Source organism: Crinia signifera, chromosome 8 (assembly GCF_055691185.1).
Source record: "Crinia signifera chromosome 8, ASM5569118v1, whole genome shotgun sequence".
NCBI classification, from domain to species: Eukaryota; Metazoa; Chordata; class Amphibia; order Anura; family Myobatrachidae; genus Crinia; species Crinia signifera.
Window position 1 is genome coordinate 155,656,289 of NC_139224.1, and position 72,089 is coordinate 155,728,377.

Consider the following 72,089-nt stretch of genomic DNA (forward strand, 5'->3'; position numbering starts at 1 on the left):
ATATTGACACATTTTGCACTTAGTGCATGGAAAAAAACCTTTGGTGGTCTGTAACCAATTTACATCATCTTTTTTCTTTAGATGACTCGGTGCTAAGCAAGTTTTTAGTGTGGCAGCACGTTTAAAAACTACCTGGGGCCTCTTGGGTATTACCATTCTTAGAATCGGGTCCAACAGAAGGACACCCCAATGTCTGTCCAGAATTTGTTTTATTTTCTGGCTGTCTTTATTATATTTGGTCACAAACGGAATAAAATCACCTTTAATTGCATTCTCTTTAGGCCTATATGATAATAGAGTACTTCTGTCCTTTTCGATTGCTCTATTTTTACACTTTTGTACAAGGTTCGGAGGATAATTCTTTTCTGCAAATCGAGTACAGTATATATCAGCCTGCTCATTGAATTTATCTATTGTGGCACAATTACGCCTCAACCTCACAAACTGGGAGTATGGTATATTAGAAACCCATTTGTTGAGGTGGCAACTCATATAATTAACATAACTATTACTATCCACACTTTTAATGTGTGTGTAAGTATTAATTTTTTGCTTAATCGGCCACTCTGCAGTATCGAGTACTAGATCCAAAAATTCAATCCGTGTGTGATTGAATTTGGATGTAAATCTCAAATTACAGTCATTAACATTAATTTTTGACATGAACCCATCAAACATATTTTCATCACCCTGCCACACTATAACAATGTCATCGATAAAGCGTTTATAGCATTTTATACATTGTTTATATTCAACATTGATTTCGAGATTATTTTCTTCCCATCTCCCTAGATACATATTTGCTAAGCTTGGAGCATATGGCGTTCCCATTGCAACTCCACAGAGCTGCATAAAGAATTGCTCTTGAAAAAGGAAGTAATTATTTTCCAATACCAGCTTGATGCTATCCAGAATAAACTCACGCAAAGCCACACTCACATTAATATCTTTTTCCAGATAGTAATTGACCGCGTCCAATCCTCCCATATGAGGGATGGAGGTATATAATGCCTCAACGTCGATCGTGCACCAATTAAAATCTGACTGCCACTCAAATTTATCAAACAATTGCAAAACCTGAGTGGAGTCCTTAATGTGTGATTGTAAGGCAACAACATATTTCTGTAAATATATGTCTACGAATTCAGACAGGTGTGAGGTAGCCGAACCGATCCCCGATATAATCGGGCGACCGGGCGGCTTCTCAAGCCGCTTATGTATTTTTGGTAGGTAGTAAAACGTTGCTACCGTTGGATTATCATTTACAATATACCGGGCCTCATTTTTATTGATACATTGCCTCTCCAATCCAGTTTTTACAAGATCTTTGATTCTTTTGGTCACGATTTCAGTTGGGTTAGCATCTAATTTTAGGTACGTTTTTGCATCATTTAGAAGCCTATACGCTTCATTTACATAATCAGCGGTATCTAATACAACAAGGCCACCCCCTTTGTCCGCACATTTGAACATGATATCATTATTTTTTTCCAATTTTTTTAGAGCTGATCGCTCGCTTGGTGACAAATTATCATGTGTCATTTTAGAATCGGCACATAGTTTATCAAAGTCCTTTTGTATCAGACCTTGAAAGGTTTCTATATTACTACCGCGCGACTCAATGGGGTAAAATGTTGATGGGGGTTTTAAAGGTGTACCATCCCTTTTATCTGCTGGATCTGAATCAGATGTTCCAGATTTGTTTTTAGTAAAGTGGCGTTTTAATGTTAAGTTGCGAATGAATTTATTAGAGTCTATAAAAAGGTTGAAACCATCAGGCTTAGCATTTGGGGCATATGACATTCCTTTTGATAACAATTTTATCTCATTAGATTTTAACTCATATTTTGATAGGTTGAAGATGCCATATTCCCTTAAGGATTTTGTCTCCTCATTTTGTTTCCTCTTTCCTCCTCGGGTGCCTCTCCTAGTAGGTTTTGTTTTCTTTTTGTACCCGGGCTCTCTACAGCTGCTCGATTCTGAGTCAGTCTTTCCCTCCATTGGGGCCTGTCTAAAAAAACTTTTTTCTGTCTGGGGGAGGAAGGGTTAAAGACCTCGAACCTGTTCTTTAAAGGTATATCCTCTCTACTCGAGTAATTATTCCTATTTGAATATCTACGTATCTAAGTCGTTGGTGCACCGTGTTGGATATCACTGTGGCAAGCTGTTTGCTGTTATCTATGATGTATGTGAGCCTGCACTTTTAGTAAAATTTGTTTTACACTTTGCTCATATCTGCGCTTTTTCTCCAATTTCTTTCTACATGTGATTGGGACAATTAAAGCTAAGGTCTGGCTTTATTTGGAGAGAGCTGCACTACATCCTGACCCAAGGACGCACTCCTATATTCTGAAGCTTGTGGCTGTGCGCAGTCTGGATCTACATTTTGTCTGTGTCTCTGACCATTTCTCCAGCTGCTGCAGGTCGTAATTACTTAATTGCTTGATAACCTGTATTCATTTGTGTATATTTGTTGTGGTTTTGGCACCATCTAAAAGTATACCTGGTGTAATATGGAAAGGAGGATCAGAAGGTATGAGGAATGCCATAAGAAATTTAATGACCTCTTTGATACGGGCATTGTGCATGAAAATGTGCCCAAACAGACTAATGATTTAGATGCCATTAATATACAACATGAAAAACTCCTGACTAAGGAGATGAAATTAAGCTGGGAAATTACAACCCTAGAAAATTATGTACAATCAAAAAGGATCCCTCGTGGATTGAGGATTGTTAAAAATCCAACTTTTGGTAACGAAAGAAAAGATTTTCTAGATGCCTGGTACAAAATTGTTGATGAATGTTCTTTACAACTTATGCAATTGATTATAAATGAGAGAAAGCATGAAATTAACAACTTAGATAAAGAAATTACAGCACTTGAAATTAAAATAGAACCCATTAAGGAATTGCAGGAATTTAAAGATTTAAAGAAACAGAGCGAGATTAAAATAAAAAAAATGGAGGATAATGTCATAGAGACTAAAGTAAAAAAATTTAAAAGGGATTTAATGGACTACAAAAATGGAAATGTGAGATCATGGCCCCATGCTGAGAAACCCAAAAAAACATTTGCCCCCAGACGCTACAATGAGGACTGGCAGACAGTACCATATAAACGTAGATATTCAAATAGGAATAATTACTCGAGTAGAGAGGATATACCTTTAAAGAACAGGTTCGAGGTCTTTAACCCTTCCTCCCCCAGACAGAAAAAAGTTTTTTTAGACAGGCCCCAATGGAGGGAAAGACTGACTCAGAATCGAGCAGCTGTAGAGAGCCCGGGTACAAAAAGAAAACAAAACCTACTAGGAGAGGCACCCGAGGAGGAAAGAGGAAACAAAATGAGGAGACAAAATCCTTAAGGGAATATGGCATCTTCAACCTATCAAAATATGAGTTAAAATCTAATGAGATAAAATTGTTATCAAAAGGAATGTCATATGCCCCAAATGCTAAGCCTGATGGTTTCAACCTTTTTATAGACTCTAATAAATTCATTCGCAACTTAACATTAAAACGCCACTTTACTAAAAACAAATCTGGAACATCTGATTCAGATCCAGCAGATAAAAGGGATGGTACACCTTTAAAACCCCCATCAACATTTTACCCCATTGAGTCGCGCGGTAGTAATATAGAAACCTTTCAAGGTCTGATACAAAAGGACTTTGATAAACTATGTGCCGATTCTAAAATGACACATGATAATTTGTCACCAAGCGAGCGATCAGCTCTAAAAAAATTGGAAAAAAATAATGATATCATGTTCAAATGTGCGGACAAAGGGGGTGGCCTTGTTGTATTAGATACCGCTGATTATGTAAATGAAGCGTATAGGCTTCTAAATGATGCAAAAACGTACCTAAAATTAGATGCTAACCCAACTGAAATCGTGACCAAAAGAATCAAAGATCTTGTAAAAACTGGATTGGAGAGGCAATGTATCAATAAAAATGAGGCCCGGTATATTGTAAATGATAATCCAACGGTAGCAACGTTTTACTACCTACCAAAAATACATAAGCGGCTTGAGAAGCCGCCCGGTCGCCCGATTATATCGGGGATCGGTTCGGCTACCTCACACCTGTCTGAATTCGTAGACATATATTTACAGAAATATGTTGTTGCCTTACAATCACACATTAAGGACTCCACTCAGGTTTTGCAATTGTTTGATAAATTTGAGTGGCAGTCAGATTTTAATTGGTGCACGATCGACGTTGAGGCATTATATACCTCCATCCCTCATATGGGAGGATTGGACGCGGTCAATTACTATCTGGAAAAAGATATTAATGTGAGTGTGGCTTTGCGTGAGTTTATTCTGGATAGCATCAAGCTGGTATTGGAAAATAATTACTTCCTTTTTCAAGAGCAATTCTTTATGCAGCTCTGTGGAGTTGCAATGGGAACGCCATATGCTCCAAGCTTAGCAAATATGTATCTAGGGAGATGGGAAGAAAATAATCTCGAAATCAATGTTGAATATAAACAATGTATAAAATGCTATAAACGCTTTATCGATGACATTGTTATAGTGTGGCAGGGTGATGAAAATATGTTTGATGGGTTCATGTCAAAAATTAATGTTAATGACTGTAATTTGAGATTTACATCCAAATTCAATCACACACGGATTGAATTTTTGGATCTAGTACTCGATACTGCAGAGTGGCCGATTAAGCAAAAAATTAATACTTACACACACATTAAAAGTGTGGATAGTAATAGTTATGTTAATTATATGAGTTGCCACCTCAACAAATGGGTTTCTAATATACCATACTCCCAGTTTGTGAGGTTGAGGCGTAATTGTGCCACAATAGATAAATTCAATGAGCAGGCTGATATATACTGTACTCGATTTGCAGAAAAGAATTATCCTCCGAACCTTGTACAAAAGTGTAAAAATAGAGCAATCGAAAAGGACAGAAGTACTCTATTATCATATAGGCCTAAAGAGAATGCAATTAAAGGTGATTTTATTCCGTTTGTGACCAAATATAATAAAGACAGCCAGAAAATAAAACAAATTCTGGACAGACATTGGGGTGTCCTTCTGTTGGACCCGATTCTAAGAATGGTAATACCCAAGAGGCCCCAGGTAGTTTTTAAACGTGCTGCCACACTAAAAACTTGCTTAGCACCGAGTCATCTAAAGAAAAAAGATGATGTAAATTGGTTACAGACCACCAAAGGTTTTTTTCCATGCACTAAGTGCAAAATGTGTCAATATGTCGATAAAGATAAATTTAAATACTGGGACACTGACCTTCAAAAATCCTGGAATATCCGTAGTAAAATGACCTGTTTGAGCACTCACGTTATTTATATGCTATCCTGCAGTTGCGGGAAGAAATATATAGGAAAAACTAAGCGGCAGCTTAAAATCAGAATGCTCGAACACACACGGAATATTCGGAATAAATTAAACACTCATAGTGTCTCGAGGCATTTTCTTGCATGTAATAATGGTGATTTGAAGCAGTTTTCCTTTAAAGCCCTAGAACAAATTTCATTGGACGAACGCGGGGGTGATATTTTAAAGAAGTTAAGTAGGCGTGAAACCTACTGGATATATAATATTGGCACATTAGCACCCAGTGGTATGAATGAAGGCTGTGACGTCAATTCTTTCCTATACTGAGTGAGCGCTCTTATATCTATGTTGCTGGCATAGCACTGTGTTGGGTCTGCGGACCCCAGAGCTATCGCATACAGTGCATTGGATAGAGTGATCCTGGTATGGGCTGACTGCACAGCCTGATTTCCATCTTGTATTGAAAGATATGTATATTACTTTGACATATGTAAGGTTGAGAATATTGCTGTCCGTAATCAAAGCTATAGACGGACTTTCTGTTTATATAATGTGACTAATAGTTATCTCTTTTCTCCTTTTCTTCTCTTTTTTTATACATGATTACATGTTAGTATATCAAATCCTGTTTATATATAAAAGTATTTTTCTCTTTTTTGCATGAATAATGATGGTATGTTTCTTATAATGCAGAGTTGCTACAATGAGCATATGTATCTCTTTATGCTTTGCTACATAATTTTTTTTTAAAAAGTAATCATTAAACATTTTATGATATTTTTACATACCTGCATATTGTGCAGATTTATATTTTCTATGTATATGCATTTTTTGTATTTTTGAATTGTTGTATATTAATTGTATTGTATTATAGTTGTATTTTTATGTATTGATTGTATTTTACTTATGTGTGTGAGAGGCACATATATTTTTTCTTTCTTTGTGTTTTTATAAATGGTTTATTACTGCTGCTAGGCAATTAGCTTTAACGATGTTGATAGGTATCAGTGAGAGCTTGGAGCATGATTAAAGCAGCTCGTCAGCACATCAATATCAGCTGTGCGACCTACTATAAGTATAACACCAGTACTTTGGATGGCTACACCCCCTGACGAAGTCCCCAGATGACGAAACCGGTTGGGCGTGGCCTAAACTGACAACATTGTGCTTTTGGAGTTCCTGACCACGGAGGCCCTGACGGCGGCGAAAAGGCTGGTCCCGGCTATTCAAGTCGTTGGTGCACCGTGTTGGATATCACTGTGGCAAGCTGTTTGCTGTTATCTATGATGTATGTGAGCCTGCACTTTTAGTAAAATTTGTTTTACACTTTGCTCATATCTGCGCTTTTTCTCCAATTTCTTTCTACATGTGATTGGGACAATTAAAGCTAAGGTCTGGCTTTATTTGGAGAGAGCTGCACTACATCCTGACCCAAGGACGCACTCCTATATTCTGAAGCTTGTGGCTGTGCGCAGTCTGGATCTACATTTTGTCTGTGTCTCTGACCATTTCTCCAGCTGCTGCAGGTCGTAATTACTTAATTGCTTGATAACCTGTATTCATTTGTGTATATTTGTTGTGGTTTTGGCACCATCTAAAAGTATACCTGGTGTAATATGGAAAGGAGGATCAGAAGGTATGAGGAATGCCATAAGAAATTTAATGACCTCTTTGATACGGGCATTGTGCATGAAAATGTGCCCAAACAGACTAATGATTTAGATGCCATTAATATACAACATGAAAAACTCCTGACTAAGGAGATGAAATTAAGCTGGGAAATTACAACCCTAGAAAATTATGTACAATCAAAAAGGATCCCTCGTGGATTGAGGATTGTTAAAAATCCAACTTTTGGTAACGAAAGAAAAGATTTTCTAGATGCCTGGTACAAAATTGTTGATGAATGTTCTTTACAACTTATGCAATTGATTATAAATGAGAGAAAGCATGAAATTAACAACTTAGATAAAGAAATTACAGCACTTGAAATTAAAATAGAACCCATTAAGGAATTGCAGGAATTTAAAGATTTAAAGAAACAGAGCGAGATTAAAATAAAAAAAATGGAGGATAATGTCATAGAGACTAAAGTAAAAAAATTTAAAAGGGATTTAATGGACTACAAAAATGGAAATGTGAGATCATGGCCCCATGCTGAGAAACCCAAAAAAACATTTGCCCCCAGACGCTACAATGAGGACTGGCAGACAGTACCATATAAACGTAGATATTCAAATAGGAATAATTACTCGAGTAGAGAGGATATACCTTTAAAGAACAGGTTCGAGGTCTTTAACCCTTCCTCCCCCAGACAGAAAAAAGTTTTTTTAGACAGGCCCCAATGGAGGGAAAGACTGACTCAGAATCGAGCAGCTGTAGAGAGCCCGGGTACAAAAAGAAAACAAAACCTACTAGGAGAGGCACCCGAGGAGGAAAGAGGAAACAAAATGAGGAGACAAAATCCTTAAGGGAATATGGCATCTTCAACCTATCAAAATATGAGTTAAAATCTAATGAGATAAAATTGTTATCAAAAGGAATGTCATATGCCCCAAATGCTAAGCCTGATGGTTTCAACCTTTTTATAGACTCTAATAAATTCATTCGCAACTTAACATTAAAACGCCACTTTACTAAAAACAAATCTGGAACATCTGATTCAGATCCAGCAGATAAAAGGGATGGTACACCTTTAAAACCCCCATCAACATTTTACCCCATTGAGTCGCGCGGTAGTAATATAGAAACCTTTCAAGGTCTGATACAAAAGGACTTTGATAAACTATGTGCCGATTCTAAAATGACACATGATAATTTGTCACCAAGCGAGCGATCAGCTCTAAAAAAATTGGAAAAAAATAATGATATCATGTTCAAATGTGCGGACAAAGGGGGTGGCCTTGTTGTATTAGATACCGCTGATTATGTAAATGAAGCGTATAGGCTTCTAAATGATGCAAAAACGTACCTAAAATTAGATGCTAACCCAACTGAAATCGTGACCAAAAGAATCAAAGATCTTGTAAAAACTGGATTGGAGAGGCAATGTATCAATAAAAATGAGGCCCGGTATATTGTAAATGATAATCCAACGGTAGCAACGTTTTACTACCTACCAAAAATACATAAGCGGCTTGAGAAGCCGCCCGGTCGCCCGATTATATCGGGGATCGGTTCGGCTACCTCACACCTGTCTGAATTCGTAGACATATATTTACAGAAATATGTTGTTGCCTTACAATCACACATTAAGGACTCCACTCAGGTTTTGCAATTGTTTGATAAATTTGAGTGGCAGTCAGATTTTAATTGGTGCACGATCGACGTTGAGGCATTATATACCTCCATCCCTCATATGGGAGGATTGGACGCGGTCAATTACTATCTGGAAAAAGATATTAATGTGAGTGTGGCTTTGCGTGAGTTTATTCTGGATAGCATCAAGCTGGTATTGGAAAATAATTACTTCCTTTTTCAAGAGCAATTCTTTATGCAGCTCTGTGGAGTTGCAATGGGAACGCCATATGCTCCAAGCTTAGCAAATATGTATCTAGGGAGATGGGAAGAAAATAATCTCGAAATCAATGTTGAATATAAACAATGTATAAAATGCTATAAACGCTTTATCGATGACATTGTTATAGTGTGGCAGGGTGATGAAAATATGTTTGATGGGTTCATGTCAAAAATTAATGTTAATGACTGTAATTTGAGATTTACATCCAAATTCAATCACACACGGATTGAATTTTTGGATCTAGTACTCGATACTGCAGAGTGGCCGATTAAGCAAAAAATTAATACTTACACACACATTAAAAGTGTGGATAGTAATAGTTATGTTAATTATATGAGTTGCCACCTCAACAAATGGGTTTCTAATATACCATACTCCCAGTTTGTGAGGTTGAGGCGTAATTGTGCCACAATAGATAAATTCAATGAGCAGGCTGATATATACTGTACTCGATTTGCAGAAAAGAATTATCCTCCGAACCTTGTACAAAAGTGTAAAAATAGAGCAATCGAAAAGGACAGAAGTACTCTATTATCATATAGGCCTAAAGAGAATGCAATTAAAGGTGATTTTATTCCGTTTGTGACCAAATATAATAAAGACAGCCAGAAAATAAAACAAATTCTGGACAGACATTGGGGTGTCCTTCTGTTGGACCCGATTCTAAGAATGGTAATACCCAAGAGGCCCCAGGTAATTTTTAAACGTGCTGCCACACTAAAAACTTGCTTAGCACCGAGTCATCTAAAGAAAAAAGATGATGTAAATTGGTTACAGACCACCAAAGGTTTTTTTCCATGCACTAAGTGCAAAATGTGTCAATATGTCGATAAAGATAAATTTAAATACTGGGACACTGACCTTCAAAAATCCTGGAATATCCGTAGTAAAATGACCTGTTTGAGCACTCACGTTATTTATATGCTATCCTGCAGTTGCGGGAAGAAATATATAGGAAAAACTAAGCGGCAGCTTAAAATCAGAATGCTCGAACACACACGGAATATTCGGAATAAATTAAACACTCATAGTGTCTCGAGGCATTTTCTTGCATGTAATAATGGTGATTTGAAGCAGTTTTCCTTTAAAGCCCTAGAACAAATTTCATTGGACGAACGCGGGGGTGATATTTTAAAGAAGTTAAGTAGGCGTGAAACCTACTGGATATATAATATTGGCACATTAGCACCCAGTGGTATGAATGAAGGCTGTGACGTCAATTCTTTCCTATACTGAGTGAGCGCTCTTATATCTATGTTGCTGGCATAGCACTGTGTTGGGTCTGCGGACCCCAGAGCTATCGCATACAGTGCATTGGATAGAGTGATCCTGGTATGGGCTGACTGCACAGCCTGATTTCCATCTTGTATTGAAAGATATGTATATTACTTTGACATATGTAAGGTTGAGAATATTGCTGTCCGTAATCAAAGCTATAGACGGACTTTCTGTTTATATAATGTGACTAATAGTTATCTCTTTTCTCCTTTTCTTCTCTTTTTTTATACATGATTACATGTTAGTATATCAAATCCTGTTTATATATAAAAGTATTTTTCTCTTTTTTGCATGAATAATGATGGTATGTTTCTTATAATGCAGAGTTGCTACAATGAGCATATGTATCTCTTTATGCTTTGCTACATAATTTTTTTTTAAAAAGTAATCATTAAACATTTTATGATATTTTTACATACCTGCATATTGTGCAGATTTATATTTTCTATGTATATGCATTTTTTGTATTTTTGAATTGTTGTATATTAATTGTATTGTATTATAGTTGTATTTTTATGTATTGATTGTATTTTACTTATGTGTGTGAGAGGCACATATATTTTTTCTTTCTTTGTGTTTTTATAAATGGTTTATTACTGCTGCTAGGCAATTAGCTTTAACGATGTTGATAGGTATCAGTGAGAGCTTGGAGCATGATTAAAGCAGCTCGTCAGCACATCAATATCAGCTGTGCGACCTACTATAAGTATAACACCAGTACTTTGGATGGCTACACCCCCTGACGAAGTCCCCAGATGACGAAACCGGTTGGGCGTGGCCTAAACTGACAACATTGTGCTTTTGGAGTTCCTGACCACGGAGGCCCTGACGGCGGCGAAAAGGCTGGTCCCGGCTATTCAAGTCGTTGGTGCACCGTGTTGGATATCACTGTGGCAAGCTGTTTGCTGTTATCTATGATGTATGTGAGCCTGCACTTTTAGTAAAATTTGTTTTACACTTTGCTCATATCTGCGCTTTTTCTCCAATTTCTTTCTACATATATATATATATATATATATATATATATATATATATATACATACACAGGACTATTTTTCAGCAGGCTCCAGCAGGAACTGAGGCTTAGTTCACTCTTTCTGACAAAATATTTGTTAGATGGACAAAACCATGTGCACTGCAGGTGAGGCAGGTGTTACTTGTGCAGAGATAAATAGATTTGGCTGGGGTTATACACCTGCCTCACCTGAAGTGCACATGGTTTTGTCCATCTAACAAATATTTTGTCAGAGAGAGTGAACTAGAAAGAATAAGGGCCTCAGTTCCTGCTGGAGCCTGCTGAAAAATAGTCATATACAGGTCGGGTATCCCGTATCCGAATTATTCCAAAAACTGTGGTTTTTTGGAATAATTCAATTTTTTTTCTTGTCCCCCCCCCCCCCTGACCCTCTTTTAATACTTACCAAGTCCTCTGGCGTCCATAGCAGGCCTTCAGCATCCTCTCCGGCGTCTCCAGCGGTCCCAGGAGTGCTTTGCGCGAGTGCGCGCGCGTGCCGGTGACGTCACCGGCGCGTCTGGGAACTTGCGCAAAGCACTCCTGGGACCGCTGGAGACGCCGGAGGACTCCATGGACGCCGAGGGACCATCGGGGACCCACCAGGGGCAGGTAAGTATAGCTAAAAAAAAATTATTCCAAAAACCGGAATATTCCCTTATCCGGAATGCTCGTGGTCCCGAGCATTTCGGATAAGGGATACTCAACCTGTATGTATATATATATATATATATATATATATATATATATATATATATATATATATATATATATATATATACACAATGTATTTGCAGAGCGGCACTCCTAATTGCGTCCCTGGTAGGAGATAATGAGCTGGTGCCTGCCGGAAGGTAGCCCGTGGGAGACCGGCTGTATATGCATGTAGTGACGGCGGCACTCCGAGTAAATGAAGAGACAGGAGACATAGGGTGAGATTTAATAGGATGAGAGATTCAGAAAGTGAGAGATTTGGTGAGAAATCTCCAATTTTTTTAAAGCGGCAATCATTTACACTTCAAAATCACACTGACAATAATTCGGATTGCCGCTTTAAAAAAACTGGAGATTTCTCACCAAATCTCTCACTTTTTTTGAATCGGCTGTATATGCATGTAGTGACGGCGGCACTCCGAGTAAATGAAGAGACAGGAGACATAGGGTGAGATTTAATAGGATGAGAGATTCAGAAAGTGAGAGATTTGGTGAGAAATCTCCAATTTTTTTAAAGCGGCAATCATTTACACTTCAAAATCACACTGACAATAATTCGGATTGCCGCTTTAAAAAAACTGGAGATTTCTCACCAAATCTCTCACTTTTTTTGAATCTCTCATCCTATTAAATCTCACCCCTGATAACTTCCTACGTTTCGAAACCTTGCGGTCCCTTTATCAAGGTGCAGAGAACAACACATAATGGGTGATTAAATGTACCTTTAAGCTGATCCGAATCCTCTCACGCCCACCAGCCATCCCGCCCAGCTCCATCTGATGACGTCACCAAGGGGAGACGTCCGGCGCGGCTGCGAAGGGCATCCACGATCTGCCCATACATAAACATAATCACATTAAGATCATTATACCGGTAAAATACAGTGAAACCAAATCATTATCGCGTGTGGTAAAAATGCATTAAAAACAAACCATGTGGGCACAATAAGACGGGCTCCAAATGACCCCGATAAACTATGTGAAAAAACACTACAAATGTGTTAAAACACACGCGACATCTAATACAAGTGTATACAACAAAGATGCATAATAGTGCTAAGTGCATAATCTAAAAATTGTGAAAAGCGCATGTCCCTTCTTTACAGACAGATGTAAACAGTTGGTCCCTAGGCAACAGTGCGTCCAACCACAGCCTGTGGAGGATGCGCTAGATATCTGCTGCAACTAACAGGGAACTCACTGGGGGACTAATTACACTGATACCCCATGATGTGAATCTTAACGGCCCCGATGGGCATCTGCCGTGTCTCCCTAAAGAAAATAGGAAAACCCGGCATGCTCATTTAGGCCCCTGGGGGACAGTGTGTCGAGCCGATGTATCCATCTGCTCTCTGCTCTACACAAAATTAACCCTCTGTCTCCCCCTCTTTTCAATGGCGGTATCTGTTCTATTATCCTATATCTCAAGGAAGCAAGTGTATGGCGAGCTGTGGAAAAATGCCTGGCCACGGGCTGTTCGCTACCCCCTGCTATCAAGGCTTGTTTGATTGCAGATCTGTGGGCTGCAGCCCTCTCCTTAAACGTGCGAACTGTCTTGCCGACATAATGTCGGCCACATGGGCAGCTGACAAGATAGACCACATAACTGGAGGTACACGTTACCCTCTGTTTGATTTTATACGATTTGCCGGAGTACGGATGACAGAACGTGTCCCCAGCAATCCTGAAGCTGCAGGTTGTGCAGCTGCAGCACTTGTAACAACCGGGCTTGGGTGTCCCCAAGAAATTGGAGGATGTAGAGGTCTTCGCTTCCACCACATCATTTTTGATGAGATAATCCTTCAAATTCTTCCCTCTTGTATAGGCGCACATCAGATTGGAATTGTGCAGTGATCGCAACGCCGGATCAATGCGAATGATATGCCAATGTGATTTGGCCATTCTACTGATCGGTCTGCTCTGTGGGTGATACGCATTCACCCAGATGAATTTGTCTGCCTTATTACCTCTATTGGTGGGCCTCATGGCTTGTTCCCTGGTCAAAGCTAGGGCTTTGCGTTTAGATTTTAATAACTCATCCACCGGGTACCCCCGTTCTCTAAATTTCTCTACCATGTTGGAAAGAGCCCCTTCCACTTCTTCAGGGTCGCTGACAATTCTACGGACTCTGAGCATTTGGGAGAACGGCAATCCTGCCTTAAGCGGGGGAGGGTGGTGGCTAGAGGCAAGCAACAAATTGTTGCGGTCGGTTGGTTTGCAAAATAACGAGGTAGAAATCGTACCCCCATTATTTTTTATGTTAACATCCAAAAAGTGGATGTTATCCTTGCTTATGGTGTACGTAAATTTTGAAGGGGAAGGCGAAGCGTTGTGGCCATCAAATAATTCCTCCAGCTCCTTTCTAGGACCAGCCCACAGGATCAGCAGGTCATCTATGTACCGTGTGTACAGTACCAGATGCCTGCTGATCCTGGGGTCTTGGTAAAACAGCTCATGCTCCACAGCAAACATATAGCTGTTGGCTAGCGATGGGGCCACCGAGGACCCCATCGCACACCCACACTGTTGGAGGTAATAACGGCTGTTGGACATAAAAAAAATTCTGGTCAACGTGAGTTTCAACAACTTTATGAACAGGTCAATGTTGGGGTCTTTGTACAGTGGGTTGTCCATGATGAGCGACCGGACTGCTGCGAGCCCCCCCTCATGCGGAATGCATGTATAGAGGCTCGCGACATCCACGGTGCACAGCAGACATTCCCCTGGTAACTGGGCTAAACCCTGTAATTTCAATAGCAATGATTTTGTGTCCTTCAAGTACGTGGGTTGGCCTTGCACACAAGGCTGCAGGAAGCTGTCCAAGTAAATCGATATAGGTTTATATAGAGACCCCCGGGCAGAGATGATGGGTCTGCCCGGGGGGTCCACCACACTCTTGTGGACCTTGGGGATTGTATATAGTAAGGGCACAATCGGATATGCCGTTCCCAATGCTTGCCGTGTGGTTGTGTCGATCAGAGCCTCCTTCAGCGCAAGGTCCAATATATTGTCTAGTTCTTGCTTGAAACCCGTGGATGGATCCTTTGGAAGTGGTAAGTACACGTTTGTGTCTGCAAGTTGTCTGTGGATTTCTTTCAGATAATCCATAGAATTCTGAATGACGATGCTGCCCCCTTTGTCGGCCGTCTGGATAGTTATTGAGGAATCTGTACTCAACGTTTTTAGGGCTCTCCACTCAGCTGGCGAGAAATTCGATCTGCTGGAATCACTCTCAGCTAAGATTGTGCTGGTGTCGTGCTCAATCGGGTTGACAAAAAAAAAACCCATCACAACCAGCCAGCCCCTGGCTCACAGTGTTAGGAGAATCTCTATTGTGTGTGTGTATATATATATATATATATATATATATGGGGGGCCAATAGATCCAAGCTTCTCTTACAGCGTGAGGCGGAGTGGATCTTCAGACTGGGCACTCTTAGTCCCCAGGGTCTGAATGAATCACTCGGGTTACACTGTTTTTTATAGTGTGCTCATTACCTTGTGTTCCTTGTTGTGTTTTAAAGTGTTTATCTTCCATGTGCAATATTCATCGTAATTTTTATTAATAAGATCCACATTCTGGATATAGCAATATCATTGCTTACTATGCATGCTGTTTGTTTCATACAGTGACAGTTGCGTTATTATGGTATCTTTATATTAATGCCTGTTCATTTTTGTTACAGTTTTAATAAAGTTTGTTGTAATGGTGTGGGAGCACGGTGATGACGTCATGACGTGACGTGCGTGCAGACGGCGTGGTGCCTGCCGCGCGGCGCTGACAGACTCACTTGGTGATGGGTGAACACATAAATGGTGAGTAATTTTTGTATTCTGTATGCCCTGAGGAAAATTAGTAAATCTAATTGAAACGTTGGCAGTACATTGCCTGTGGCTGTTACTTTGTCATATTATTCCGAGTGCCGCCGGACATTGCATTATATATATATATCTGTGTTCCCCAGTCGGCAGAATGGGGATGTGGGGCACTCTCCACAACACAGCTCAATGGGAGGTGTGTCGTTTCCTCATAAAGTCAATGATTGTCCACAAGGTGATGTCAAGTTGTAAAAAAGTTAGAAAAACAATTTATTTGTACATCCATTCACATGCCCCGACGTTTCGGTCCAAGCTAAGGGACCTTTTTCAAGGACCTTAAATGTGAAGATAGAGCCAGCATCAGGCGAACAAACGGGAATAGGTACCTCTTCCTAGAGGGGACACAGGCTGAAATACACAAATGAAATAAATGGGCGTCACTCAGAGGCTTGGTAATCAGGAAAAAAGTGTATTCGGTACACAGTGGTGGATCTACGTTTCGGGGACGTGCTCCCCTTCGTCAGGATACAAATAGAGTGTACAATAAGCATTTAAATAGTGTCTTACCTGTCAGGGACGGATCACCTCCCCGCCCCACGGCAACGCCCCCTGCGGCTCCGTCTCGTCTCTCCGCTTCCGCTTCTGGTCCTGGGTGACGTCGGTGAACCCGGCGGCGCTGTCATGGCAACTAGGGACGAATCACAGACCCCGATTAGTTGTTGTGTAAACAAAACACGTGCATAACAATAAGGAACTCTAAACAATAGAGATCAAGTGCAAACAAATGAAAAAAATCAACAGAACAAATCAACTAATGCTGCGGGCATGAATACTGGTGAATAATGTTACGTGCAAACATGTAAAATAGCCAAAAACTGGCTGTACGTATAAAATGGTTTAAAAGCACCAGACGGCACTGTGCTAGCAGAGGGCCAAACGGCAGCATAATGTAAATGTGTGCACACCAACATTATATGTGCTAACATGGCTATTTAGCCTACATACCTAGATGCATCAAGAAATAGATTGGTAAATCAGGACATGAACGTGAACTGAATGGCAGGATTATAAAAAATGTATAAGACCTGATGAATCATTTAACCCTTTGGGGCGCAGGGTGTCCAGACGGAAAATCCATCTGGATTCAAGTTGCAATAATTTCTTAGAGCGGTCCCCGCCCCTGGGTGACAAGGGTACATGGTCTATTATTTTATGTTTAAGAGTAGCCATCCCATGCCTGGCCTCAGCAAAATGCCTGGCTACAGGTTGGTCTCCTGTGCCATTCTGTAAAGCCGTTCTGATGGCCAAACGATGTTGCGCCATGCGGGTCTTGAAAGCACAATCCGTTTTGCCTATGTAATATAGCCCTGGAGTCTTTAAGATGGGTGGTAGTTCTTCGAATACAGGGCTGCAAAAAAGAGTCCAGATAGACAGCGACTGGTTCACACAAAGACCCCCTGGCCGAGATGATAGGTGGACCAGGAGGCCTCTGTGTGTCTTTGTGTATCTTAGGGATACTGTAAAACACCGGTACAACCGGGTGTTCAACCAGTAGAGTTCCTGGCACTTCAATCACTTGCAAAAAGAGATGACATCACGATCCGAAGTGCGGACAAAGGTGGTGCCGTGGTGGTGCTAAATACCACAGATTATATCCGTGAGTGCGACCGTCTACTGAGTGACTCTGCTACATATCGCTGCTTGACACAGGATCCCACCGGGGAGTACCAGCGGACATTAAACCGTATACTTCAGCAAGCAGTAGATGATCAAATTATCTCAGCAGAAACCCATAAGGCTCTACTGGTTGAACACCCGGTTGTACCGCTGTTTTACAGTATCCCTAAGATACACAAAGACACACAGAGGCCTCCTGGTCGACCTATTATCTCGGCCAGGGGGTCTTTGTGTGAACCAGTCGCTGTCTATCTGGACTCTTTTTTTTGCAGCCCTGTATTCGAAGAACTACCACCCATCTTAAAGACTCCAGGGCGCTTCTGCAAAAGTTTGCAGTAAGCCCTCCTGTTGGGAATAATGCTGTGTTAGCCACTCTAGATGTATCTAATCTTTATACATGTATCCCCCATACAGCTGGACTAGAGGCGGTTAAACAATTGTTGGTAGGCAACACTGCATACGTGGGCCCAGATATTACATTTTTTCTTACTTTGCTTGAATTTACCCTCGAAAACAACTATTTTTTGTTTAACGGCCGGTTTTATCTACAGCTCATTGGCTGTGCCATGGGTTCCCCAGTGGCGCCGTCCCTGGCGAACTCATACATGTGGCAAGTTGAGAGGGAAATTTTCTTTCAGGATCCCACAGTTGCAGAAGGGATTACACAATATGTTCGCTATATAGATGACCTATTCCACATTTGGTCCAAGAGCAGTGAAAGTCTGATTGACATAGTCAATGCACAAAATTAGTCAGACCACCCTGTTAAATTAACACTCACTTACAGTGTTTCTGAAGTTTGTTTTCTGGATCTACGGATCATTTTGAAGGCAGGCAAAATTACAACATGCCTGTACTCCAAACCCACAGACCGAAACACTATGCTCAGGTATAATAGTTTCCACCCTGTCTCCACCACCAGAGGACTGCCTTATTTCCAGTACCTCAGAGTATGTAGGTCCAATAGCGAAATCCCAGAAAGAAACACACAGCTGGACTTAATGTCTCAAAAATTTGTAAACAGAGGGTACCCCATCCAGGCATTAGCATCAGCCAGAAAACGGGCAGAAGCTGTGCCCAGGGATGCCCTGTTACTAGACAGGCCCATTAAAGAACCGACGGAACAGATTTTCCCATGGGTCAATGCCCACAACCCCAATACCAACTTCACCACCAAAAAGGCCAAAGAGTTGTGGCCAATTATTACCAGTGACCCAGACCTTAAATCCCTAAAACATGCCCGCCTCATGCCCAGCTACACCAGGGGCAGAAGTATTCGGGATTACTTAGTAAAAACCACCATTAGTGAGCCTAAGCCTAATACTAGGAATTTTCTATCCAAGAAAAATGGTTGTTTTAAATGTCTGGGGTGCACTACGTGTAATTACATGGCCACAGGGGATTTTATCAGCCATCCAGCTTCTGGGAAAAAATTCCCCATCAAATGGCCCCTCACATGCAGCACTAAATACGTTGTCTATGCAATAATTTGCCCGTGTGGGCTATATTACATAGGCAAAACGGATTGTGCTTTCAAGACCCGCATGGCGCAACATTGTTTGGCCATCAGAACGGCTTTACAGAATGGCACAGGAGACCAACCTGTAGCCAGGCATTTTGCTGAGGCCAGGCATGGGATGGCTACTCTTAAACATAAAATAATAGACCATGTACCCTTGTCACCCAGGGGCGGGGACCGCTCTAAGAAATTATTGCAACTTGAATCCAGATGGATTTTCCGTCTGGACACCCTGCGCCCCAAAGGGTTAAATGATTCATCAGGTCTTATACATTTTTTATAATCCTGCCATTCAGTTCACGTTCATGTCCTGATTTACCAATCTATTTCTTGATGCATCTAGGTATGTAGGCTAAATAGCCATGTTAGCACATATAATGTTGGTGTGCACACATTTACATTATGCTGCCGTTTGGCCCTCTGCTAGCACAGTGCCGTCTGGTGCTTTTAAACCATTTTATACGTACAGCCAGTTTTTGGCTATTTTACATGTTTGCACGTAACATTATTCACCAGTATTCATGCCCGCAGCATTAGTTGATTTGTTCTGTTGATTTTTTTTCATTTGTTTGCACTTGATCTCTATTGTTTAGAGTTCCTTATTGTTATGCACGTGTTTTGTTTACACAACAACTAATCGGGGTCTGTGATTTGTCCCTAGTTGCCATGACAGCGCCGCCGGGTTCACCGACGTCACCCAGGACCGGAAGCGGAGAGACAAGACGTAGCCGCGGGCGGCAATGCCGTGGGGCGGGGAGGTGATCCGTCCCTGACAGGTAAGACACTATTTAAATGCTTATTGTACACTCTATTTGTATCCTGACGAAGGGGAGCACGTCCCCGAAACGTAGATCCACCACTGTGTACCGAATACACTTTTTTCCTGATTACCAAGCCTCTGAGTGACGCCCATTTATTTCATTTGTGTATATGGATCAGCTCCACGGGAAGGCACCAGAGCAGATTATCCCCATGGGGGCCCCAGTTGAGCCGGAGCAGTACCCGCTATATATATATGGTGGATGGTGGAGGGTGCACCTTACTGTAAGTCTTTTGTCTGCTATATATGTTCTGTATTCACTTGTGGTTTTTAGGTCTTGATAAAAGGACATTGGTCCTGAAACGTTGGCTATAAGACTATTGTCTGTCAATTCATTTGTAATTTCCGAGTGACATCCATCTCTGCACGTATTCTTTCACTACCAGGATGAGCACCGGAGCAGTTGTTCTTTAAAGCGGAGTGCCGGACATTTCTTGCTCTATACATCAGGATTGTGCTGTTGCACCTCCAGGTCAAGGCACCGCTACTTTTCTTCATTGCATACAAGACTTCCTCACTGTGCACTTAAGGGTTTTTTTATTTATATGTTGGTCTTTTGGTGTATGCAGCACCTCACGGAATATACATCCTCCTAACAGGGATGTCTGCCACGGAGGCAGTTACAGGCTTCACCAATGTTGTATTAACCTTGGGTGAAACCTTAACCCATACTGACTCAGAGGCTGAAAATATTCTATTCAGCGAACATTTAAAAACAACAGGAGGAGTTGAAACTGCACAGCAATTATCGGCCCAATTAATCAGATTGAAGAAAAAGGAGGTGGACTTTCATCTACACGGTGTGTCCTTATCTGATTATTTCAGAGAGAAAAAAATCCCTCGGGGTTTTAGGATAAGAAACACCCCCACAATCGGGCGCTACAACCCCGATTTTTGCCGCAAGTGGGCTGCAGTGCTTAACCGTTGCTCTTTTGACCTAATACTATTGGTTGTGGAAGAGTCACGAAGGGAATTAAACATCACGATTGACAAAATTAAGGATTTCGAAAAGGAGCATTTAAACACCTTTAAAGCGGACAGTACGCAAGATTGGCTTACTGAAATAAAGAAACAAATTGACAAATACAGGGCTGACCTCGTACAATTCAAAAAAGCCAAGGTCGACACTGTCAACAGAGACTACTCTGAGCAAAGAGTCTACAGTTGGGCCTATAACAGAGGACAACAACAAGACCGTCGCCCCAAATTCAGACGACAGCGCCAATATCCACTTGAGACCGATAACTCGAGCGGAGCCATCTCTTCAAGTGATACTGAATGTGCCACCAAAAAGAATACACAGCGCCCCCCTTTAGGGGTAGCCACCAGGACCACCCTCGACCTGCGAAACGAACCCGCACCAGGCGCGGAGGTCAGTGGGCAAGGCAGGCGAAGGTATCAAAAATCAGGGAAGAGGTAGTATTCAACCTGTCGTCGCGCACATTATCCCAAGAGGAGAATGAAGTCCTAAACTTAGGTCTATCATATGTGCCAACCCATCACACTAACGCCTTTCAATATAAAGTCGATCTTTTTAAGTTTGACAGACGTCTTAAACTCAGAGAACACTTTGGAGATAACCCCTTGGCTGTAAATACTCAAGCACAGGCTGTACGAAGGAAATCCACCTTCACACCCGTTTCGGGGAACAGAAACATCAAATGTTTTACAGACTATATGGATCGTGTCATTGACAGTAACCAGCAACATCGGCTGACTTCCAATAACAATCTTACTCCATCCCAACGCAAGGCATTAACAGATTTGGGACAATATACAGATATCATTATCCGTCCATCGGACAAAGGTGGTGGAGTGGTGGTCCAAAATCTACAAGATTACATCTCTGAAATTAACCGCCAGTTAGCGGATCAACAAGTGTACCTCAAACTTGATAATGACCCCACCACGACCTATAAAAAAGAATTGGATGATGTGTTGGAGGAAGCTGTGAGAGAGCAACTCATCACCACGACAGTGAGGGATGCATTGTGCAAGGAATACCCCAGAATACCTGCTTTATACACAATTCCTAAAATGCACAAGAATCCTCTTCATCCGCCGGGCAGGCCCATAATCGCCGCACGAGATTCCCTATACTACGATGTCTCCAAGTATCTGGATCACTTCTTGCAGCCTCTCATCCAATCACACCCAAGATTCTTAAAAGACACTACTACGTTCCTCAAAAAACTGGAGCTTTGGTCGGCTACAGACAAAAAATCTCTGATGTGCACCATCGATGTTGCCAGCCTGTACACCAGCATTCCGCAGGCAGCTGGTGTACAGGCCACTGCAAGATTTCTCTCCAATAACATCCAATACAATGGCCCTGATTTAACTTTGTTTATGCATCTACTTGAACTTACCCTAACCTGCAACTATTTCTTATTTAATGGCGAAATGTATGTGCAACGCTCAGGGTGCGCAATGGGGTCTTGCGTAGCCCCGAGCTTCGCAAATATATACATGTTTGAAATTGAGCAAGAATTTTTCTTCACCAATGAGACGATCGCATCACACATATCAGGATATACAAGGTATATCGATGATATTTTTCTATTGTGGACCGGGCCTCAACAAACCTTTGAAGATCTCATCCACACAATCAATTCTATGGCATGTCCCATCAAATTAACATTTGAATGCAGTTTTTCTACTGTGCATTATTTGGATGTCACCATTTGTCAAAATGAAACCGGCCAGCTATCGAGTACTATGTATTACAAACCTACCGACAGAAATACCTGCCTGCAGGGCCGAAGTCATCACCCTGAACCACTTAAAAAATCCCTTCCTTTCTCCCAATTCTTGCAGGTAAGGAGGATCTGCAGTGACCAATCTGATGCCATTAAACAAATGGACACTATGCTTTTGAAATTTCTACAAAGAGGATATCATCGCAAGCCATTACAAGCTGCCAAACAAAGAGCTCTACAAATGTCCAGAGAAGATGCTCTAACTATTAAAAAACCAAACTTGGAACAAAACAACATCGTTTGGACGCAAGAATATACGACGGCGAGTACTACACTGATGCGCAAAGCGAAAGCTATATGGCCGATCATCACAGAGGACCAATCCATTCCAGCTTTTAAAGGTACTAAAATACTGCCTTCCTTTCGTAGAAGTCGCAATATAAGAGACATAGTAGTCCACAATGATGTCACTGAGATGAGCCAAAAGAAACCCAGCCATTTCTTAACCCGCAAGCCAGGAAATTACAGATGTACGGGCTGCACAACCTGCAGCACAATGGAGATTGGTGACAGATTCAGTCACCCACGGACAGGTAAATCTTACCTCATTAAATTTCCTTTAACTTGCTCCAGCCGGTACGTTGTTTACCAAATTAAATGCCCGTGTGGCATGTTATACATCGGCAAGACTACGAGACAAATTAAAGAGAGACTAGCGCTACACAGATCACATATCAAAGCAGCTATTGAGGGCAAATCGGCCGATCAGCCTGTAGCACGTCATTGGAGGGATGCCCACCACAGTATCACTAATATTAAAATGAAGATGATTGATCACATTCCAGCAAGCAAAAGAGGTGGTGACAGAGGAAGAATACTTCTACAGAGAGAAGCCTATTGGATACATACGTTACAAACCATGCACCCTAAAGGCCTCAATGAAATACTCTCTTATTCAGCATTTCTATAAACCCCCAGTAACTGTATCTCCACAGTTCATCCCTCTGCTGCCCATTGATTGTTACTTTCAGGACATATACCAGCTATCTAGGTCGCACGCACAGGAGCGATCCCTACGGGTGTTTCCTTCAGCACATTACTGTCAGCATATACCCCTGAATTCATGGTGTGCAATTGTTCTCTTATTAATTGTTCTCGTTTACAGGTTAAATCAGCCGTCTCTTCAACTGGTCATCTATTGCATCGACCTGATAGCTGGCCCCCAATGTTATTATACTTGGCATTCCATTCCATCATATTTTGCTTGTCCCGTACCATTTCCGTGTGTTGCCTACACATTCATTTTCATGCTTATGTTTATTCACTTTATTATCTCATTCACAGAGGCTCTCCAACCTAGCTGTGCCACTCATCCGTCAGGAATACCGGCCGTCAGCGCTGCAGGTGACAGGTCACACAGCGCTCTCTATTTACAAGCCGGGCAGCACGGACTGTATCACAGGTATACAAATTACGGCGCTATGGTTACCAGAGGCCTCGTCACTAACCGCGCCCCCCGGGGTGGGACCTGATCGTCTCTGCAGTCGCACTCAGATGACGTCACCGGACTCCGAACGGGAGGCGAGGCTGGTGGAGGGTGCACCTTACTGTAAGTCTTTTGTCTGCTATATATGTTCTGTATTCACTTGTGGTTTTTAGGTCTTGATAAAAGGACATTGGTCCTGAAACGTTGGCTATAAGACTATTGTCTGTCAATTCATTTGTAATTTCCGAGTGACATCCATCTCTGCACGTATTCTTTCACTACCAGGATGAGCACCGGAGCAGTTGTTCTTTAAAGCGGAGTGCCGGACATTTCTTGCTCTATATATATATATATATATATATATATATACTAGGTGATTCATCGCGCCCTACGGGCGCTCTTCACACCGTCGTAAGGGGCTGCGCCCCCTTAATTTGTGAACGTTTGTATATGAGAAATATGGTTAGAATTGTATGAAAGATGCCCTGTATTGCAACTTAGGTGTCCGCGAATCGCGGGAGGGGGGGTCGCGGAGGGTGCCGCAAATTGCAGGAGGGGGGGTCGCGGGGGGTGCCGCGAATTGCAGGAGGGGGGGTTGTGGGGGGGTGGATGCTGCGAATCGCAGGAGGGGAGGGATTGCAGAGAATCGCGGGAGGGGGGTCGCGGGGTGGGTTGCCGCAAATCGCGGGAGGGGGGTTACGGGGGCGGGGGTTGCGGCGAATCATGGTAGGGGGGGTCGCGGGGGGTGTGCCGTGAATCACGGGAGGGGGGTCACGGGGTGGGGTGCCGAGAATCGCGGGGGTGTGTGTGTGTGCCGTGAATCGCGGGAGTGGGGGTTGCGGGGGGGGGGTGGGGTTGGGGGGGTGTGACGCGAATCGCCACAAGAAAAAATCAACACAGAAAGGTCAACACATGTAAATGTTGACATAAGTGTGGCACTTCATTGGTGTCCATGTCGACACATGAGAATGAATATGAAAACATTCAAAAAATGAAAAAAAAACTTCAAAAACTCATGTCAACCTTTTTCATTGTCGACCATAGCCATGTCAGTGTTTTCCATGTGCAATTTAATTCTGGAGCTGCCGCGAATCGCGGGGGGGTGCCGCGAATTGCGGGAGGGGGGGTCGCGGGGGTGGGTGCCGCGAATCGCGGGAGGGGGGGTTACGGGGCGGGGGTTGCGGCGAATCATGGGAGGGGGGGTCGTGGGGGTGTGCCGTGAATCACGGGAGGGGGGGTCACGGGGTGGGGTGCCGAGAATCGCGGGGGAGGTGTGTGTGTGCCGTGAATCGCGGGAGTGGGGGTTGTGGGGGGGGGGGGGTGGTGGGGGGGTGTGACGCAAATCGCCACAAGAAAAAATCAACACAGAAAGGTCAACACATGTAAATGTTGACATAAGTGTGGCACTTCATTGGTGTCCATGTCGACACATGAGAATGAATATGAAAATATTCAAAAAATGAAAATAAAAACTTCAAAAACTCATGTCAACCTTTTTCATTGTCGACCATAGCCATGTCAGTGTTTTCCATGTGCAATTTAATTCTGGAGCTGCCGCGAATCACGGGGGGTGCCGCGAATTGCGGGAGGGGGGGGGTCGCGGGGTTGGGTGCCGCGAATCGCGGGAGGGCGGGGTTCACAGGGGTTCCGGTGGGGGGTTGCCGCGAATTGCGGGAGGTCACGGGGGGTGCCGCGAATCGCGGGAGGGGGGGTTGCGGGGGGGTGTGACGCGAATCGCCACAATAAAAAATCAACACAGAAAGGTCAACACATGTAAATGTTGACATAAGTGTGCCACTTCATTGGTGTCAATGTCGACACATGAGAATGAATATGAAAAAATTAAAAAAATTAAAAATAAATCTTCAAAAACTCATGTCAACCTTTTTCATTGTCGACCATAGCCATGTCAGTGTTTTGCATGTGCCATTTAAGCCTGGGGCTGCTGCGAATTGCGGGGGGGGGGGGGTGCCGCGAATCGCGGGAGGGGGGTCGCAGGGGGGGTGCCGCCAATCGTGCAAGGGGGGGTCGCGGGGGGGTTCTTTTTGCCGCGAATCACGGGAGGGAGGTCGCGGGGGGGGTGTTTTTTCCGCGAATCGGGGGGGGGGGGGGTCACGGGGGAGGGTTTGCCGCGATTCGCGGGGGGGGGGGTCGCGGGGTGGTGGTTATGCCGCGAATTGCGGGAGGGGTCGTGGGGGGGTTCTTTTTGCAGCGAATCGCGGGAGGGGGGGTCGCGGGGGTGTTTTTGCTGCGAATCGCGGTAGGGGGGGTCGCGGGGGAGCGGGTGTTTTTGCCGCAAATCGCGGGAGGGGGGCGCTCACCTGGTGGCTGTGGAGTAGCAGTGCTGGGCAACATGGGAAGGCAGTGGGTGTCTGGCACTGTCTGTGGGCTCACTGGGCTGGTTCTCTGTCACATACCTCCCAACATGACCCTCTCCAGGAGGGACACAATGCTCTGTTTCTAGACTGCCCCTTAATGTATGATTGCCATCACCTGTTTTAAACAGGTTAATTTCTCAGAAAGGTGTTCAGCACAGATGAAGGCAATCACACATTAAGAGGAAAGTCCAGGAACAGAGCGTTATAGACACAGACACCCACTTTGAGTGACAGATGTAGCCAAATATATAGGAGATATATATATATATATATATATATATATATATATATTCATTCAGGGGCAGATGTATTAAACATTAAACTTGGTACAGTGGAAGGTGATAATGCACCAGCCAATCATCTGTGTTTGAAAAATTACAGTTAGAACTTAGGAGTTGATTGGCTGGTGTGTTATCACCTTCCACTTCATCACTTTACCAGGCTTATTAGTTATTAAAAATAATTATTAAAGAATCGTAACAAGTGATTTGACTGTAATTTAATATAGTAGCTTTTGCCTAATCCCAGTTACAAGTAAGTACATTTTGTGATATGATGGCCCTTTATGCATAAGCTATGTCTGTAGTTATTACCTGATATGCAAGTTTAGCCCCACCCAGGAGGAGATAGTGTATATTAAGCCTTGGAGAAAGTGAAAGTGGAAATGTTGCCCAAATCAACCAATCCGTTTCTGTCAATTATACCCCTTTTAGATCCCGGGATTTTTCACGTGTACGCGCATAATCCCAGGACTAGAGTATGTCTGAATGGCTCTACCCGGGATTTAAGTTGACTAAAATCCCGGGTTCTGCGCACCTGCAATGGAACCGGGATTTTTAAAAACCTGGGATTGTACTTGGTTTAATGTCTGAAAAGGGGAAATTCAATCTTGCACTTTATGACGGCAGGATCTCACTTAAGTGTTCACTACCCCATACGGTAGAGAGCACTTTTGGGGGTACTTATGTATTAGCCGGGCGCCCAGCTACGCTACGCTGACAATGTAGCTTTGGCTATGTTGTCATCGTAGCCTTTGCCGGGCGCCCAGCTAATACTTGTGGTGTATTGGTATTCTCAATACACCACTACGCAAACTATGTAATGGGCGCCGTGCTAATACATAAGTACCCTTTTGGGTGAACATGAGGCTAAATGGGATGGCAATTGGCTTCCCCTTATGAGTCACATAATTTCTGAGTGTCTGAGACTCACTTTCATTTCTCTCTTCTGCTACCAGCTATGGCGTCTGCTGATCTGAGACGGGAGCTGGACTGTTCCATCTGCCTGAACATTTATACAGATCCTGTCACCCTGAGATGTGGACACGACTTCTGCCGGGCCTGTATTGATCGTGTGTTGGATACACAGGAGGGGACTACAGTATTTACCTGTCCAGAATGCAGAGCAGAGTATCTGGATCGTCCTGCACTAGAGATAAACAGAAAGCTCTGCAATATAGCAGAACGTGTACGCTCTATTCCAGAGGAGGGAACTGGGATGTTCTGCACTTATTGTGTCCACTCTCAAGTACCTGCTCTTAAAACTTGTCTGAAGTGTGAAGCTTCTCTCTGTGATATACATTGGAGGACACACAACAAGTCAGCAGAACATGTCTTGGTTGATCCCACCACTTCCTTGGAGAAAAGAACATGTTCCCTCCATAAAGAGATCTTGAAGTATTTCTGCACTGAGGACAATGTCTGTATCTGTGTGTCCTGCAGTTTGGCCGGAGAGCATCGGGGGCACGTGGTGGAGATGCTGGGTGAGGCCTCTGAGAAGAAGAAGGAGAAACTGAGAAATGTTCTGCAGAAACTGACCAGAAATAGAGACGAGATTGAGAAAAGTATCCAGAGTCTGCAGAAACAGACCAGAAAAAGAAAAGGGACTGATCTGAGTATCCAGAGTCTGCAGAAACGCAGGAGAAAAAATCCGAAAAAAGCAGCTGGTTTACCAGAGACAGTCACTTCTCTCGTTGGAGACCTCAGGAGACAGCTGGAGGTCCTAGAGAAGAGAGTGCTGAATGAGATCTCTAGGCAGGAAGAGAGTGTTTCACTCTCAGTCTCCGATCTGATTCAGCAGCTGGAAATGAAGAAGGATGAGATTGCCGGGAAGATGTGTCAGATTGAGGAGCTGGGTAACATGTCTGATCCAATGACTGTCTTACAGGAACCAGACACAGGTGACTTGTCTGATACAGAGGAGCCATGTTCCATGACTGATCCAATGACTACTGGCCAAAAACAGGTGGAGGAAGACAGGGGCACTAAGAAGGAGGAGGGAGATACTGAGAAGTTGAATAGAGAGGTGGGTGAAAGACTTAAGGAGGATGCCGATAAAGTAGGAGATTTGTATGTGGGTTTTATATCAATGAAATTAGAAATATTATCTGATATAATAACAGGAATAAATGTATGCTTCGATGTGCAGGCACCAGCAGACATATCACTGGATGCAAACACAGCGGGTAATGATATACTTATCTCTGAAGACACGAAAACTGTATTCACGTCTTCAGAGAGATTCCAGGATTATCCTCAGGTGTTAAGCACCAGGGGATTCTCCTCAGGGCGACATTACTGGGATGTGATTATCAGTAACGCAGCCACCTGGCGTGTGGGGATGTGTTATCCCAGTATAGACAGGAGAGGGGATCAGTCACAAATTGGATGTAATAACAAGTCTTGGTGCTTGAATAGGACTCGGGATAATAGGGATTCAGTGATACATGACAGTAAGAAGATCACATTACCTGATAGTCTTCAATATGAAATAGTGAGGATTTATCTGGATTATGAGGCAGGACAACTGTCCTTTTATTCTATGTCCTTTAATTCTGTGTGTGACCTGACCAGACACTTACACACCTACACTGCCACCTTCACTGAGCCCCTTCATGCTGTATGGGAAGAGGGTTCTGTACATGTATGTGTGGATAGCCTGGGTCAGTCAGGGAGAGGAATCTGATTGGTGGGACATTAGTACACAGAATGATACAGAAGTTCAGTATAAATGTATATACAGACAGTGAGTTAGGTGCAGGGAATTGGTGTATAATTGTGTGGGCACTGCAAGTTGTGTATTCAGTGTTACAGTAGTTGTGTGTCATGTCTAACGTTATCTGTTGTTCTATTTCTGACAGGGCAAATATGTATCAGTCATAGTCATGTGTATCAAACAGCGTAATATTTCTATGTAGCTGGAAAGTTATGAGTATTCTTCAGTTAATAAATGAGTGTACTTCAGTTATTTATTAGTGATGTAACTAATAAAGGTTCCGGAATGTTTCTGGTGTCTTGCATTATTGTCTCAGTAGCTGTTGTGGTGCGACAGTCCTGGTTTTTCTGTATGAAGACATAAAACATCTCTATGGTAAAGCGGTCACCTAGAGAAGGATCGGCATGTGTTGTGGGCACAGGACCGAGGAACCAATGACATGCTGGTAATGGGTGTGGCTCAAAGGGTCTACAGTATCTAGGTCAACAGTCAAATTACTGTCGACATATTGACTTTCGACCTTTAAACAGTGTCCCCTGGTAACAGACTGAAATGAAGTGAGACTGGACTGGATTATATAGGCTGCATTGGAATGGGACCATCCTTCCTGCCATGTGCCTGCATCGCGGGGTGGGTGGGGTATCATTGTCTATGTGCAGGCCGTTAACGATATTGAGCATACACCCATGGGTCTTCAACCTATGGCCCTCCAGATGTTGTGAAACTACATGTTCCAACATGCATTGCCACATTTGTTCCTACAACAGCATGCCAAAACGGTCAGGGCATGCTGGGAAATGTAGTTTCACAACATCTGGAGGGCCACAGGTTGAAGACCTGTGCATAGACTATATTATAAACTATATAGTTCAGAAGGACCAACATGAGTGACTATGATTTATTTAGTGTTTACGGGGCTTATGGGCCTGATTCATGTTTCTTAGCAACCAGGCAAACCCATGCGTCACTGCAGGTGAGGAAGGTGTGTTGTGCAGAGAGACAAAGCTGTCTAACATTTGTGGGCTGCATGCAAAACCAGACAGTATTTACCCTGCACAGAACACATATAAATGTACTTGCTCCCCCTGCAGGGCAGTATGGTTTCTTCCAGACAGTTACATTATGTTTTTGCTTTACTTATACCCCTTTCACATCGCACCTCAGACCTGGTTAATTACTGGGTTTATGACAGGGCAAAGCTTATAACCCAGGTCGATCAACCCGGCAATTCGACCCGGGTTAAAAGAAAGGTTAATGTTGGGTCACTCATTTTATAATGGGAGAGCGTGTGAAAGCATCAGACACGGGTCTGTTCAGGGTCGGACCAGGGACCAAGATCCCAGGTCTGACCCAGCATTGCCGTCTGAAAGGGGTAATCTTGGTCAGGTTTATGGGTTTACACACTACGTCCAGGTAACCTCATCGGGTAAGTCCCTAACATTTTAGACCTTCATAGACTTGTCTGATCGGCGGTGTTTGACATCCAATCCTGTTCGCATTTGATTGGTGTCGGAGATCGTATATGGTGCACATACAATCTCCATTTGGCACCCTATCACTGCAGTGGGGAACGGGATCGCATACAATAAATCATATACAGAAGGACCGCACATGATATAGCATATGTGTCCCTACCACCTAGGACAGGGGTTGCCGGACTTTTGTAACCCGGGATCTACTTTTTGAACACTTTCTTACCGGTGATCTACCGGCATTTCCCCATGTGCAAAAAATATTCCCTTCCCAGTGCAATATGCCCCTTACACATTATGCCACACAGAATATGCCAAAATTCGCATTAGGACACAGGTTTTGAGCCATAATGTAACATTACAACACAAGGAATGAGTCAAAATTCACATTCTGACACGTAGAATGTGCCGAAATTCACAATCTGACACAGGGAACGAGGGTGAAATTCACATTCTGACACAGGAAATGTACCCGAAATTCACAATCTGACATGTGGCATGAGCTGAAATTTACATGCTGATACAGGGAATGTGCCCCAAATTCACATTCTGACACAGGGAATGTGCTGAAATGTGCCCTTCAATAACCTGTGTACTAAACATGGCTAAAACTGAACTTCTAATCTTCCATCCCCCGAACATCCCCTCTTCTCCCACTATCTCCATCAGCATTGGTGAAACCGAGATCACGTCCACCGACCAAACGCGCTGCCTCGGTGTCATCATTGACTCCTCCCTCTCTTTCACCCCCCACATTCGTGCTCTCTCACAGTCTTGCCGCTTTCACCTACGCAACATATCACGCATCAGACCATTCCTCTCCACTGACGCGACCAAAATTCTCATTCACTCTCTTGTCATCTCCCGCCTTGACTACTGCAACATCCTTCTCTCTGGGCTACCTCTCACCCGCCTCGCACCTCTCCAATCCATTCTTAACGCTGCTGCTAGGCTCATCTTCCTCTCCCGCCGCTCTACCTCCGCCTCCCCCCTCTGTTTATCTCTTCACTGGCTCCCCATTCCTTTCCGAGTTCTCTTTAAACTCCTCACCACCACCTACAAGGCTCTCTCCTCCTCCACAGCTCCCTACCTCTCTTCACTGATCTCTATCCACACTCCCTCCCGTCCTCTTCGCTCCATCGCTGACCGCCGACTGACCTCTCACCTAATCACCTCCTCCCACTCCCGTGTCCAAGATTTCTCTCGCGCTGCCCCCCTGCACTGGAACAACCTCCCGCCACCCATCAGGCTATCTGATTCCCTTACCTCCTTCAAGCGCTCCCTCAAAACCCACTTTTTTCGACTAGCCTATCCCTCCTCCTAACCTCTTTTGATCCTCCTATCCTGCCTCCGTTCCTACTTATCCTATTGTATTTCGTTCGTCCACCCACCTATTTTTAGTATGTTAACTCTTATGAGCAGGGCCCTCCTTCCTCACGTACTCACCCTACCTCATTACCTCACCTGTGCTCCTGTCCTGTTCTTCCCTTCCTCTACTTCATCTTCGGTCTCCTTGACTATTTTGACACCTACTTCTAAACTGATGCTGATTTTAGTTCTACCAGCTATACCCCTATTTATACTGTATCTTTCGCCACACCCTGTACGTCACCTTGTAATTTGTTTTTTTGTTTGCTATGTACGGCGCTGCGGACACTTTGTGGCGCCTTATAAATAAACGTACTACTACTACTACTACTACCTGTGAGGGCACCCGAGTGCCAGACCGCTGGTATTATATATATATATATATATATACAAACACAGGGACTCAACACTCACCATAATGAACTAACTCACCTTAGTATACAATTAATCAAATAAATAATGGGCCTTTAGATCATGAATTGATCAATGCATTTAAGCTTGCAGCCCATCGCCAAGGGACCCCATTTCACTGCAAGTCCTACACTAACAATTGTCTCTCAAGAGCCTGGCAACTGCTGACACATCATAGCTAAAGTGGACATGTGTTTTTTCCTGGTTTAAAGCTCAACTGCCAAGTACCTTATGGCTTTTAAAGATGAGGCAGTCACCTAACACAACACCTGACTTAGATTTAAAGGGGCAGCTGTCACAGGTTACAGATAAATTAGCTCATCTGGGGTGTAAGAGAAAGCTATGATCACAGTATGTATATATGTATGTATGTATGTATATATATATATATATATATATATATCTCTTATATATTTAGCCAGATCTGTCAGTCAAGCAGTGTGGCAAACGGTGGGCGGGGTTTCACGGGTGATTGACAGGCCCATCCACCGTCAGCCACACTGCAAAAGCAAGGCACCTCTGTCCTACTGTTCTCCACAAGCACACACCCCTCCTCGCACACCACTCCCCATGCCTGCCCACTAACTCCATCCACGCCTGCTCACCACCCACAACCCCTCCCCTAACACACTCATCCCCTGCCCGCCCATAAGGCATCTACACACCGCGCGCCCAGCCCCCCCCCTCATATACGCGCGGCGTCCCACCGCCCCACCGGACATTTCACCCGCCCCCCTTCTGCCTCACACCTGCAGCCAGAGGCGCTCCGGGCGCAGTTGGGGCGAAGGGCGCCGCCCCCCCTCCGCACATGAGGTGAAGTCCTGCTGCCCTGCAATACTTCATTTCACACACGCAGGGCAGCATGCGCCGGCGGCTGCCCTGCCCGGCGGCTGCCCTGCTCACCTGGTCCCGGCCTGCCGCCGCGACGTGATGGGGTGACGTCACGTGACTCACTGCTCGCCTCCAGTCCCTAATCAAGCTGCTCCTGCTGGCTCCCGGCCAGCGCTGAGCAGCAGTAATAAGGAAGAAGACTCCTCCCTGCCTCTACAGAGAATATCTGTGCTATGCTCCTTAAGGTAGACTTTTTCTGTTTTTTTTTTTAAATAAAGAATTAAGGGAATTATCATGGGGTCTGGGGTTTTGGTGGGGTGGGGTGGGGTGGGGGCGGGGGGGGGGGGGATCTCTCTGGTTTCTGCTGCCACCCTGCTCTTCTCAAGGTGGATTTTAGTTTTTTACTAAAGTGGGAATAATCATGGGGTTTGGGGGATTTATGGGGGGGTGAATCTCTCTTATTTGTGTCTTATATAGCGCAGCAGATTCCGTTACAGCGTCTTATATAGCGCAGCAGATTCTGTTACAGTGTCTTATATAGCGCAGCAGATTCCGTTACAGTGTCTTATATAGCGCAGCAGATTCCGTTACAGCGTCTTATATAGCGCAGCAGATTCCGTTACAGCGTCTTATATAGCGCAGCAGATTCTGTTACAGCGTCCTATATAGCGCAGCAGATTCCGTTACAGCGTCCTATATAGCGCAGCAGATTCCGTTACAGCGTCTTATATAGCGCAGCAGATTCCGTTACAGTGTCTTATATAGCGCAGCAGATACCGTTACACAGTGTCTTATATAGAGCAGCAGATTCCGTTACAGTGTATTATATAGCGCAGCAGATTCCGTCAGTGTCTTACATAGCGCAGCAGATTCCGTTACAGTGTCGACAGCGTCTTATATAGCGCAGCAGATTCCGTTACAGCGTCTTATATAGCGCAGCAGATTCCGTTACAGCGTCTTATATAGCGCAGCAGATTCCGTTACAGCGTCTTATATAGCGCAGCAGATTCCGTTACAGCGTCTTATATAGCGCAGCAGATTCCGTTACAGCGTCCTATATAGCGCAGCAGATTCCGTTACAGCGTCCTACATAGCGCAGCAGATTCCGTTACAGCGTCTTATCTAGCGCAGCAGATTCCGTTACAGCGTCTTATATAGCGCAGCAGATTCCGTTACAGCGTCTTATATAGCGCGGCAGATTCCGTTACAGCGTCTTATATAGCGCGGCAGATTCCGTTACAGCGTCTTATATAGCGCGGCAGATTCCGTTGCAGCGTCTTATATAGCGCAGCAGATTCCGTTACAGCGTCTTATATAGCGCAGCAGATTCCGTTACAGCGTCTTATATAGCGCAGCAGATTCCGTTACAGCGTCTTATATAGCGCAGCAGATTCCGTTACAGCATCCTATATAGCGCAGCAGATCACATATATTTCTACTTCTGATGGGGCGAAGCCCCTCACAACGGTGTGAAGAGCGCCCGGAGGGTGCAATGAATCACCTAGTATATATATATATATGTATATATCGGTACTTATGTAGTATCTGGATATAAACCTGTGGCGAGCGTAGCGAGCCACCGAGCCCGAAGCGTTGCGAGGGGACGCGGATTCGTTTAAAAGTATTCCGCATCCCCACGCGGGGCTCGCCACGCTTCAGGCTCGGTGGCTTGCTACGCTCGCCACAGGTTTATATCCAACTCCATGCGTAGTTGGATAGTGGGGAAATGAAAAGGACCCTTTTTCCCATAGAATCCTATGTTAAAATGGACTCAGTCCATTTTAACATTGAATCCTATGGAAAAATCGGGTCCATCGCATCGCATGCGATTTGGTCGCATGCGATGAGATGCGATGGACACGATTTTTTAATTGGGCGTCCAGATACTACATAAGTACCTATATATCATATATTTAGCCGGATCTCATCCCCTGTGTATATAACGTTCCCGCCCAGCGCGCTGCACAAACCCGCCCCCCCCTAGGGAAAAGACACTCATCCCCTGTGTGTATAACGTTCCCGCTCAGTGTTCTACACAAACCCGCCCCCCCCAGGGAAAAGACCAGTGTGATACACACCACCACCCCCTTGACATCACCTCCCCCGCCCAGCCAGGGCTACAGTACATGCCCACCATTACTCCACAGCCACCAGGTGACACACACACCCCCCTCCCGAGATTCACTGACCCCTGCGACACCCCCTCCCGAGATTCGCGCCCCCCCCTGTGATTCACGGCACTCCCCCACGCCCTCCCCCCTCTCACGATTTGAGACCCCTCCGCAACCCCCCCTTCCCACAATTCACGCCCCCCGCACCCCCTCCCTTGATTCACGGCATCCCCGTGCCCCCCCTCCCGCGATTCACGGCACCCCCTCCCGCGTTTCACGGACCCCCGCAACCCCCCCCCTCCCTCGATTCACGGACCTCCCACAATTTGTGGACCCCCCTTCCCGTGATTCACGCGCCCCCCCAACCTCTTGTGATTTGCGGACCTCCCCCCCTACGATTCCCGGACCCCTGCGCCCCCCTCCCACAATTTGTGGACCCAGCCGGCCCCCTTCCCGCAATCCTCCCCCCAGCGGACCCCCGCAACCCCGCTCCCGCATTTCACGGACCCCCGTGCGAATGGGGGATCCTGTACCGGCACAAGAAGGTGCTGACCCTAGGTGGGAAATCCTGCCCTGGCTGCCGCTCTGCAGGTTCCCCCACTGGCAGAAGCCAGAAGTATCCCCATGGTCCTCTGCACCAGCGCCACAACTTTTATCAATGTCTTGCCCACATACCACTATTATACAGCCTCCTGCTCTCATGCACCCAGTGCAGAGACAGTATTATACATAATGTAAAAATATCAGACAAATTACCCACAAACTTACACTTTTAAATAAAACCCCATTCCCTGGGGCAGTATATCGTGTCTTAAACCCCCTCCCCCCAAAAAAATAAAAACCAGCAATGTTACTTTTTTTTCTTTTTATAGAAAATATAAGGGCCATAAAACAACAGTACATTCAGCTGGGATCAATAGTTGTTCCTCTCTTGCCACCCCACCCTCCCCCCTAACCCCCACCATACTAGGCATATTACAAAAAAAGCGCCTTTAAAAAAATCCTCAATCACTTTTGTGTAGAGTCGACTGATATACCCTTTGCCGCTCTGCCTTCAGCCACCACCGCCGCCACTTTGACTTCCAGCTTCCGTGTCCGCCACTCTGACATCCTGCTGCAGAGCTTTCCGCCCGGCCTGATGAAAGCTCCTTGTTCCTGCTGATGTACTGCACTGGTGCTCGGTGACGTCACCCGTGCATCCGGGCACCAGCGCAATGCACTACTGGGAACGCAGAAGCCAGAAGAGGCTTCAGAAGAAATTTGAAACTTCTGGGAGCTTCACACATTAGAAGATGATCGCGATCTACCGGCGGAAGGTCCGCGATCGACCGGTAGATCGCGATCGACCTTTTGGCCACCTCTGACCTAGGAGAAGTCCCATAGTGTATGGGGGCCTTAAGGATTCAGGTCTAGGTTGTGGTATTTCCCAAAAAACAGCTCAGAGAAACCACTCCAAGGCATCGCACTAGTAGACCTAGTGAAGTGGTAAAGTGTGTTGGATGGATCAGAGCAGCTACTGCAGGTGTCAGGAGTGTTGGATGGATCAGAGCAGCTACTGCAGGTGTCAGGAGTGTTGGATGGATCAGAGCAGCTACTGCAGGTGTCAGGAGTGTTGGATGGATCAGAGCAGCTACTGCAGGTGTCAGGAGTGTTGGATGGATCAGAGCAGCTACTGCAGGTGTCAGGAGTGTTGGATGGATCAGAGCAGCTACTGCAGGTGTCAGGAGTGTTGGATGGATCAGAGCAGCTACTGCAGGTGTCAGGAGTATTGGATGGATCAGAGCAGCTACTGCAGGTGTCAGGAGTGTTGGATGGATCAGAGCAGCTACTGCAGGTGTCAGGAGTGTTGGATGGATCAGAGCAGCTACTGCAGGTGTCAGGAGTGTTGGATAGATGAGAGCAGCTACTGCAGGTGTCAGGAGTGTTGGATGGATTAGAGCAGCTACTGCAGGTGTCAGGAGTGTTGGGTGGATAAGAGCAGCTACTGTGTTGTGTTTCCCCAAAAATAAGCCCTACCCTTGATTTTGGACACTGGTCCAAATAAGCCCTACACCGAAAATAAGCCCTATCAAAATTTCCCTTAGCCGAGTGCGTGCACTAACTTTTATGACCCCATCTCCACCCCGCTATCCCCCTTCACCGCCGCCTTGCTTGTACAGTACTGTACTGTACCGTAGAAGCCGTTGAAGCTACTGGTCCCAGGGATGCACTGTGCCCTGGGCATCATGTCACCACGCACATCATGCGGCTTCTGTACACGGCGGGAGAAGTGGCGCAGGCGAAAAACAAGAAGAACTGGAAAGTGCTGTACCCGTAGGTGAGGAGCAGGACTGGGGGCATGGTTGTGGAAAAGGAGGACTGAGAAAGCAGGACGGGGGGCATGATGTGGATAAAACAAGGAGGGCCAATGTTAACTAAAATAAGCCCTACCCCGAGAATAAGCCCTATAGTGTTTTTTGTTGAAAAAAAAAAAATATAAGACAGTGTCTTATTATCAGGGAAACACGGTACTGCAGGTGTCAGGAGTGTTGGATGGAACAGAGCAGCTACTGCAGGTGTCAGGAGTGTTGGATGGATCAGAGCAGCTACTGCAGGTGTCAGGAGTGTTGGATGGATCAGAGCAGCTACTGCAGGTGTCAGGAGTGTAGAGCAAGTTAACCCCTGCGGCGAACGTGAAAAAAAATTGTAAAAAATTAATTAAATATATATTCATGTAAGATTACTTTCCAGTTCACCTTAAAAAGATGTCGAATGCAAAACGGTGCATCATGGCGAAAATCATGCTGAAAGCAGTTCTCCATCCTAGCATTGAATACACTCTCGGCAAATCCCAGTGAAAACCCCATTGAAATACACCAGCGATTTGCAGCGAGCATGAAACGGAGAACTGTCCGGCATTCACTGTTCGCTTTCGGCGAACAGTGAACATTGAATAGGGTAAATCAGATTTTCAGTGAAAAAGATTCACCGCAAGGAGTGAAAACAGCTGGGGAAAAAAACGGTGAGCCAAATCAGATTAAGGGACTCCCAGGAACCTGTGGGGGAAGTTCAAGAAAAATTAGGTTCGGCATGCCCTTCAGACAAGTTGGACTAGTGTATGGGGGCCTTTACACATTAAATGCAAGATATCAGAAAAGTTTTGGAACCTTTATTAACTACATTACTAACAAATAACTGAAGAATACTCATTGGGATTTACAGTTACATAGAAATATTACGCTGTTTGATACAAATGACTGATACATATTTGCCCTGTCAGGAATAGAACAACAGATAACATTGGACATGACACACAGCTGCTGGAACACTGAATACACAACTTGCAGTGCCCACACAATTATACACCAATTCCCTGCACCAGACTCACTGTCTGTATATACATATATACTTCTGTATCCGCTGCTTCATTCTGTGCACTAATGTCCCACCAATCAGATTCCTCTTCCTGACTACCCCAGGCTATCCACACATATCTGTACAGAATCCCCTTCCCATACACCTAATGCAGCATGTAGGGGCTCAGTGAAGGTGGCAGTGTAGGTGTGTAAGTGTCTGATCATGTCACTCACAGAATAAAAGGACAGCTGTCCTGCCTCATAATCCAGATACACCCTCACTCTAGCATAGGGAATACTGGAAGGTAATGGGATTGCATCACCATCATGTTTCACTGAATACTCATCATAAGTCCTATCCAAGCACCAAGACTTGTTAGTACATCCAATTTGTGCCTGATCCCCTCTCCTGTCTGCACTGGGATAACACATCCCCACAATCCGGCCTTCTGACTTATGGATATCCACATCCCAGTAATGTCGCCCTGAGGAGAATCTACTGGTGCCCAACACCTGAGGCACATCCTGGAATCTCTCTGGTGTCTCTGGCTGACTATGTTCTATCGAAGATGAGGATACAGTTTTCATGTCACCTGATATAAGTATATAATCACCCGCTGTGTTTACATCCAGTGATATGTCTGCTGGTGTCTGCACATAGAAACATACATTTATTCCTGTTATTATATCAGATAATGTTTGTAATTTCACTGATACGAGACCCACATCCAGATCTCCTACTTTATGGACATGCTCATTATTTTTCTGACTCTCCTCTCTATTCTCCTTCTCAGTGATCTCCTTCCCCTCCTCATTCTGCTGAGTATCCCCCTCCTTCTCCTCTTCATTACTCCCCTCTTCACTATCCTGTTTTTGGTCAATAGCCATTGGATCAGTCATGAAACATGGCTCCTCTGTATTATACAAGTCACCAGTGTCTGGTTCCTGTAAGACAGTCATTGGATCAGACATGTTACACAGCTTCTCAATCTGACACATCTTCCCGGCAAGCTCATCCTTCTTCTTTTCCAGCTGCTGAATCAGATCGGAGACTGAGAGTGAAACACTCTCTTCCTGCCTAGAGATCTCATTCAGCACTCTCTTCTCTAGGTCCTCCAGCTGTCTCCTGATGTCTCTAAACAGGGCAGTGACTGTCTCTGTTAAACCAGCTGCATTTTTCTGATCTTCACACCTGCGTTTCTGCAGACTCTGGATACTTTTATCAGTCTCGTCTCTATTTGTGGTCAGTTTCTGCAGAACATTTCTCAATTTCTCCTTCTTCTTCTCAGAGGCCTCATCCAGCATCTCCCCCATGTGCCCCCGATGCTCTCCAACCAAAAGGCAGGACACACAGATACAGACATTGTCCTCAGTGCAGAAATACTTCAAGATCTCTTTATGGAGGGAACATGTTCTTTTCTCCAAGGAAGTGGTGGGATCAACCAAGACATGTTCTGCTGACTTGTTGTGTGTCCTCCAATGTATATCACAGAGAGAAGCTTCACATTTCAGACAGGTCTTAAGAACAGGTACTTGAGTGGACACAATCAGTGCAGAACATCCCAGTTCCCTCCTCTGGAATAGAGCGTACACGTTCTGCTATATTGCAGAGCTTTCTGTTTATCTCTAGTGCAGGACGATCCAGATACTCTGCTCTGCATTCTGGACAGGTAAATACTGTAGTCCCCTCCTGTGTATCCAGCACACGATCAATACAGGCCTGGCAGAAGTTGTGTCCACATCTCAGGGTGACAGGATCTGTATAAATGTTCAGGCAGATGGAACAGTCCAGCTCCCGTCTCAGATCAGCAGATGCCATCGCTGGTAGCAGAAGAGAGAAATGAAAGTGAGTCTCAGACACTCCGAAATTAGAGGTCTCATAGGGGAAAGACAATTGCCATCCCATTTAGCCCTCCTGTTCACCCAAAAGTGCTCTCTACCCGATGGGGTAGTGAACACCTTTGAGCGAGATCCTGCCGCCATAAAGTGCAAGATTGAATTCTCCCCAAAATTCTCAACACAGGAAGGGAGATGTACCAAGCATTGTAGAGAGATAAAGTGTAGAAGTTTCCCAAAATAACCAATCAGCTTCAGGCATTTCATAGACTGTACTAGAATTGACAGAAGCGGATTGGTGGATTTGGACAACATTTCCACATTACCTCTCTCCAAGGCTTGATATATCTCCACCTGGGTGTGGTGAAACTTCCATATCAGGTAATACCTACAGGCACAGCTAACCCATAAAGGGACAACATATAGAAGAATGTACATAAAGGGGATTAGGCAAAAGCTACTTAACCAAATTACAGTAAAATCATTCTTCAATACTTATTTGTAATAATTAAAATGGTTTGGTCTATTTGCGGATTATATGGACCTATTTAGGGGTTTAAAAATATTGTGAAAATGACAGCTATCTTCACATTTTTGTATATAGTTATAAAACGGGTAGCGGGGCTCCGATTAGATCAACTGCTAACGGAATGGATTTCCGGAATGAGCTAAATGAGTTTGAAAGGGGATCGATGTAGGATGGCTGATCGAAGGCATGTGTGTGAGATCTATTGTGGATGTTATGAAGGTCCCTTAATCCACTGGGACTTTTGTGATTAATACGTGTAAGAGGAGCGGTCATTGCTGGAATGCACTTCGCCCTGGAAGACCTCGGCCAACCGCAACTGCAACCCATGGACCAGAGAGTGCTAACCAGGGGTTACCACATGCATACAACTTCCAAATGGCCACTAATGTGTTGGTTTCAACAAGAACACTTTGTAGGGAGGCCCATGTACTTGGATATTATGGGTGAGCAGCTGCTTATAAACCTCCATTCACAAAGAAGAATGCAGATGGTGTAAAGAGCACAAACACTGGATAGTGGACCAATGGCAGCGAGTGTTATGAGTGACAAATCACTTTGCAGATCAGGAGGAGGTGTTTGATGATTGACCAGGAGAGTGTACAGTACAGCATGGAGGTGGTGGGGTTATGCTGTAGGGCAGGCCAGGCCAACCTGTGGCTCTCCAGATGTTGTGAAACTACAAATCCAAGCATGCCTTGCCACAGTTTTAACACTCCCTTATAGCAAAACTTTGGCAAGGCATGAGGTCACATTTAGTGCTATATTTGTATGAAAATAGTTTCAGGAACTGTGGGCAGAGCAGAAGTGGGCGGTGCTGTGGGTGGAGCTACCAACTGTTGCATAAAAAAAACAATTCCCGTAGCAGTGCCATATATACACAATGCCCCCAGCAGTGCCCTATATACACACATTATGCCACCAGTAATAACATATATACACGTCACCAGCAGTGCCAGTTACACAATGCCCCCAATACCCACAGTAATGCCAGAAACACAATGCCCCCAGCAGTGCCAGATGAACAATGCCCCCCAGATCGGCGAGATCGGGCTGGATCGGGTGCCGTTGCCAACATTTACACACATGAAACTGGCACCCGAATGGCACCTTGCACCCTTCAGACCTAATAGGATCGACCCGTGAGTTTGAATTAAAGCGATGGGTGCGTTCTACACTGACTCCACCTTCTTCAATGTGACAGTTAGTCGCTGTACTATAAGACAAAATGGCAAAACCTACCACCGGCTGTTGTCCAGGAACTTGTAGACCGTTTGCAAAGAAGGGAGTCTGCAGTGGTGGCTGCACCTGGAGGACCTGCAAAATACATTCATCTATTTACTGTCAATGTCCAATCAGTTTGTCTACATAGTGGCCCTTATTCTGGTCTGTGCGCTCCCCCGTGTATTCGCACGGGGGAGCAATGTTGAGCGTCTGCACATGTGCAGACACTTGGTGCGAGCGGGAACGGCAAACTGCTAGTTGGCTGTCCTGTTTGCACCTTTCAGTGAGGGTGGGGTTCGGCAGTGCCCATGGGAACGCCCAGCGTTTCTTACCAGGAATCTTTTGTTATTGGGAGCCAATTAGCTTCACAAGATCATTTTTGGATTGTGGGAGGAAACTCCACACAAGCACAGGGAGAATATACAAACTCCACACAGTTATTTCCATGGTGTGGAGTTTGTATACCCCTGGCCTCAGTGCTGAGAGGCAGTAATGCTGTACGTGTGTATATACAGAGATACGGGGCAGCGCGGGGGCAGCGCGGTGACATAAGGTGCCCACACACGGTGCTATTTTACCTTGCGATGTGGCTCCCATGTAGATCATATTGCAAGGTACAAAAAGTATGTGCAGCAGGTACTGTTATCATACCAACATGATCCAAGCCAGGAGGGACACAATGCTCTGCTCCTGGGCTCCCCTCGGAATGTTTGATTGCCATCACCTGTTTTGAACAGGTTACGTGAGTCATGCCCAAACTGCAGCCCTCCAGCTGTTGTGAAACTACACATCCCAGCATGCCTTGCCATAGTTTTAGCATTCCCTAATAGCAAAACTGCGACAAGGCATGATGGGACTTGTAGTTTCACAACAGCTGAAGGGCCATAGTTTGGACATGCCTGGGTTACGTGATAAGAAAGGTGTTTCCTGGCAGGTGATAGTAATCATACATTCAGAGGTAAGTTCAGGAGCAGAGCAATGTGGCCCTCCTGGAGAGGGTCATGTTGGGGAACTGCTTTTGAGATCTAGTCCAAAATGCACGTATGGGCAGCAATAGCACTTACAGCATACCTCCCAACTTGTGGCCGGAGGAAATAGGGACACTCGCGCGGCGAAGCCGCGCGAGCGCCCGAAAAGGGGGCGGGGCGTATGCAAATGAGGGCGCGGCTTATGCTAATTAGCCGCGACCTCATTTTCATACGAGAATAGACGCTGTGCGCATGCGCACAGCGTCTATTCTACTTGATTGGGGGGTCTCCCAACTGTCACCCCCCCGCAGCGGGACAATGCCTGCCGCGGGTGGGACAGCGGGACAGTACCCGAAAATCGGGACTGTCCCTCTAAAATCGTGACAGTTGGGAGGTATGCTTACAGTAGTATTAGCAGTAAGGTCATGAGTTTAATTCCTTGGCCTATCGGTGACAAGTTTGTATGTTATCCTTGTGTTTGTGCTGGTTTCCACTGGGCACTACAGTTACCTCAGCGTTGCCTACCTGACCCTCTCCATGAGGGACAAAATACTCTGTTCCTGGTCTTCCCTGGTAATGTATGATTGCCAGCACCTGTGGTGAAACACCTTTCTTATAAGTTACCTAGCTCCCCACAGGTGATGGCAATCATACATTACCAGGGAAGTCCAGGAACAGAGCATGTTCTCCCTCATGGAGAGGGTCAGGTAGGCAACCCTGAGGTAACTGTACAGCACAGCAGCAGTGTGGAGGCTCCCACATTGCAGCGTACACATCACACCCACCCCCAGGTTACTCCTGTCCCTGTTTTCTTTAACCTTTGGTGCAAGTGACCTCCATAAATAAAGACACCAATCTGTACTTATGTTACATATTATATGGCACCCTCATATTGCGGGGAACCCCTCCTCCCAAACCTACGCTCTCAGGTGACACATGTTCCCCAAGTCACCCCACTTCTGTAAGCCAGCACCAGTCTCCCTGCCCTCCATGAGCCAATTCTCCCACCTGCTTCTTTATTCCTGCTTCCACCATAAAGCCGTGTACACACGGGGAGAGATATATTGCTGAGTGTCTTCTTTTCATCAGCGACCAGAGATGGCAAAATGGTCGTCAGCGACCATATTCCCAGCGATATCAGCCCCTATCGCCCCCGGGTGTACACGGCTATAGTCTGACATTACACCAGTATGCTCTTACCTGGACAGCTGCTCAGTACTCTGCAGTGCTCTATCTGGCAGCACCAGTCAGTGTGCAGTGGTTGTATCTGATTTATTCAATCATCTCATGTGTTCCTGATCACTGGGATGAGCTGACCCTCCCTGGGTCCTAGCTCCCGCTTTGTTCAGCCCTGACAGTGAATACAGTTACAGCAGTTTCCTAAACTGTTTTACAGTCCAGGTTTTAAGGATATCCATGCATGTGTCCAGATTAAATAAAACAGGCTGAGGTACTAATTATGTCACCTGTGCTCAAGCATGGATATCCTTAAAACCTGAACAATGGGCCTGATTCAGAGCAGCACGGGTGCAAACGCGTAGGTAGCTGTGCACACAGGGGGTACATCATTCACCATTGAATAATTTCCCCTGCTCGTAGCGCTGAGTAAGCACTGCGAAGGCTGCTGATTAAATCAGCGGACCACCTCCTGACAGCCCGGGAACACCAGCATTTTCTGGGCATTCCAAACGCCCGTGTACTCGTCCAAAACCCAGCAGGGTGTCAGCCACCCTGCGAATAGCGAGGGAAGGCTAGCCTCTAATTGCTGCCTTTGGGCAGATGACTCGCGCATGCACAGAGCGTACAGTGCGCATGCGCGGCCGTTCGATTGTCAGACATGCTGCAAATTCACAGCCCCTCTGAATTGGGCCCAATGTGTAGCCGGCCAATCCAACAGTGCACTGACGCTGCATTGTGTGGGGAGTACACACTTGCATGATACAGGGGACAATGGTGTAGTCGGCAACATGGTATTGTACATAATATCTTCTGGATGACCCTGCAGCATGGCCAAGCAGAAAATGGCGTCTGCGACAGATAATAACAGTACCAGTCCCGTGACACTTATTTTGCCTCTACCATCCCCATGACATCACTACTTTTACATGTATTATCCTGAGGAAATCACTACTGTTCCCTGAAATATCCCGGTGACATCATTAATATTACCTGTACCTTCCCTGTGACATCACTCATGTTACCAGTACAATCCCTGTGACATAAACTAACATTACCAGTATCATCCCCAGTGACATCCCTAATGCTAACAGTATCATCCCTGTGACATCACTAATATTACCTGTACCTTCCCTGTGACATCACTAATGTTACCTGTAGCATCACTGTGACATTACTAACGTTACCTGTATCATCCACAGTGACATCACTAACGCTAACCGTACCATCCCTGTTACATCACTAATATTATCTGTACCTTCCCTGTGACATCACTAATATACCAGTATCATCCTTTTCATATGACTTTCATTTAACTTTATATTAAATCTAATGGTGTAATTTATCTGACAGCTTAAAACCTATTTTAAACAAATTCTGATTCATGTGACTGATCCATTTACCATAGAGATCAGTGTCTGGTTTTCTATAACTGCGCTGGAAACCCCAATGGTTTCCCTGCATCAATGACAAGCATAAACTAATATGGTGTTTTTTTTGGGGGGGGGGGGGGGGGGGGAGGGTCCCCAAAGAAGGGACCTGGACATGAAGCATAGCTCCACCCCTGATACCCATGAAGCCCCACCCCATGTTTTAATTGGCCCACAGGCCAATCAGTCAAAAACCATTGACAGGTTAAAAAAAAAATGGTGGTCATCCATTGCATAGTATGCTACTATCGATGAGCAGTTGCACTATTGCCATCAATGGCAACCATTGATGGCAATGGCAGGATGGCAATCCCTTACACTGCCACCGCCATGGTACTGGCAAATGTGTAGTATGGTTCTCAGGGCTGCTCTGGCATTTTGGTTTGCAGGAAAACTGGCACGCCGGGTTTTCATTGCGGGGGTATCACCAGCAAAAGCTGTCGATACCCCATAAAAGCCTATGGGCTTCTTATCACGGCCCGCCACCACACCACACGGACCCTCGCTGCCCCGCATGGACCCCCGTCAACACCCCCTCACCTGTGTCTGGGCAGCACAGTGCTGTGCTGCCCAGACCAGTGATCTCCTCCTCCCTGCACTATACATCCCCTTCCAGGTGCAGGGAGGAGGCGGAGCCCTCCCCGCAGCAGCCGGGTAGAAGGAGGGGGAATCGCATATATGTTAGAGAATATGCGATTAGTATTGCTGCAGTAGCCGTCTGAGGGCAGGGGTGGATTTAAGGGCTGTCGGGTGCAAGGTTGGCGGAGGTAGCGGTGACCGGGCCAGGAGGTGACAATAGTGAAATGCGGCCGGGGGCGGGACAGAAGCGTGCGCACCCGTGGCTGCGTTCTGACTTCATAGTGGTCACTGTGGTTGGTGGGCACTCTGACTGCACTGTATCGCGGGAGCTGGAGGCTGAGGGTGGGGTGAGTATACCAGGGGAGCCCAATGCATCTATACACAGCCTGTGCAGGGGATGTAGGGAAGTAGCAGACAAAGCGCAGCTGGGCTCTGTGGTGTCAGATGACTCCATCGCTACCACAGCCTCCTCTCTCTCCAACCATAGCAGGTATAGTAAAACTTTATCCCACAGTTTCTCCTCTTTCTCTGCCGTACTTCTCACAGACCCTCACTTAACCCCTCCACCGCTGGCATGGGCACTCAGTATGTGGCATGCCTGGTGGTGACAAGTCTCACAATGTGCCTACTTATTGCACCATATAATATAGAGTGCAAGGGGAGGGGTCAGGACTGGGAAGAGGAGGGGTCAGGACTGGGAAGAGGAGGGGCCAGGAATGGAGGGGGGAGGTTCAAGATTAAACAGCAAACCGCCCCCCCCCTAGAAGAAAAGTCGCAAATCATCAGTGAAATAGAGAGCGCTGGCAAGACTACACTATACAGATCTGCACTATATAGTCTAAATCAGTGGTCTCCAACATTTTTTGGGGCGTGAGCTACTCGAGACAACATAATCTGCCTGAAGAGCTACTAAAGTAAAAAAAAAAAAGAAATCTGCCTAATAAACGAAAAATGCCCTTTACACATTATGCCGCCCAGTGTAATGCCCGACACATTATGCCACATACCGCAATGCCCCAGACACAATATGCCACACACTGCAATGTCCAATATGCCGCATACATACCTCCCAACACTGGAGTTAGAGAATGGACATCTGCCCGAAATTAGGGGGCATGACCTAATACCGTGGTACTCCTGCGAGGTCATGTTCCCCATTTTTTCCGCTATGGGGGATATACATCTCTGGAGTCTGGTGTAACCAAATCAAAAAGGGAGGGGGTTTTGGGGTGATCGCACAGGACTGCAATATGTAGTGGACCCCTGTATACCAATAATCTGACAAGATGTTAGTAGGGGTGTGCTACCTCAGGACAAGATAAATGGACATTTAGAAAGAGAGAAAAGAATGTCCTTTTGCTAGGTGCACCTATTAGAATCTAAAACATAACTTTTATTAATTACATTTATTTGTAAAAGGCTGCGTAAATTTAAAACCATATAACGAACAAGGGTGGGTAAACACACATAAAAACGGGGGTGGCAGGCAGGGACTTGCTGATAGTAGCTGGAATATTCAAAATTTTATTATAACTGCAAGGATGGCAGTGCGTAGGGCTACTAGGGTATTAGACCAGTTATGTACCTGGTAATTGAATTTAGATAAATAGAATATAGTTTTACTCAAGGAGTCTCACTAGTAGCCTCTGTTTTGTGTAGCACTGGCTGGTGGCTCGGTTACACTAACACAGTTGCCGTGTTTATGCTAATCACAGGCAATATTGAACACTGACACAAATGGCTAGAATAATTCCAGCTTTCCGATCCGTCCGCTCTGTACAGTGTAAGAGAGACCTACACACACATGAATCAGTGTGCCGTCGGAGGTTAGTGGGGGTGTAGCGGGGTTAGGTGTATCGTCCAGCCACAATCATGTGGGTATGATTGTGGCTGGACGATACACCTAACCCCGCTACACCCCCACTAACCTCCGACGGCACACTGATTCATGTGTGTGTAGGTCTCTCTTACACTGTACAGAGCGGACGGATCGGAAAGCTGGAATTATTCTAGCCATTTGTGTCAGTGTTCAATATTGCCTGTGATTAGCATAAACACGGCAACTGTGTTAGTGTAACCGAGCCACCAGCCAGTGCTACACAAAACAGAGGCTACTAGTGAGACTCCTTGAGTAAAACTATATTCTATTTATCTAAATTCAATTACCAGGTACATAACTGGTCTAATACCCTAGTAGCCCTACGCACTGCCATCCTTGCAGTTATAATAAAATTTTGAATATTCCAGCTACTATCAGCAAGTCCCTGCCTGCCACCCCCGTTTTTATGTGTGTTTACCCACCCTTGTTCGTTATATGGTTTTAAATTTACGCAGCCTTTTACAAATAAATGTAATTAATAAAAGTTATGTTTTAGATTCTAATAGGTGCACCTAGCAAAAGGACATTCTTTTCTCTCTTTCTAAATGTAACCAAATCAATACTTCATTGTGTTGAAAAACTTCTCTAAGGACCATAGAGACATTTTTCAAAACAATACAGTATTAATCAGATTACGGCATGTCGAGGTGGCACAACTATGTCGCCCCATCACCTCTCCGTACTCCCATCACCCTTGCACATCTCCGTCCACCCTGCACCCCTTCAGCCCCCATCCCCCTTGCACCTCTCTTTCCCCCCTGCACTTCTCCATCACCTCTCCATCCCCTAGTAACCCTTGCATGTCTCTGTCCCCCCATAACTCCTTCACCTCTCTGTACCTCCTGCACCTTTTTGTCCCCCCTGCACCTCTCTGTCCCCTCTGTACCTTTCCATCCCCCTCACCAACCTTGCACCTTTCATTATCTAAATTCTAAAAACATAAAATAAATGCTCCTCAAAACGTATTTAACTTTTATGGTACTACACATATATACATACATACATACATACATATATATATATACACACAGCACATGCATACACACACATAGAATACATACATATATACATGCATAAATGCACACACATATATAGAAGACAGACTAAACATGTGACACGAAACATGTAGTGCACACACTTACAGTGACAGAGGGAGGATGCCCTGCAGCTGTCATTGATGCCTGTCTGTTGGTCTGGGCAGCGGCTGTTTTAACCTTTAAACATCTCGCCTCTTGCTGCGGGGGAGCTGAGTGTCCGGGCACCGTAGCCTGTGGGGGGAGCAGAGTAGCTGTACGGTAGCATAGTGTCCGGGGAGCAGAGATGACTGGACGGGCGGCTGAGCGGGGGGGACAGACGCTAGAGGTAATATTTCACCTCTAGCATCTGATAGTGAGCATAGCGCTGCAGTGCTACCCGGAAGTGCCGGGAGCGCCTAGCGCTGTGCACACTGTCAGGTGCTAGAGGTGATAGCGTCTGTCTCAGGTGAAGGCGGCGGTGGGCGATGGAGGGACGGGCAGGCGGGCGCAGAGTGGTCGAGCCACCCGGATCGCTACCGCGAGCTTCCAGTAGCTCGCGAGCGACGGGTTGGCGACCACTGGTCTAAATTGTCCCTCTGCATGCATGCCGTGCGATGCGAGTCCCGATGCCGGGCCACAGGATGCTCGCTATTTTTTACTTAAAAATATATTATTAGGCACCACCTGACTTGTGAAAGTACCTAAACTGTATATTAAATTATATGCCCCTGTGGATTGAGCTACATAGGCAAAACGTTGAAGAAATCTAAAGAGAGGATGGCAGCACATCGCAATACTATTAGAGCAGCCATCAATAGTGGTAAAAGCGAGCATCAGGGGCGTAACTATAGCACCGCAGCCCCCGCGACCGTGTGGGGGCGCTGTGCATGTGCGGGCACCGGGGGCTGCAGTGCTATAGTTACACCCCGCTGCCCCGCCGCCATCCCCCACAGTCTTACCTGTCAGTCTTCAGTACGCGCTGGTCCCGGCTCCCTTCTTCTGCTATGAGGACCACAACAAAATGTCCGCCCCCATGTAGCAGATACAGTAGTTCTCTGAAACTGTCTGCTGCATGGGGGCAGACATTTTGTGGTGGTCCTCATAGCAGAAGAAGGGAGCCGGGACCTGCGCGTACTGAGCGTAGCCAGGTAAGACTGGGGGGGATTGAATGGGCGGCGAGGCGGGGGTTGCTGCGGCGGGGCGGGCGAGGGTTGGTGCGGGGGGGCGGGCGAGGGTTGGTGCGGCGGGGTGGGCGGGCGGCGGTTGGTGCGGCGGGGCGGGGGTTGGTGCGGCGGGGTGCGTGGGTGGGTGGTGCGGCGGGGTGCGTGGGTGGGCGCCCTCCCTTTAACGGCGGGGGGCGCACAAAAGCTAGTTACGCCACTGGCGAGCTTCCTGTGGCCCGGCATTTTGACGAGGCCAAACATCCGATGGCCAGTCTCAGATAGGTGGAATGGATCTTTAGACATGGTGACTCCACGGGGTCTAAACGAGACATTCTCACTATCTATGTTTAATAATTGGCTGCAGTGGTTAATCCGTGTACTGTATGCCTTTAATTATTTGTATCTATATTGTATTGTTTCTTAACATACAGTTAACATTGTACATTCATTTGTTACTATAACTCCGATAGATTATTTATCTGTTACCATGGTATTAACTTGCACTATTGACGTGCGCCGTGGAACTCCACGGTGACATCACCTTTCTGCGCCACATCGGAAGCCAATACTTAGGGTGCCCATACACTGCCTGCGACGTCTCGCAGCAGTGTACGGACACCCGACTGCGTGCGAGCCGCTGGGACCTTCCCGGCGGCAGGGACACATGCGATCCGTTGTGATGGATCGCATGCGTCCCTGCTTCCCGCCCCAGAACGGATGGGACCGCGCATAGGACCCGACTGCATGTCAGGGAGAGGCGATTTGGTCCGATTTAACGGGCTGATTGGTCGCAATAGGCCGAAATCGGACCAAATCGCCTCGATGTATAGGGGCCTTTAGGCTGAAGATGGGCGTTGCACGTGGGGCAGAGGGTTATAAGGTAAGCGATTGTTACATTCCATTTGTATCCTGACAAAAATCTAATTAAGATTGAAATGTTGAAAGCTATGATGCAGAGTTTGTCTATTTATTTCTGAGTGCCGCACCGCCTGGAATCAATAGATAGATAGATACACACATATATTCGAGAGATATAGAGACACGCACATCATGTACACAAATATACATGCACACTATACATATAACATACAGCATATACACACACAGCAAACATACACACATCTTGTACACCAGCATAATTATTATAACCCACAGCCCATAACACATCCACCTTTCTTGTTCCTGCAGGGGACAGTCCCTGTAGCTGCAGCTCCCCCTACCGTCAGACAGAGCAGTTGCAGCCTGTCACTATAAACCAGACAAGACGGTCCTGCCTACTACTGGCCTGAAGAGCAGTGGCCACGCCCCCTCCACCACACTGAGTGAATAACACACGTGACCCAGCACAGGCCTTTGGCAGCGGCTGGAAGCCTGAGTGAAAGCTCCGCAGACAGGAGGACTGTGTGTGTGCAGTGGCTCCTCTGTCCTCTCCTCCTGCCAGCACCTTCCTCCCACACTGGTTCCAGCCCAGTCATCAACAGTAAGTACTTCTGTAGGGGGATTGAAAAACCCGCGAGTTTCGGGGGGGGGGGGGGGGGTCGTCGCGGGTGTTCCCGCGGATTCTGGGGGTATGGCCGCGAATTGCTTCTCTCTGTCATATAGAATAGGGCATGTGGAGAGTATGACTCGGGGATTCTCTCTCCCTCTCTCTGCGACCCCTTTTCCTTCTCTTTCTCAATCTTTCTCTGCGATCCCTCTCTCAGGGGCACATTTATCATTTACAATGCTATCTGGGTGGAATATTACTGCCCAGGATCGCATTGTAAAATCTTAATCACCTTATGCCCCTTTCAGACCGCACATATAAACCGTTTTATTGCCGTTTTTTTTTACCGTTTTTTGGAAACGGTAAATATGGAGGGTCCTACCCATGTCAGACCCGTTTATTTGGTGCCTAGAACGGGACTGAAACAGTATTCTCCTCTCCCCCCAGCCCCCCACACCAACGCAGGGAATGGATGTTCGCGCTGGGGGCAGGGGGTCCCTGCAACTCTGGGGCACTGTGTCCTGCCCTGCCTGGGGTGAGAGTGGGGGCTGCTGCACTGCGCCGAGGAGGTGAGGGGGACGGGTGGCTGTCTGCCCTGACTCACCAGTTCCGGAGCGGGGCAGCAGCGGAGTGCGGGCAGCGGGAGCACAATGTGGATGTCCTGCTGCCTCTGCGGTGGGGTGGTGGTTGGAGAGACGGTGCTGACAGTCCGACATTGGCAGCAGCAGCAGCGCAGGGTGTGCTGATGATGAGAGGGATGGAGAGCAGCCAGTGGTGCAGCTGATGGAGAGCGGGCAGGGGGGCGCATGGTGAGGTGATGCCCCCATGGCTGCCTGCTCTCTGTCCCTCTCATCATCAGCACACCCTGCGCTGCTGCTGCCTGTGTCTCAGCACCGGGGGGAGGGGTGGGGGGGCTTTACCGCTTTTCACTGTAGCTTTCACACCGCAAACCTGCTTTAGACCAGGTATTTACATGCGGTGTGAAAGGGGTTAAACTTGTTCTGACCGTTTCAAAAACCGTTTTAAATACCTGGTCTGAGCAGCATTAATGTATCATCTGCGAGGCGCAGGGACAGGACTCCGAAAAGAGCCCGTCCCTGCGATGCATGGCACCAGAAGCCGGGGGGTCTGTGCATGCCCAGTTGACCGGGCTACAATGGGCTATTGCCATCCCGGTATGGTGATAGCCCAGGGATGCGATGCCGGGCTGACCGATGCGGCGCTTCAGGGAGGTCCCCCTTTTATACATTAGGGGGTTACTTAATATTTGCAGCTAAATCCCCAAAAACACCCATTTTCGAGGATTTTGCCGCAAATATTAGTTGATAAATGTGGATCTCTCTCTCTCTCTGTGACCCCCCCCCCTCTCTCTCTGCAATCCCTCTCTCTCTCTCTGATCCCTCTCTCTCTCACTCTCTGCAATCCATCTCTCCCTGTGCTCCCTCTCTTTTTTTAAAAGGGGGGGAGGGGGCTAAAATGTTGAGTCATGGGGCAGCCTGACACTTAAATCTGGTACTGCCCATAATGATCACCCCTGTCGCCAGCCTCAAAACACGGCTCTGCTTTCTCAGATTTCCCGGGCTGGTTTTCCATCCCAATCCGCCCCTGGATGATTGGATAAATCAGATACAACCACCGCACCTTATGTCACCGTGCTGCCCCGTATCTCTGTATATACACACGTACAGCATTACTGCCTCTCAGCACTGAGGCCATGGGTATACAAACTCCTCACCATGGTAGTAACTGTGTGGAGTTTGTATATTCTCCCCATGCTTGTGTGGAGTTTCACTGGGTGCTCCCGTTTCCCCCCACAACCCAAAAATGATACTGTTAAGTTACTTGGCTCCCAATAACAAATGATTCCTGGGCAGACTACAGATGGAGCCGCCGTCACTCGCTTGCGCGCCCCCATCAGCAAGGCGGTGGGAAGCGGGGACCAAAGGCCGCCCACTCATCTCTACTTCGGGCAGCAGACATCTGCTGACATCAGCTGCCCACACACGTCACGGGCGCATTTACGTGGGACGCCCAACATTTTCATGGGAACGCCCATAAAACACTGGGCGTTCCCATGGGCACGATCCCTCGCCGCTGAACCCCCAGCTCACCCGCACTGCTACGTGGGAACAGGACAGTCATCTGGCAGTTTGCCATGCCCGCTCGCACCAAGCATCTGCACATGCACAGACACTCAACATTGCTCCCCCATGCACATGCACGGGGGATTGCACAGACCAGAATAAGGACCACTATGTAGACAGAATGATTGGACATTGACAGTAAATAGATGAATGTATTTTGCAGGTCCTCCAGGTGCAGCCACCACTGCAGACTCCCTTTGCACACGGCCTACAAGTTCCTGGACAACAGCCGGTGGTAGGTTTTGCTGTTTTGTCTTGTAGTACAGCGACTAACTGTGACATTGAAGAAGGTGGAGTCGGCCTAGAACGCACCTGTCTCTTTAATTCAAACTGACGGGTCGATCCTATTAGGTCCTATAAGGGCGCGAGCTGCATTCGGGTGCCATTTTCATGTATTTAAATGCCGGCAACTTTGCTTACAATTGCTCATACCCCTATGGAGGTGCGAGCACTTTTTAAGTGAATTCAGCCGGCTGTATAGTGCGCTTGGTGCCGTGATGATTCTCACTCGCGAACCAACCGCAACAAATAGGATCGACCCCTAAGTGGGGTTAAAATCTGGATTCTGAGCTGGCCAGTTCATCCGAGTTATCGCATTTTCTGTATATGAGTCCAGCGTCACCATGGAAACATGAAAAGTGGCATTGTCGTAGAACTGCCACAATGTAGGGAGCACAGAGTTAAGGTGCCCATACACGGAGCCGTTCGCCGGCATCCGTTCTGTACTATGCGATGCGCGCTCCCGCGCATCACATAGTACGGTACAAAAAGTATGTGCTGCACATACTTTTTGTACTAGGTACACATCGTATCGGATCGCAGTGCATGCACAAGGGATGCGATCCGATCCGATGTGTGCTGTTTAAGTCCCAAACGGATCCGTTAAACGGACCGTGTATGAAGCCGTTCCTGAAGCTCTTTTCCAAAATGACGTCACAGTGCTCCGGGACCTCTGCGGCCTACCCTGCTGTCTGTCTCCTCCACTGGGCGAAGTGACGTGGCTGCTGCTTCCCTTCTGAGGGGATGGGAGGAGAGTGCTTTGTGCAGCTCTCCTACTCCTCACTGTGTCCCTGTGACTGGGCCATCAGCCAATAAGAGCTCGCTGGCCAGCTCCTGATTGGCTACTGGCCCGCAAGCCAATCAGAGGTCACGGGCCGGCAGCTAATCAGGAGCCGGCCCGTGAACTTTGATTGGCTGACGGCCCAGTCACAGGGACACAGTGATGGGAAGGAGAGAAGCACGATGAGCTCACCTCCGAAGGGAAGTGGCAGCGGAGGAGGAGACATACGGCAGGGGGTCACCGGACTCTCCTCTCCCCAACAGCAGCAGCAACAGCAGTGAGTTGCACTGCTGCTGGGAAATTCTGACACATTGGGGGCATATGTGTTTCTGGTACTGTGGGGGCATACCTGGCACTATTGGGGACATATGTATATCTGGTACTATTGGGGTCATATGTGTATCTAGCTGCGGGTATTGGGGGCATTGTGTAACTGGCCGGCACTAACAGTTGATGCCCCGCCCCGTTGGTAGCTCCACCTGCAGCACCACCCACTTCTGCCCCACACACAGTTCCACAAACACCTCCTCCAGTCATTTACCCGACAGCAAAACGCAGACAGCCGGGTGCCCGACAGCCACTCGCTATTCTCCCTCGTGGGGGTCCACGACCCCCATAGAGGGAGAATAGAATAGGTGCTACCGTGCCCGCAGCGTGGCGAGCGCTCGCCATGCTGTCTGAGTACGGGCAGTCGGGATCCCGACTGTCGGAGTCCCATACCACACCCATTTGCAAAGTGATTTGTCACTCCAGAACACTCGTGGTCTTGTTGACGCCAGCTCCCTGCAACACAAGACTCCTTACCACTTCACCATCCTCAGTTCAAAGACTGCTTGTCTCATATCCCCACTGGCCCTCCCTATCACTAATTGCTCTTGTATGTTTTACATCACCCAATATTATAAAATAAAATATTTGATTTTTTACATGTTTCAGCCACTACATGTCTTCCAGTACTGCCACCTAGTGATAATAGACAGTATCAAACTGATTTTAGCATCACAGTCTAACTTTATTACAACATTCATCATTCAGGTACTCCCTTAAGTGAGCGCAGGGCCAACATTTTTGGTTATAGACTCCATAACACTCGCTGCCATTGGTCCACTAACCCCCCCCCCCCCCCTCACCACTTCACCCCTGCTCCATTGCTGCCCGCTGGGACCAGCAGATCCTCCTGTTTGCAGTCCCGGCACTCCTCCTGCTAAGGCCACCACCTTAAAGCAGACCGTTATTTAGGATGCAAGAGGAGGTCACCGCCTCCTCTAGCATCCTTAATAACCGTCTGCTGTGAGGGGGCGGCCATTTTTAATGTGAAATTCTAACAGGAGGCGCTGTGCAATTCCCTGCGGGCAGCAGTGGACTGGGCGGCAGCGGTGAGGAGGAGAAGGAGGGAGAGGTCACCCTGGCAGCAGCGAGAGATGCAGCCGTGGAACCATTAACCCCTGGCAATAGCTTCCACAGACCCCCAGTGCCCAAACTGACCTAGCGCCTCCAAGCCACCGCAGGTCTGCGGAGCTATTGTTACGCCACTGGCTGCATTCTTCTTTGTGAATGGAGGTTTATAAGCAGCTGCTCACCCATAATATCCAAGTACATGGCCTCCCTACAAAGTGTTCTTGTCTAAACCAACACATTAGTGGCCATTTGGAAGTTGTATGCATGTGGTAACCCCTGGTTAGCACTCTCTGGTCCATGGGTTGCAGTTGCGGTTGGCTGAGGTCTTCCAGGGCGAAGTGCATTCCGGCAATGACCGCTTCTCTTACGTATTAATCACGAAAGCAGAGTGGATTAAGGGACCTTCATAACATCCACAATACTTCTCACACACATGCCTCCGATCAGCCATCCTACATTGATCCCCTTTCAAACTCATTTAGCTCATTCCGGAAAGCCATTCTGTTAGCAGTTGATCTAATCGGAGCCCCGCTACCCGTTTATAACTTTACGAAAATGTGAAGATAGCTTTCATTGTCACAATATTCTAAATAGATATATACTGTATAATCCACAAATGTTTAATAGACCAAACCATTTTTCTCTTTCGTCCAGTCCGGTGACACAGCTCCACCTTGGGATGTAGGAGGGTCCGCAGGAGCCAAGGCACCTATAGCTGAAACTTTTCCTCTGGCTACAGGCTCCTCCCCTTCTGCATCCCATCATGCTTCAGTTCGTTTTAGGTGCCCACAGGAGTGGGTGCTTGGCTGATCGGCTGCTGTGGTAGCCGGCTTTTTTATTCTGGCTTTTCACTAAGATAGTTCGGTTTTTCTTATTTTATTAACAATTGTGTTAGTGCAGGTTTTTAACGCCAGTGTGTTGCTTCTAATAGATGCAAATCACACTGACAGCGCAGCAGAGGCTGACAGAAGCGCGTCCTGTCAGCGCTCTGTGTGCAGGGGTGTCTGTCTGCACCCGCTGCACAGCGCTTAACCCCAGCATTGCTGGGGTTTGCCTGGGCCCTGGGAGCGCTCCGGATCCGGGTCCTTGCAGAAGGGGATCGTGGGGGAAGGACCTGCCGTGATGGTGGCCGCCATCTTTGAAGGGTTTACAGCCCGAAATCCCTCCGGGGAAGTGAAGGCTGTCACAGGTGTCCGGCAGAGCCGGACGGCTCCAAGTCTTCCCGGCAGAGGCACAAGGAGGTGAGGAGGACTTGGTCCTTCCCACATGTGTTGGCGCCATTATCTGTGTGAGCTGAAGCTGGCTGAACCTGTTGCTGCGCACAAGTTTGGAGTCTCCTGGAAACGCTACCCCCGCTGGCGCTGAGAAGTGCAGAACAGCAAGCAGACAGCTAAGTACAACAGTATATTCTGTCTTGTACATTGCCTGACATTTTGCACTATGGGTTAATCATGACTGACACGGGTGATGATGCTGCTGCTGTAGAGGGGGGGGGGGGTCTTTAAACTGCAGTTTTTGCGGGGTTAAATATTCATGTGAACAGATGAACTAAGGGGAACCTTGCCCTGCTTGTAAGTCTGTGCCTGGCAATACACATGCCCAGGGGTCTGAGCAAGAGCCAGCGTGGGCTGCAGCCTTGGGGGTTGAGGCACTAAATAGACAGAGGGACAATTTAATCAGGTCTCCTGGCCCCAGTTTTTCCTCCCAAAATTCTAGGGGGTCCATTGCTCCCGCGCAAGGGGACCCCGTATTATTGCAAGTCATTCAGGACACTGCGCAGGGGGTGCATAAAATGAATGCACTCATGGAAAAATTTTCAAAAACCCCTGATAGTCCTAGTTCCTCTAGACGGCCTTCAGTTACACCTCTGTTAGCGGCTGATTCAGATGATGATGGAGTGTGTGCAGACGATTTTTCTGGTGACCATAGGGAAGAGGCTGAGGCATCTGTCTCTGAGGATCTTATCCTGGCTGTTAGATAGGCTTTGGACTTGTCAGAGGAAGATAGGATTCAGGCTCAGTGCATTTTTAAGAGAATGCGCAGAGAAGCTTTTACTTTCCCTTCAGACCCTGGTATGGTCGCATTGTTAGTGGAGGCTTGGAAAGTACCTGACAAAAAGGTCCAAGAGATATGCAAATATGTATCCCATGCCTGAAGAGCATGTAAAAATGTGGGAGAAAGTCCCGTTGGTGGATGCACCGGTGGCTAGACTGTCCAAGGCCACAGCATTACCAGTCCAAGGTAGTGCAGCCTTTAAAGATCCGGTGGATAAGAAAGTGGAAGGATGCCTAAAAGCTGTTTTTGAGGGAGTGGGATTTACACTCCGCCCCATTATTGCCTCAGCTTGGGTAGCGAAGGCTATGATTAAGTGGGCTGAGGCTTTGGCTGATCAGCTGCGGCCTGTTTCTAAGACATATCTCCTGACAGAAAAGCTCAGGTGTGCTGCAGAGTACATCACTGAGGCTGGGGAGGAAGGTGCCAAGATGGCATCCAAGGTTTCCGCCAGTTCTGTGTCAGCAAGGCGAGCCCTTTGGCTGAAGGCCTGGGATGCTGACAGTGAATCTAAGAAAGCCCTGGAAACGCTAGAGTTTAAAGGGGAATTGCTTTTTGGCTCTGAACTGGAAGCCATTATTAAACAGGCCACGGGGGGTAAAAGTACCTTCTTGCCTACCACCGCTAAGGCCTCAGGTTCTAAGTTTGGAGCATTTAAACCTACTATTTGCTCCTCCTTCCGTGGCGGTGCTTCCAACAGAGGACAGATGGGAAGAGATAGATTCCCGGCAGGTAAAGGTAGGGCTGCCAAATCCAGATTTGGGGCCTTCAGTAAGAAGCAAGGATCAAAAGGAGAGGATAAATCCTCCGCATGACGGGGTACAGGCTCCCCGTTCTGGTCTCAGAGTGGGGGGTCGCCTCCTGCAGTATCGGGACAAGTGGAACCTTCCAACAACCAACCATTGGGTTCTGTCCATTGTCTCAACAGGTTATCGGATATATATCGGGGAGTCCTCCAAAGAGATTTCTGCCAACCCCTTTACCACGAGACGCCAGGGCACGCACGGTTCTTTTGGAAGCGGCCTCGGCTCTCTGGGAGAAAGGCGTTGTGGTCCCGGTCCCTCAGGAGGAACACAAGAAGGGTTTTTATTCGATACTCTTCTTGGTACCCAAACCAGACGGGTCATTCAGACCCATTTTAAATCTGAAATCCCTAAATCAACACCTATGGGTGGATCATTTCTGAATGGAGTCTCTCCGCTCAGTGCTTGGCAGCATAGACCTTGGGGAATTTTTAGCATCCGTGGACATCCAGGATATAGCTACATATACCAATATGCAAGGAACATCAGTCTCTTCTTCGCTTCGCGATAGGAGAGACTCATTTACAGTTCCAGGCTCTACCCTTTGGTTTGGCCACAGCGCCAAGGGTATTCACACAGGTGATGGCAGCAATGGCTGCGTCACTGAGACTCAGGGGGATTGTGATCATCCCATACCTAGACAACCTGCTATTCAAAGCAGAGTCGGAGTACAAGTTGGTGGAAAACCTGTCCATAGCAACACAGTTTTTGCAGGACATGGGATGGGTTCTAAACATGTCCAAATCCCATTTAATTCCATCTCAGAGATTACTTTTTCTGGGGGTAATACTGGACACCCATTTACACAGGGTTTTCCTACCAGAATCCAGTCCTACTGTTACTGCAGGCTCACAGGCCTACAGTTTGGCAGGGAGTGAAACTCCTGGGCAAGATGGTAGCGACTTTCGAGATGCTTCAATTTGGCAGGTTTCATTCCAGAATTTTTCAATGGAACATTCTATCCTGCTGGTCGGGAAATGCAAAGACCATGAAACAGGAAAGTTTGCTTCTCTCTCAGGAGACAAAGAAGTCCTTACTTTGGTGGACAGACATAGAGACGTTGCAGCTGGGGCGGTTGCTTTGCTCTTGGGACTGGGTGGTCATAACGACCAACACCAGTCTCAGGGGTTGGGGGGGGGGCAGTTTCCCTTCACCATCGGTGGCAGGGTCTCTGGTCCAAGCAGGAATCCAGACTTCCAATAAATATATTTGAGCTTCGTGCAGTTTGGAAGACTCTTCAGCACTGGCAGTCTGAGTGTACCCTTCCATAATATCGGCTCGTGAACGTCCCAAGGTGGAGCCTTGTCACCGGACTGGATGAAAGAGAAAAGGAGATTTTTGTAAGAACTTACCGTTCGAACCCCTTTCTCTGAGTCCAGTCCGGTGACACAGCGATCCCTCCCCTACGCTCAGTAAGTCATGCCCTGCATGTGTGTCATGTTATGGTAAGATGATTGTGCATATAAGATGTCGGGCATTGTACTGAGTTGTGCTTTTTAAGATGAACTGAAGCATGATGGGATGCAGAAGGGGAGGAGCCTGCAGCCAGAGGAAAAGTTTCAGCTATAGGTGCCTTGGCTCCTGCGGACCCTTCTACATCCCAAGGTGGAGCTGTGTCACCCGACTGGACTCAGAGAAAGGGGTTTGAATGGTAAGTTCTTACAAAAATCCCCTTTTAGTTATCAAAAATAATTATTGAAGAACTTAACAAATGATTTTACTGTAATTTGATTAAGTAGCTTTTGCCTAATCCCCGTTCAGTACATTCTTCTATATGTTGTCCCTTTATGGGTTACTGTGCCTGTAAGTAAGTTTTACCCCACCCAGGTGGAGATATATCAAGCTTTGGAGAGAGGGAACGTGGAAATGTTGTCCAAATCCACCAATCCGCTTCTGTCAATTCTACTAAAGTCTATGAAATGTAATTTCTCTTTCAATGGTCCTGGTGACACAGCTCAACACTGGGATGTAGGAGGGTCCGAAGGAGCCAGGCACCTATCCTAAAGCTTTAGAGGGTAGGCTCCTCCCCTACTGCATCCCTGGACTCTTCAGTTCGTGTTAGGTGCCCACTGGAGTGGGTGCTATTCTAAAGGGCTGCAGGAGCAGCCGAAGAATTAGAGTAGTTAGGGGATTTTTATTGTTTTATTAACTTTCACCCTAGCTAGGTAGGCACAGTGTGAGGATTCTCACAGTGAATCCTCACACTGCTAGCGCAGCAGGAGCTGACAGAAGCGCGTCCTGTCAGCTCACTGTGCACAAGGGAGACGCTGTCTGGTCTCCCTGTGCAGCGCTTACAGCCTCTATTAAGAGGCTGCCTGGGCTCCGGAGTACCCTGAAACCGGCTCCACATTTAGGTGGGGATCATGGGGGACAGGCGCTCCGTGATGGCGGCGGCCATTTTATGCGGAGCTTACACGCTGAGCTCCTATATGAGAGGACAGCAGCGTTGTGACAGGCATGTTCCAAGTGATCCCCAGTCGAGGGGCAGACACTGGAACTAGGAAATCCTACCTAAGGAGCGGCTGTCTGGGGGTGGTTGGCGCCAAAAGGTCACGGACCCCGCAGCAGCAGGGACTTGTGGTCTCTTCTTTCACTGACTTTGGCGCCTTTCAGAACGCTTGCAGCGGAGCTGAGCTGGCTTACTGATCCTGGCAGAGTGACTTGGATTTCCTGGGCATCGCTTCCCCGCAGTTGAAACCAACAGACTGCTAAGTGACTGGGTGCATTGCCTCTGTATAAACGCTTGTACATTGTTTGCACTGTGTATACTGATAGATATACATTTATCACTTGCATCATGTCTGAGCATCAGGCTGTGGTTTTGGGGGAGGGAGCCCTTAGTGCACTGAGCGCGTGCAATGTTTGCACACAAAAGTTTGTCCCTGAGCAGATGGCCAGGGGGGGCTTATGTATTACTTGCGCTGATGTGAGACCCATGGGCAGTGAACCCCATAGGGCAGAGCAGATGGAACCTGCGTGGGCCAGGGCCCTAGGCAGGTCAGTAAACGCTTTGGTGCAGCTTTTGGACAGGCAGAGTGATGGGCTGGTAGAATCACAGAGACCTATGCCATCATCTCAGCAATCGTCTGGCTCCTTACCTCTTACCCAGGCAGATCCTGCGCTGATTCAGGTGATGCAGGATACTGCTAAGGGGATTAACAGGTTCAGTGAAATGCTGGACAAAATGGATGATGTTGCAGGGACCCCTAGAAGGTCTTATGCTATGCCTACTGTGGTAGATGAGGAGGAGGGAGAGTATACTGACATCCCCTGGGATCAGGGCGATGATTTGGAAGAGACCTCTGCTGCTGGTATAGAGGATCTCATTGTAGCTGTGAAGCAGGCTTTAAAGCTGTCTGTGGAGGATAAGACTCCTGTTAAAGGTGTTTTTAAGCGACAGCGGAAGGAGGCTGTCACTTTTCCTTCAGATGAGGGGTTACAGGAATTGTTAGAAGGGTCTTGGAAAACGCCTGATAAGAGGCTACAGATGCCTAAGCGATTCCTTAGTCTGTACCCCATGCCAGAGTCTCATGCGGAGCTCTGGGAAAAGGTCCCAGTTGTGGACGCTTCAGTGGCACGTTTGTCCAAGGCTACTGTATTACCAGTACAGGGCGGTGCAGCTTTCAAAGATTCTGTGGATAAAAAGCTGGAGGGAAACCTCAAGGCTATCTTTGAAGGGGTGGGGTTTACCTTACGGCCCCTTATTGCTTCAGCCTGGGTCTCTAAGGCCATGATAGAGTGGGCTGGTGAACTATGCACCATGCTGCAAGCTGATCCTGGTGCGTTACTGCTTGCAGAAAAGATTAAGGCTGCTGCTGAATATGCAGTGGAAGCAGAGGAGGAAGCTATTAAAATGGCGACCAGAGTGTCCACAGTCTCCATTAATGCCAGGAGAGTGCTTTGGCTTAAAGCCTGGGAAGCAGATAATGAGTCCAAGAAGGCTCTGGAAACTTTAGCCTTCAAAGGAAAGGTACTCTTTGGTACTGAATTAGAGGAGATTATAAAACAGGCCACAGGCGGCAAAAGTACATTCCTGCCGGCCTCCTCAGCAAAGCAGACATCCAGATTTTCTGCTTTTAGGCCGTCCTTTCGGCCCTCCCCTAGAGGTGGTGCGTCCTTTCGAGGACAGGCTTTCAGGGGAAGGTTTCAGTCCTTTAGAGGCAAGACACAAAAGTCCAAATTTGGCTCTTTTCACAAGAAGCCTGCCGCAAAAGGAGAGGACAAACCCTCCGCATGACTGTCCGGGGATATGCCCGACAGTGTTAAAAGTGGGGGGGCGTCTCACGCTCTTCAGGGACGCTTGGGCTTCTCTAGACCAGGATGCCTGGGTGTTAGATATTATAACACAGGGTTACAAAATCCCTTTAAGGGGGCCGCCTCCGAAGAGGTTCATCCCCACGTCATTACCAAAGCTGGCGCTTCTTCGCACAGCTCTGATGAGAGCGGCTCATTCCCTGTTAGAAAAAGGGGTGGTTACTCCAGTTCCCAGGGCAGAGTGGAAAAAAGGCTTTTACTCCACGCTGTTCCTGGTGCCCAAACCAGACAGGTCTTTCAGACCAATACTGAATTTGAAATCCCTAAATGTTCATCTCTGGGTAGACCACTTCAAAATGGAGTCCTTACGGTCAGTACTCTTGAGTCTGGACCAGGGGGAATTTTTGGCGTCCATGGATGTCCAAGACGCATATCTGCACGTTCCCATTCACCCGGAACATCAGACCCTGTTGAGGTTTGCTATAGGAGACCTGCATTTACAATTCCGGGCGTTACCCTTTGGGCTAGCAACCGCGCCAAGGGTATTCACAAAGATAATGTCAGTGATGGCGGCTGGGCTGAGGCTCAGGGGAATCACAGTAATACCCTATTTGGACGATCTCCTGTTCAAAGCAGAGTCGGCTGCCATGCTTCAGAGGCACTTGACAGAGGCCATCAGTTTTTTGCAGGCTCACGGCTGGATTTTAAATTTGCAAAAATCTCAGTTAGTACCATCACAGAGGCTCCAATTCTTGGGAGTCATACTGGATACCCATCTACATCGGGTGTTTCTCCCGGAGGAAAAGGCCAGGGACCTGGTCATCTTAGTCCACGAGATTCTCAGGGCTCGGAGCATTTCGGTTTGGAGGTGCCTCCAGCTCCTGGGGAAGATGGTGGCGTCATTCGAGACGCTTCAATTTGCCAGGCTCCACTCTCGGAAGTTCCAATGGAACATTTTGTCAGCATGGTCAGGAAACACTCTGACCATGAAGTCCGAGATGATAGTGCTGTCTTCGGACACTCGAGACTCCTTGAAATGGTGGACAGAAGTGGACTCCCTTCAGTGGGGTCGGTCATTACAGACCTGGGACTGGTTGGTAGTAACTACCGATGCCAGCCTCAGGGGATGGGGAGCAGTAGTCCTGGATCTCAGGCTGCAGGGCCTGTGGACGGCAGAGGAATCAGCGTTACCAATCAACATCTTGGAACTGAGAGCTGTCTGGAAAGTGATTTCCTTGGCAGGAGACAGATTAAGGAACCTCCCTTTGAGGATTCAGACCGACAATGCCACAGCTGTGGCGTATCTAAATCACCAGGGAGGTACGCGCAGCAAATTGGCCATGTGGGAGGTCTCCAGAATCTTCCTATGGGCGGAACAGAATGTTCCAGCTGTATCGGCTATATTCATTCCAGGAGTAGAGAATATAGAAGCTGACTTCCTGAGCAGGGAGGAGCTCAAGGAAGGGGAATGGAGCCTACACCCGCAGGTGTTTCAACAGATCACTTGGAAATGGAGAATCCCGGATGTGGACCTGATGGCATCCAGGTTCAATCATCAGGTGCCCAGGTTCTATTCCAGGATGAGGGATCCGCTAGCGGAAGCAGTGGATGCCATGACTTCTCAATGGCAAGGGGATCTTCTTTATGCATTTCCCCCAGTACCAATGTTAGCAAGACTTTTGAAAAGAATACAGGACCAGAAGGTTCCGGTGATTCTTGTGGCACCAGATTGGCCAAGGAGGTCCTGGTACTCCAGGCTTCAGAGGTTGTCTGTGGACTCGTGGCGTCTGCCTCTGAGACCAGATCTGCTAAGACAGGGCCCATTCAATCACCTGGATTCTGATCGGTTGATTTTGACGGCCTGGCTATTGAAGCCGCCATTTTGAAAAGAAAAGGATTTTCTGAGGCGGTAATACAGACTATGATTAAAGCCAGGAAGGCTGTATCCTCGGCAAATTATTATAGAGTCTGGAAGACGTATATCAGATGGTGTGAGAGGCAAAAGGTTCACACATCTCACTTCAAGTTATCAAGAATGCTGGAGTTCTTACAAGATGGTTTTTCAGCAGGCCTAAGCCTTCAATCATTGAAGGTACAGATTTCGGCCTTATCCATCTATTTCCAAAAAAGGATAGCCATTTTGCCGGAGATTCAAACTTTTTTACAGGGGGTATCTAGATTGAAACCTCCATACAAGCAACCAGTAGCGCCTTGGGACCTGTCACTGGTTTTGGATTGCCTTCAGAAGGCACCTTTTGAACCTTTAAGGTCGGCAGACCTTAAGTTTCTCACGTGGAAGTTAGTGTTTTTGTTAGCAGTGGCATCTGCTAAAAGAGTATCAGAGTTGGGAGCCTTGTCATGCAGATCTCCCTTCTTAATTTTTCATGACGACAGGGCTGTTTTGAGAACAGTTCCTCAGTTTTTGCCGAAGGTAGTCTCTGCCTTCCATTTAAATCAGGAGATAATTCTACCTGTGTTTCAGCCCCCAGAGGGTTCTAAGAAAAGGGACAAGTTGAAGACTTTGGATGTTGTGCGTGCTTTACGCATATATGTGGACAGAGTAAAGAGTGTCAGAAAGACGGACACATTATTGGTATTGTATGACATACACAAAATTGGTTGGCCTGCGTCTAAGCAGACTATTGCTAGGTGGTTGCGATCTATGATAGCCTTTGCATATACCAAAGCGGGTAGGCCTGTACCGGCCAGAATTAATGCGCATACCACCAGTTCTGTTGCCACCTCTTGGGCGGTTCGACATGGGGCCACAGCTGAGCAGGTTTGCAGAGCTGCCACTTGGTCATCTGTTCACACATTTGCCAAATTCTATAGATTCCATGAGTTCGCGTCGGAGGACGCATCATTTGGGCGAGCAGTGCTGAGAGCTGCAGACCTGAGCGTACCCTCCCAAAGGACCGGCTCTGGAACGTCCCAGTGTTGAGCTGTGTCACCAGGACCATTGAAAGAGAAAAAGGGATTTTTGTAAGAACTTACCGTTCGAATCCCTTTCTCTGATATGGTCCTGGTGACACAGCGATCCCTCCCTTACGCTCAGTAAGTATGCCAGAAATTTCATGATGTTCATGTTAAAATGGTTAAAAGTTAACAGTTACTGTTATAAGATGTGCATTTAATATGTGCAGGCGTTTGTACTGAGTTAATGTATTCCAGTGGCTTTGAAAGATTGAACTGAAGAGTCCAGGGATGCAGTAGGGGAGGAGCCTACCCTCTAAAGCTTTAGGATAGGTGCCTGGCTCCTTCGGACCCTCCTACATCCCAGTGTTGAGCTGTGTCACCAGGACCATATCAGAGAAAGGGATTCGAACGGTAAGTTCTTACAAAAATCCCTTTATTATGTATCCCTGAAATGTATTAAAGGGGACCGCAGCTGCAGCCCCCCCTGCAGCGCCGCCGGCCGCATCCCCCATAGGTTTCTATGGGGGATGCGAAGCTGCCCGATGTATCAACATCGACATCAACATCGGGCAACCCGGCATTGCACCCCTGGGCTATCGCCATTCTAATGTGGCGATAGCCCATTGTAGCCTATGGCTACACTTCGCACTGCCCGAGCAGGGCAATGCGGTCAGAAAGGTCGGCGGGGGTCAGCGCATAACCGTGCATGCGCTGACTCTCCGGCTTCCGGGTTAGGGCTTCGCAGGGAAGGACTCCTATCCCTGTCCCTGCGCTCCCAGAATGATAAATTCCTGCGGTATCAGATGATACCGCAATGCGATGCCCGGCATTGTCATCACGTCGGGATCGCTATAGAATGATAAATGCGCCCCTAATGGTGGAAGCAGGAATAAAGAAGCAGGTGGGAGCATTGTCTCATGGAGGTCAGGGAGACTGGTGCTGGCTTACAGGAATAAGTGGGGTGACTTGGGGAACAGGGGTCACATGAGAGCGGTAATTAGGGGGGAGGGGTTCCCTGTAATCTGATGGTGCCATATAAATAATATGTAACATAAGTACAGGTAGGTGTCTTTATTTATGGAGGTCACTTGCACCAAAGGTTAAAGAAAGCAGGGACAGGAGTAACCTGGGGGTGGGTGTGATGTGTACTCTGCAATGTGGGAGCCTCCACACTGCTGCTGTGCTGTACAGTTACCTCAGGGTTTCCTACCTGACCCTCTCCATGAGGGAGAACATGCTCTGTTCCTGGACTTCCCTGGTAATGTATGATTGCCATCACCTGTGTGGAGCTAGGTAACTGATAAGAAAGGTGTTTCACCACAGGTGATGGCAATCATACATTACCAGGGAAGACCAGGAACAGAGCATGTTCTCCCTCATGGAGAGGGTCAGGTAGGAAACCCTGAGGTAACTGTAGTGCCCAGTGGAAACCGACACAAACACAGGAATAACATACAAACCGACTAACGAACAAGACCCTGGAATGCCAGACCGGACACTACAAGCTGCAGAAAGAAGAGTCCGGGGTTCCGGGGGGTGTCTTGTCCAGGCAGGAGGCTGCTGCTGACAGCCGGGGCAGAGTTTAAAATAAATAAAACTGTCAGCAGCACGTGCGTGTATGGGGGCTGTGGTGCAAAATATGCTTCAAAACCTCCACCCCTCTGATAATTCCGGTCTTAATTGTATTTAACCCTTGGTGCAAGTGACCTCCATAAATAAAAACACCTATCTGTACTTATGTTACATATTATTTATATAACACCCTCAGATTGCGGGGAACCCCTCCCCCTAATCACCACCACTCTCAGGTGACACATGTTCCCCAAGTCACCCCATTTATTTCTGTAAGCCAGCACCAGTCACCCTGCCCTCCATGAGCCAATTCTCCCACCTGCTTCTCTATTCCTGCTTCCACCATTAGTCTGACATTACACCGGTATGCTTGTAAAGATGAGCCCCGGTGCTGGGAGCGCTCTCCTGCTCCCAGCGCCGGAGCCACAGTGTGAGGGGGAGAGGGACCTGAGTCCCCAGTGGGACCAAGCTCCAGACAGCGCTGGGATCAAGACACCGATCCCAGCGTAGGGATGGACATCGATGGTCGATGTTTCAGAAACATCAATGTTTTATTTCGATGTTAGTGTTTTTGCCATTTAATGATGACCTTCCAATGTTTGTCACCATCGAATGCTAATCATTCGATGGTCTACCGATGGTGGCTTATTTTTTGTAATTCCCAAAAGATATGCCTCCCCTGGTTGCTGTGTCTGTGTCAGGGAAACTTCCTAGGTTCGTTGGAGGCTGTCTGACTTTCTCTCTGCTTCCCTCCCTCTCCCTCTCTATGGTTGCTGTAGCTGCTAGGCAACAGGGCCCACTGCTAGTTCTGATTGGCTCTCACTGACTCAGAGAGCCAATCAGAGCACAAACCTCACCCTGCAGCACCAGTCACTCAAACAGCAGCAAATTTCACAGACACACTGAGCTCTGGAGGATTCAGAGAGGAGGAGACGTCACTGAGGCCCTTATTCTGATCGGTGCGGCCGGATCCGAATATGCGGCCAGGACCGTGCGTGCGAAACCCCGCCTTCCATACGGATCGCTAACTCCGTCCGTACGCGGTAAGAAGCTGGCCGAACGGACCGCACGTGTATTTTTCACGGAATACGCCTCCTCCATCTCAGGGAACCTCCCCCAACATTCGATGGTCGCAGACCATCGAATGCAGGACCGAGTGCTCCACCAGCTCCCGCAACCTCAGACCACACGGACATTTCTCCGTGCAAAAGCAGGGATCTGGGCGGGCAGCTGACATCCGGCGATGTCATATGTCCGCCCCCTACACGTGCGTCACGGCCACATTACCATACGTACGCCCAGCGTTTGCATGGGAACGCCCATGAAACGCGGGGCGTATGCATATGGTAATGAGCCCAAATAGCCCTTCACGCCCCTCTCCACCCCCTGTTCGGAGTGTTCACATATCATGCGGGATTTGGCCGTACGCCCCGCTCGCACATGCGCAGAGACGCCTCTGCACATGCGCAGACACAAAACATCGGCGGGACGAACGCACGCGGATATTACCGCACCAACCAGAATAAGGGCCTGAATGTTATACCAGCTCAGGCAAGCTACAATAATAATAAGTGCACAATACAACTAGCTACAGACAGTTGTGAATGTCAGTCACATACAACACTCATTAATAAGCTGCATTAGTATTACCAGGCAGCAACCACTATATCATCATCAGTGAAGTGTTGGTCAGAGATTGTCTGTTTCTTTGAATATAGTGAGGCACAATATACACAGTCCTGGGGTACCAGTGGAATGAACCAAGCTAAAGGTGCCCATACACTGCTGCGACGCCTCGCAACAGTGTACGGACACCTGACAGCCTGCAAGCTGCCGGGACCTTCTTGGCAGCACGGACGCATGCGATCCGTTGTGAAGGATTGCATGCGTCCCTGCTTCCGGCCCGCCTCACCGCAAGGAGGAACGGGTGGTCGGACTGTGGACTGCCTGCCGGTCCGACCACCTGGTCGTTTCCGATGCGCAAGGGACCCAACGGCATGTCAGGGAGAGGCAATTTGGTCAGATTTAAGGGGATTGGTCGCAATTGGCCAAAATCGGACCAAATCGCCTCAGTGTAGGGCACCTTAACTGTTTTTAAATATATAGTGAACTATTTTTTATATTACGTGACCTTGTCGCTAGCGATTGGTCGCTCAGCGACCGAATTGCTGGTTATCAGTATTTTATCGGTGACCAGCGATTCTAGCAAGTTCCTGCGACCAGCGACCGCTGGGCTGCAGTGGGAGCGCAGACACGGCGAAGATCGCTAGGTATCACCGGCAATATGGTCACTGAGTGACCATATAGCTGACGATGGAAGCTAGAATCGCCTAGTGTGTAGCATTATTAGTGGTGCCCCCACAGATCCTGGCACCCTAGGCAGCTGCCTAATAGTAGAGCTGGCCCTGCTCATTGCAATATTTACCTCCACCATAAAAATGATGTAATGACCACTGTACCGTCATCTCCCTTTTTTGTGTGTGTAGTTACACTTGCCTTAATAAATAGACATTTTCCTATCTGGAAAAATAGTGAAACCTAAAGTGAGTTAGTTTACAATTTATCTAATTTTATTACATTTTGATTACTTGCTGTTAAAGTGTTAATAATGTGTACAAAATTAATATACTACTTCATCATTGGGCATTATGTGAATATTATATATGTATATTATACACACAATGTCCAGTGATAAAGTAATATGTTGCTCAGAGCCTGGGCCCTGCCACCAAACCCAAGTACAACCTTACAAATGGCAATACAGGCTTTTGCGCATGCACTTGTCATATAACTAGTTTTCACCATCGAATACTTTTGATGCGATGGTTAGTTACCATCGCATCGAAAGTTTCAATGGGGGAAGCACTGCCATCATTTGATGGTTGGCTTCCGATGTCCATCCCTATCCCAGCGCTGACGGTGCGGGCGGCGAAGCTCCGCTCGCGGCAGTTTAAACCTCCCGCCGTTCGGGAGCCAATCATGGCTCCCGAATCGGCGGCCAATGGCAGACGGCCGCGGCGAACCAATCAGCGCTCGCCGCGCTGTCCCCAAGCCCGCCCCCGGCGTCTGACGTCAGACGCCGCCGGGAGGCGAAGAAGGAGGAGATCTCCACGCCGGCGGAGCGCGGGATCACCCCGGCTGAAGAGAGAGGACGCCTGGAGACAGCGGCGGCGGAGGGGAGAAGATCTCCGGCGGCCGCTGAAGAGGCCAGAAGACGCCGGGATCAAGCCAGAGGATCTCCGGCGCCTACTGGAAGAAGAGGGGAAGCGGCGCCGTCGCTGGCCAGGACAGGCCAGCGGCAGAATAAAGAAGATGGCGGCCTCCCACGGAGAGACCAGCGGGGGTGGGAAGCAACAGAGCTGAGGAAGCTCCCCCCCGCGGCCTCTCCCAACATCAGGTAGGCGGCCCCAGGCCACCTACCCCTCCCTAGACCACCGGGGATCGGGCGCTAGGCCCGTGGGTAGTGTCAGGCCCTTCCGGCCTGTGGGTATTATAGTCGGGCCCTCTCGGCCCGGGGCCTCTGAATTGTTAGGCCCTCCTGGCCCTCTTATTAAGTAGCTGGGCCCTCCTGACCCCAGGGCTTTTTCCTCCCCCCCCCATAATAGCCGGGTGTAAGGCCCGAGGCCCCATAGCTTGGGGCTAATTGAGTCAGGCCACTAGGTCTGTGCCCCAGTCAGGGGAAGAGGGTAAAAGCCATAAACATAGTAAATGCATTGGAAAAGCCGGAAACTATGTCAAGTGTATTAGAAAAGCCGGAAATCATAGCAAATGCATTGAAAAAGCCGGAAACTATGTAAAGTGTATTAGGAAAAGCTGGAAATCATAGTAAATGCATTGA

The 72,089-nt window shown here is 47.0% G+C and overlaps 1 protein-coding gene and 1 pseudogene across 2 annotated transcripts; one reads left to right on the plus strand and one right to left on the minus strand.

Moving 5' to 3' along the window:
• Positions 1-10,606: 10,606 nt before the first annotated feature.
• On the plus strand, positions 10,607-29,531 carry LOC146026648 (E3 ubiquitin-protein ligase TRIM11-like). Its single transcript, XM_083157480.1, has 4 exons — positions 10,607-11,043; positions 15,536-15,665; positions 23,728-23,992; positions 27,485-29,531. Exons 2-4 carry the CDS (start codon positions 15,663-15,665, stop codon positions 29,209-29,211), a joined length of 1,995 nt encoding a protein of 664 aa, XP_083013606.1. The 5' UTR covers positions 10,607-11,043; positions 15,536-15,662; the 3' UTR covers positions 29,212-29,531.
• Positions 29,532-38,564: 9,033 nt separating this feature from the next.
• Positions 38,565-44,556, minus strand: LOC146027143 (E3 ubiquitin/ISG15 ligase TRIM25-like; annotated as a pseudogene). The gene is made up of 3 exons (XR_014454703.1): positions 44,524-44,556; positions 42,374-42,448; positions 38,565-40,590 (listed from the first exon to the last, which is right to left on the minus strand). The product of XR_014454703.1 is annotated as an E3 ubiquitin/ISG15 ligase TRIM25-like (transcript).
• Positions 44,557-72,089: the final 27,533 nt, after the last annotated feature.

What these genes read in the sequence shown, in the direction of transcription:
- LOC146026648 (XM_083157480.1), top strand. An exon ending in GGTGGAGGGTGCACCTTACT is followed by an intron (nt 23,993 to 27,484) that starts GTAAGTCTTTTG and finishes TTCTGCTACCAG; the next exon opens with CTATGGCGTCTGCTGATCTG.